The 64,114-nt window shown below is 44.0% G+C and overlaps 1 long non-coding RNA gene across 1 annotated transcript; it reads left to right on the forward strand.

Annotated features, from left to right (window-relative positions):
* The first annotated feature begins 36,457 nt into the window (after nt 1–36,457).
* LOC130290718 (uncharacterized) lies at nt 36,458–59,232 on the forward strand. Its single transcript, XR_008847668.1, has 4 exons — nt 36,458–36,621; nt 41,832–41,873; nt 45,041–45,140; nt 58,904–59,232. It is a non-coding gene; the product is annotated as an uncharacterized LOC130290718 (long non-coding RNA).
* The last annotated feature ends 4,882 nt before the right edge of the window (nt 59,233–64,114 follow it).

Genomic DNA, 64,114 nt, shown 5'->3' on the forward strand with positions numbered 1-64,114 from the left:
AATCCCCTTTTTGGGGAATTTACCTGATTTCATGAGGTACTTTTGATAAGACCGGGTCCACCTCCGGGGTATTAACCACCTTATGTGGTACAAAGGGTCTGGGGCACTCTGCCCTTAATTTATTGCGGCTCGTCTTGTCCAAGGACTTACGTGCCCAAAATTCCACGTATTGTGATACGTGGGGAAGTGGGGTCCAGTCACCAGATCTCGGGTGGGAGATCGCGTCAGGGTGGAAGAACGGCTCACCTAGTGCGTCTAGGATAATCTCGTCCTGCGTAGCAGGGTTTGCGTTGGTATCAAACGCAGTGTCCCCAACATCCTCGTCCATTGCTTCAGACTCATCATCGTCAGCCTCATCTGAATGAGCAGACGAATCCTCATCTGAGGAATCTACGAACGAATTGGGTTTGGACCGTCTAGCGGACCTTTGCCTCTTCCCTTTTAACTCCCCGAGGCCCAGGGGTCGAGTGGAGTCTGAGGGATGTTGGGGTTGGCAGGTCGGGGTAGGAGCTGCCTGGAACATATTATTTTCTTCCCCTGTCGGGGAGTCGGATGCCGCCAAGACATGCTTCCTTTTCTGGGAAGCTTTGCCTTTTTTGAGAGGCGGTTCACCGCCCTGAGGTGGTGGGGCTGACATCATGTGGGTTGAGGATTGAGACCCAGAAGGTACCATGGCAGAAGCTAGGGCCGCTTGTACCGATTTATTAATAAGGTCCTGGATTTGGCTGGCAGTCATAAACTGTGCCGAGTCTAGGGGAAAGCCATCCCCTCTAGGGGGAGCAGATGTGGGCTCCTCAGCCATGATGTAGCAATTTAGACTAAAAAATATATAGGTCTAAAATAAGTTATCTAATCAGGGGATACAGAATAAATTCTGTCTCCCAGAAACTAATAGCAAGACTAAGTAAGACCTGATAGCAGATTACAGGCTCCGTCCTCCACACCGCTAGCGCTGTACTGGCGCTGCGCTGGGAGGGGAGAACGAGAGCCTCTGCCCTCAGGGACGAAGTCTCGCGAGACTACGTCCCTAGGGCTATGATTGGAGGACGCAGGAGCGCCCTCCAAAGAAAGAGCGGGCGAAATATAGGCAGAAATATATATACATATATATAACCTATAACAAAAGTGAACCAGCGTAATAGTTCCACATACGCTGAGCCAATATATATATATATATATAAGTAAGAATAAGCTATAATAGAAAAACACTGTAAAGAACACTTATCTGTATGCTGCTATGAGCAGAAAGAAAGAGGAAGTTAGATGAAGAGGCAGTCCTTATATAGGGGCTACAGGGATAGGAGTGGCTATTGTGCCCCAAGGACTGCTGGGAGTTGTAGTTTTGAAGTTTTTTCTCCATTACGTTTAATTGAATAGTGAATATTCTGCTATGGGCATTAATAAAGAAAGATTAATGCATAAGATATGAGCCTCCTGTCTGATATATAACCAGAATTTAAAGTGACCCATAGCAAAGTCAGGGATGCCACCCTTCCACTTTGTTGACAGTAAACTAAACAAAGGTAATGCAGGCCATAGTATAGCATAGCAGTTACACATGAATGCCCCTGGTATAGCAGGTAAAAAGTGGATGTATTGCTACTGTATATCAGCTAGGATCAGCTTCCCAGTTTCAACCTGAAGCGAGGTTGTCTATAACACTTTAAGGGTGCTCTTACATGAACGCAAGCTACAAGTACAGTATAAGATGAAGCTGTGAACAGTTTATTCTAACCCCCCCCCCCCCCATTCGTTTCCATGTATTCCCTAAACTTTGTAATTTGTAGAATATAAGTAGGATATTATTATATGTATCTCAATTTCAAGAAGAATTCGCTTTGCAACTAATCCGAATATCGCCGCGATTCGATCGCACGAATCGCTTCATTAAACTCCGTTGAGTGCGGTCCAGGCTCCAGAGCATCTAAAATGGCGGATCCATATGTGAGGACATGCTTGTTGGGGAGGAAAATAAACAAAGGAGGAAGCTTTTGACTTCATATCCCGACCTCCTGTGATGTCACAGCCCTATATTATCGGCAGCAATCTTGCGGCCAGTCACTTAAGCGTTTTATTTCAGAGAGAGCGGAGATAGAGCATTGTGTGCGTTGCACAGAAAAACTGGTTGACAGCAGCAATTCACCACAAGCCCAAATCACTGCATAAAAGCACTGACAGGGAAGGGAAAGAGTGAGAGAGAAAGTACACTTTTCGGTGTAATACACAGCGACTCCACTGCTGCAGTGAGGTGTACAGCAACTCGAAAGCTTAAAGGGGCAAGTTAGGCAGAGCACTAAAAGCCATTGTCACCTGCTATTAGAGTGCCTAATAATACTGTACTGGGCTCTACTACACAGCGATTCTGTACTAATGCAGTTGGGTGTACAACAACTGTAAAGCTAACAGTTAAACTAATTTGGGCCTAGTTACTGTGAAAGGCCATCCAAAGCTACACACTTGTTTTTGTAGTCTAATACAGTTTTAAGGCTTGTGAAGTATATATGTATTTGTAACATATACGCACTCAGCTTGTGTATCACTATGTCAGGCATAGAAGTGCCAGGACGTGCACAGAAGAGTGGCAGAGGCCTAAATTCATCAGGCAGGGGTCACAGCAGACTAGGGGCGAGTGGCAGTAGGAGTTGCAGTGAGAGGCCTGAGCTCCCGGTATCAACTAGTGGTCGTGTCTCGACCAGCAACCCATCTTCCATCATCGATTAGTTAACTCGGTCATCCACTTCATCACAAGTGACATCCGATACCCCCAATCAACAGTCGGTGGTTCCTCAGACACAACCTTCAGTTGGCATGGCCCTGGAGCAGTCCCTGTCCTCTCATTGCCTCTGTCCTATGCTGTTCCCTCTCCCACAGAAGTATCTTATGCTGTGGGTCAGCTCCACTATTAAGTGAGGATGATCTACTAGAGGACAGTCAGCAGCTACTGTCCAAACAAGAAGTAGAGGAGACATCCGCCGCTTCCTCCGCTAGGCGGGCAAGTAGTGATGAGGAGAGTGGCGTGGGAGGTGGTGTTGCGAGCGTTCATGCTCCTGAAGAAGACACTGTTGAGAAAATGAGGAAGACATCAGTGATGGGCAGACACAACTCGATGATGATGAAGCCGATCGCACTTGGGAGCCGGGTGCAGAAGGGGCTTCATCATCATCAGGAGAAGCGGGTTGCAGGTTGCCCGTGAGGCAGCAGCTGAGCCAGCAAGGTGGTAGCATGGTTGGCAGTCCGCATGGTGGCAAAAGTCTGGAGCCAAACGTGCCCGTGGGAGACCACCTGCTTCGCGGCAGCCTACCTTCCCGGGAGGTAGTGGAACATGGGTACCTGGAGTCGTCGGCAGTAGCAGTCAATCATTTCGGGCTGTTGGGGGGAAAATCGGCCGTGTGGCAGTTTTTCATCAAGCATCCGGAGGATGTTAACCTGGCCACATGCAAGATGTGTCGCAGAAGGTGAAGGGTGGCCAGGGTCCCAATGTTGGCACCACGGCACTGCGTCAACATATGCAGTGTCACCATAAAGCGGCCTGGGAGAACCGTGGCTCCGATGTGGTGGTCAGCCTGCTGCATCACCCAGTAGCACGCCGCTCCCTGTTTCAGCCAGCCAAGGCTCCACCTCCTCAGCCGAAGGGAGCTGTCTTTCATACCCTCCTTCTGTCGGTCCAGATGCTCCTGCTCCTTCTACTTTGAGTCAGTCATTCCGCCAGCAATCCGTCAGCGAAGCCATGTCCAAGAGACAACAGTATGCGCCCACTCATCCAACGATGCAGAAGCTGAATGTGCTTCTGTCCAAGGTACTGGTGCTGCAGTCCCTCCCTTTTCACTCCTCCTCCAGACTCCTCTGTCCTCCTCCAGACCCCTCTGTCCTCCTCCTCTAGACTCCTCTGTCCTCTCCTCCTCCAGACTCCTCTGTCCTCTCCTCCTCCAGACTCCTCTGTCCTCTCCTCCTCCAGGCTCCTCTGTCCTGCTCCTCCAGACTCCAATGACCTTCTCCTCCAGACTCCTCGGTCCTCCCCGAGACCCTTCTGTCCTCCTCCTCCAGACCCCTCTGTCCTCCTCCTCCAGACTCCTCTGTCCTCTCCTCCTCCAGAATCCTCTGTCCTCTCCTCCTCCAGACTCCTCTGTCCTCTCCTCCTCCAGGCTCCTCTGTCCTGCTCCTCCAGGCACCTCTGTCTTCCTCCCCCGGACCCCTCTGTCCTCCTCCAGACCCTTCTGTCCTCCTCCCCTCAGACCCCTTTGTCTTCCTCCCCCAGACCCCTCTGTCCTCCTCTTCCTCCAGACTCCTCTGTCCTCCTCCTCCAGACTCCCCCTTCTCCTTCTCCAGAACCCTATGCCCCCCAGACCCCTCTGTCCTCCTCCTCCCTCAGACCCCTCTGTCTTCCTCCCCCAGACCCCTCTGTCCTCCTCCAGACCCCTCTGTCTTCTCCAGACCCCTATGCCCCCCAGACACCTCTGTCCTCCTTCTCCAGACTCCCCTCTTCTCCTTCTTCAGACCCCTATGCCCCCCAGACCCCTCTGTCCTCCTCAATGCCCCTCTGTCCTCCTCCCCCAGACCCCTTAGTCCTCCTCCTCCCTCAGACCCCTCTGTCCTCCTTCTTCAGACCCCTATGCGCCCAGACCCCTCTGTTCTCCTCTCCCAGACCCCTCTGTCCTCTCCTCCTCCAGACTCCTCTGTCCTCTCCTCCTCCAGGCTCCTCTGTCCTGCTCCTCCAGACTCCAATGACCTTCTCCTCCAGACTCCTCGGTCCTCCCCGAGACCCTTCTGTCCTCCTCCTCCAGACCCCTCTGTCCTCCTCCTCCAGACTCCTCTGTCCTCTCCTCCTCCAGAATCCTCTGTCCTCTCCTCCTCCAGACTCCTCTGTCCTCTCCTCCTCCAGGCTCCTCTGTCCTGCTCCTCCAGGCACCTCTGTCTTCCTCCCCCGGACCCCTCTGTCCTCCTCCAGACCCTTCTGTCCTCCTCCCCTCAGACCCCTTTGTCTTCCTCCCCCAGACCCCTCTGTCCTCCTCTTCCTCCAGACTCCTCTGTCCTCCTCCTCCAGACTCCCCCTTCTCCTTCTCCAGAACCCTATGCCCCCCAGACCCCTCTGTCCTCCTCCTCCCTCAGACCCCTCTGTCTTCCTCCCCCAGACCCCTCTGTCCTCCTCCAGACCCCTCTGTCTTCTCCAGACCCCTATGCCCCCCAGACACCTCTGTCCTCCTTCTCCAGACTCCCCTCTTCTCCTTCTTCAGACCCCTATGCCCCCCAGACCCCTCTGTCCTCCTCAATGCCCCTCTGTCCTCCTCCCCCAGACCCCTTAGTCCTCCTCCTCCCTCAGACCCCTCTGTCCTCCTTCTTCAGACCCCTATGCGCCCAGACCCCTCTGTTCTCCTCTCCCAGACCCCTCTGTCCTTCTCCTCCCCCATACCCCTCTGTTCTCCTCCTCCAGACTCCTCTGTCCTCCTCCTCCTCCAGACTCCTCTGCCTTCCTCCTCCTTTAGACTCCCCTGTCCTCCTCCTGCAAACTCCCCTGTCCTCCTCCTACATACCCCTCTGTCCTCCTCCTCTGTCCTCCTTCACAATCCTCTGTCATCCTCCTCCTCCAGACCTCCCTTTCCTCCTAGACCTCTCTGCCCCATCCTACCCTACCACTCCTCCCGACCCCAAAGGATCCCTATTCCCCACCCCCAAATCCATCTTATATCCTCATCCAGACCCCTCAAAATCTTGTATCCCTTCCCCAGACCCCTCTTACATCCTCCTTCAGACCACTCAGGATCCCTGTTCTCCCCAGATCCCACTGTATCCCTCTGCAATCCTCCTCCATACCCCTTAGTAGCTCTCCCCCCCCCCCACACAGATCCCTCTGCCATCCTCCTCCAGGCCACTCAGGATCCCTACAACCCAACCCCAGACCCCTCTGTCATCCTCTTCCAGACCCCTCAGGATCCCTGTTCCCCCCCAGATCCCTCTGGCATCCACCTCCAGACCCTCTCAGGATCCCTATTACTCCCCACCACACCTCTCTGCGATCCTCTTCCGGACCCCTCTGGTTCCCATTACCCCTCCCCCCCTCAGAACCCTCTGCTATCCTCCTCATGACCCCTCAGGATGTCTATTTTCCCCCTGGCATCCTCTCCCAGATTCCTCAGGATTCACATAACCACCCGCACCCCTTTTCCCCCTTCCAGGCCCCTCAGGATCCCTATCCACCCCCCCCCCCCCCCCGGATCGATATCCCCCCCACAGACCCCTCAGGATTCCTATTCCCCCCTGCACCCCTTTTTCATCTCCCTCCAGACCCCTCAGGATCCCTATTCTCCTCAGATACCTATGACATCCTCCCCCAGTCCCCTCAGGATTCCTACCCCCAATACCCTCCCCACCCCCACTTCCCGCACCACTCTTTCATCCTCCTCCAGACCCCTCAGGATCCCTATCCCCCCAGGACCCTCTGCCATCCTCCTTCAGATCCCTCAGGATCCCTATCCCCCCCGATGATCCCTATCCCTCCCCCCAAGACCCCTCTGCCATCCTCCTCTTGACCCCTCTGGCAACCTCTCCCAGACTCCTCAGGATTTCTATATCCCCCTAGACCTCTCTGCCATTCTCCAAATTACCAGTGGTGGCGGCTTCTGCTCAGCTCCTCAATGGCCGACGTCAGGGGCATGAGTAAGGAGACGCAGCTGATCGGGACACAGAACTTGTCAAGACACACAATTTCTCATTACATCAGCTGCAGCACTTAAAGCAGGGATGGCCAGCTGCAGCTTTTAAAGCAAGGAGCGCCAGTCACAGCACTTAAAGCGGTGACAGGCGGCCGCAGCTCCTAAAGCAGGGACCGCTAGCCACCGTACTAAAAGCAGGGACCGCCAGCTGCAGCTTTTAAAGCAGGGAGAACCGTCCACGGCACTTAAAGCGGCCACAGGCAGCCGCAGCTCATAAAGCAGCAGTTGCAGCTTTAAGGGTTGCGGCCGCCTGTGACTGCTTTAAGTGCCACGGACAGCGCTCCCTGCTTTAAAAGCTGCAGCTGGCGGTCCCTGCTTTTAGTACGGCGGCCGGCGGTCCCTGCTTTAAGAGAGGTTTTAAAGTGGCGACCGCTGTTCTTAAAGCGCCGAGGACAAGCTGGCCAATGGACTGCTCGGCCCACCGTGCATTTGCCCGATGGCCAGTCCGACCATGCCCCGAGTCAACAGTCAGTGGGTTCTTCAGACTCAACCCTCAGTTGGCATGGACAGGAGTAGTCCCTGTCCTCTGTCCAACTACTTCTGTCCTATGCTGTTCCCTCACGCAGTGAAGTATTGTATGATGTGGGCTCAGCTCCACTATACAGCAAGGACGATCAACTAGAGGCCAGTCAGCAGCTACTGCCCAGCCAAGATGTGGAGGAGACATCCGCCGCTTCCTCCGCTAGGTGGGCAAGTAGTGATGAGGAAAATGGCATGGGAAGTGGTGTTGTGAGCGTTCAGGTTCCTGAAACAGAAACCATTGAGGAACTTGAGGATGACATCAGTAACGTGCAGACACAACTCAATGATGATGAAGCCGAATGCACTTGGGAGCAGAGTGCAGAAGGGGCTTCATCATCATCAGAAGAAGAGGGTCTCAGGTAGCGTGTGAGGCAGCAGCTGAGCCAGCAAGGTGGTGGGAGTCAGCAGGGTTGCAGCAGTGCGAAGTCTGGAGCCAAACGTGCCACCTCTCCTCATGCTTCTGCCATTTCCAGGCTCTGTCATTGTGCCGCCCTATGGTCTTGTCATGCTGCTGCCACCTTCTGGCTCTGTCATTCTGCCGCTCTGCGGCCTAAATAGGCTGCCGCCACCTCCAGGCTATGTCATTGTGCCGACATGTGATCTCCTCATGCTGCTGGCACATTAAACTTGTTAATCTCTTCAAAATCTTCAATTGACATTTAAAATATCTCTTTATTCTCTTGAATTTTGAGGCCCTATGGTATCTTCAGGCTGCTGCCACATCCAGGCTCCAAGGAAACGGGTTGAAGTGATAAAAATAGACCATAACATGGCAAACATGTTCAATCTGATTGTCAAGCGGTTCCTTAAGTCTTCCACCCATCTGCAAGACATCCTAAAAATGGTCAGGAAACTTTGCATGAACTTCAGCCACTGGTACACCACAAAGCACACCCTCCTTAAGCTGCTCGTCATCATATATTAGCTCTGGAATTACCAAAAGAATCCACTGGAATTACCACAAGAATCCAACGAAACAGGTTGGAACAATAAAAATAAACCATAACTGATTAAATTGTACATTCGCAGTTTTATACGCAGTTTCACAGTACCAGCCGTGTTTACTTACACGTGCATGGCTTAATATTTTAGACAAGCATATGATACTGGCAGGATCTACCCAGTAGCCATCCCGGGTCAGGCCTGCACTGCTGAGAGGGAGGACAAACTGACACACTACTCTGTTATTGTGCCGCTCTGCGGCCTATATAAGTTGCTGCCACCTCCAGAATGTGTCATTGTGCCGCCATATGATCTCATGCTGCTGGTGGCACATTAAAATAGTTAATCTCTATAACCCCTTAACGACGAAGGACGTATATTTACGTCCTCCGCCGGATCCCGCGATATGCCGCGGGGTCACGCGGTGTCCCCGCGTTATATCGGGTCGGTCCCGGTGGCTATCAACGGCCGGGACCCGCGGCCAATACAGGACATCACCAATAGCGGTGATGCCCTGTATTAACCCTTCAGATGCGGCGATCAAAGCTGACCGCCGCGTCTGAAGTGAAAGTAACCCGGCTGCTCAGTCTCGCTGTTCGGGACCGCTGCGGTAAAATTGCGGCGTCCCGAACAGCTTACAGGACACCGGGAAGGCCCTTACCTTCCTCCTCGGTGTCCGATTGACGAATGACTGCTCCGTGCCTGAGATCCAGGCAGGAGCAGTCAAGCGCCGATAACGCCGATAATACACTCCAGTGATCAGCATGAGAGATCAGTGTGTGAAGTTATAGGTCCCTATGGGAGCTATAACACTGCAAATAAAAAGTTTTAGAAAGTGTTAATAAAGGTCATTTAACTCCTTCCCTAATAAAAGTTTAAATCACCCCCCTTTTCCCATAAAAAAAATAAAACAGTGTAAATAAAAATAAACATATGTGGTATCGCCGCGTGCGTAAATGTCCGAACCACAAAAATATATCGTTAATTAAACAGCACGGTCAACGGCGTACACGTAAAAAAAATTCCAAAATCCAAAAAAGCTTATTTTTGGTCACTTTTTATACCATTAAAAAATTAATAAAAAGTGATAAAAAAGTCCGATCAAAACAAAAATGGTATCAATAAAAACTTCAGATCACGGCGCAAAAATGAGTCCTCATACCGCCCTGTACATGGAAAAATAAAAAAATTACAGGGGTCAAAAGATGACATTTTTAAACGTATACATTTTCCTGCATGTAGTTATGATATTTTCCAGAAGTACGACAAAATGAAACCTATATAAGTAGGGTATCATTTTAACCGTATGGACCTACAGAATAATGATAAGGTGTAATTTTTACTGAAATATGCACTGCGTAGAAACGGAAGCCCCCAAAAGTTACAAAATGGCGTTTTTTCTTCGATTTTGTCGCGCAATGATTTTTTTTTCTGTTTCGCCGTGAATTTTTGGGTAAAATGACTAATGTCACTGCAAAGTAGAATTGGTGACGCAAAAAATAAGCCATAATGTGGACTTTTAGGTGGAAAATTGAAAGGGTTATGATTTTTAAAAGGTGATGAGGAAAAAACGAAAGTACAAAAACTGAAAAACCCTGCGTTTTTAAGGGGTTAAACTCTTCAATTGACATTTCAAAAATCTCTTTAATCTCTTCAATTGTGACCCTGCTGCCACATTCAGACTTTGTCATTCTGATTCTAATAGTGACGCCTGTAATCTGCATGTCATACTGAATAACAGTATTATTTCACTACTCCAGCACACACCCTATGCGTGTTACGGCAAAGTGTTCTACACCCCTATTGAGGCTCTCTGTAGCCTGGGAATAGCCATTTTTAATAGTCATTCACTGCGAATATATTCGGATCAAACCAAATTTTTCAGGAAAATTCGGTGAATCGGCCGAATCGAATTTTTGAAAAATTCTCCCATTTCTAGGTATGAATCACCCCTGCTTAGGGATTTTGTGTTGTTTACAGTTGAAAACTTACCCATTTCTCCACTGGAGTATTTTCTGTGATGATATTTTGAGAGGATTAGCTCTAATCACGATTATCCCCACAGTTATATTATGTTTTTTTCAATACTTCTAATGCAAATATTTATTGGCTTTCCTAATATAACTATTCTGTATTGTTGGTTGTGACTTCTTGCGAGAAAAGAATATTTAGGACACATTTTAAAGAATACTAAAGAGAGAACTGAAAACAGGATATGATAACAACACAACGCACTGGAGACTCTGTAAAAATAAGGAAATGGCTTCAGTTTGTTTGTCTGAACTATTAAGGGGCATTTTGCAGCAATATGTTAAAGTCTATGGTGCTATGTATCGTGTGTAATGTAACATTTCTACAATTAGTTTAATTTTTTTCTGTTTTTCCTTGGTTGCTAGAATATATTACAATACCTCAAGCTGTTCAACTCCATTTAGTTCTCAAGAGAATCTATCATCAGTATTACCGGCAATAACCTATTGGTAAAGGCTTGTAGTTGTTACGCCGAGCGCTCCGGGTCCCCGCTCCTCCCCGGAGCGCTCGCAACATCCTCGCAATTACAGCGCCCCGGTCAGACCTGCTGACCGGGTGCGCTGCGATATCTCTCCCAGCCGGGATGCGATTCGCGATGCGGGAGGCGCCCGCTCGCGATGCGCATCCCGGCTCCCGTACCTGACTCGCTCTCCGTCGGTCTTGTCCCGGCGCGCGCGGCCCCACTCCTTAGGGTCTCTGCAATTTAAAGGGCCACTGCGCCACTGATTGGCGCAGTTGGCTTAATTAGTGTGTTCACCTGTGCACTCCCTATTTATACCTCACTTCCCCTGCACTCCCTCGCCGGATCTTGTTGCCATTGTGCCAGTGAAAGCGTTTCCTTGTGTGTTCCTAGCCTGTGTTCCAGACCTCCTGCCGTTGCCCCTGACTACGATCCTTGCTGCCTGCCCCGACCTTCTGCTACGTCCGACCTTGCTCTTGTCTACTCCCTTGTACCGCGCCTATCTTCAGCAGTCAGAGAGGTTGAGCCGTTGCTGGTGGATACGACCTGGTTGCTACCGCCGCTGCAAGACCATCCCGCTTTGCGGCGGGCTCTGGTGAATACCAGTAGCAACTTAGAACCAGTCCACCAGCACGGTCCACGCCAATCCCTCTCTGGCACAGAGGATCCACCTCCAGCCAGCCGAATCGTGACAGTAGTGTGTGTGATACTGATGAAAATCATACTTACTGCTCCCTGTTCCATGCCTCAGTTCTGCCATAATCTCCAGTTTTCTGGATATGCAGATGACTTGCATGGTGCATGAGGGGGCGTTCTCAAGCTCTGTTGTACAGTGACATTTGGCAGCACCTTCATTTGAGCTTACCATACTGTAAAATGTTACTCCACTCTGCAGCATACCGCCTTGCGCTATAGTCGCAGCCACAGCCATTATGCTGCAGAGTGGAGCTCCATTCTGCAGCTAGTAAGCTCAGCACAGGGGAGGAGGCATGACAATGAAGATTCCGGCCACACGTCACTGTGCACGGGGGGCTTGGGAATGACCACCGTGCACAAACATGTAATTATCACATTCAGACCAGGGATTACGGCGGAACTGAGACACGGATGGAGGATTACAGATTTTAAGCCTAAATAAACAGGAGACAGTGGAGGACGCAAAAGGCTTCATGTGCCCTTTTTATAATACTGCAATGGAGTTGGGGAGGTCTGAGCAGGCCCAAGACAATGTTGCCAATCAGAAGACGGAGGACGTGCTCAACATCCTTCTTCAGACTGAAGAAGATGGCGCCTTCCAAACATTGTTAGAGTCTCCACCTACGAACCACAGTATTAAAATTAAATATATAAGTTGTGGTGGTGCCTGAAAAAAATTAATGGGCAGCAAAGTGTAGTTCTTCCTAGAATATGTTCGCACGGCAGAATGTCCGTGCAGAATTCTGCATGAATATTTTGCACAGACATTCCGCAGCAGCAGAGTCCCATTGATCACAATGGGATTCTGCTGCACTGTTCACACGGCAGAATTTAGATGCTGGATGTTTTCTAGTGCAGAAATTCAGATTCTTGCATCCGTAGATAGAATAGACAAGCTTATTCTTTCTACGGAGTCCGCAAGGAAATGCATTGGCATCTATGAGGTGACGCATTTCTGAGTGGTCCTAGCACCCTCCGGTTAGTCGAATGTGCAAAATGTCAACAAATGTTTTCATGTGGACATTCCGAACATTTTTTTGCCCGTGTGAACCCGGCCTAAAAGTGTTGCCTGTGTCCAATGATGATGAGGTCTGTGTCTAACCCATTTTTCATGGGTGGTGGGGAGCTGTGCAAAGCTCCCAGTAGGAGGAAATAAAATATAGGGGACCCTCCTTTCTACCATTTTACTGTAGTAACCAAAAATCGTACGTAAGCTCTGTCCGAGATACTCAGTAGAAATGAATATGGTTAATTTATCTGATGATAACCAACAATGGTTGTACTAAGAGAGGAATCCCTCTGATGACTGAAATAAGCAATGCAGCCCCAATCCTCTCCTCCCATCCTGTTAGAATAAAGCTTCTTAAAAGGCACCTCCCATAACCACAAGTGACTTTAGTATAGAATATATCTAAATGATTTATAACAAAAACAGGAAAAAAATTACATTTCTTCTGACTTCAAAGCACAAAGGCTAACATAAAACTCTGAATCTGTCTTTTACTGGTGAACGATAAAGGTTGTCAAATGCTAATTGTGGTTGAACGTGTCTTGCTTTTTATAGATTACAGCTTCTTGGTTGCTTTGCTGTATTCTTACTAGCTACCCATATTCTGTGTGAACTCTACCATAGATACTGTTTTTGTTTTTTTTTCTTCTGGTGATACTGGTAAAATAACATTAATCACATGTCCAGATTACATACCCAGTGGATCATCTTATTAAAGTAGGTGATATATGCAGACACTGAGCCAACAGTATTAAAAAGGAGAAACTTTTTATCGTAATATATAATATATATATATATATATATATATATATATATGTACATTTTCTACACTTTCTTTAAATTAGACAGAACACAGAATACACCACTTTATATGTACATTGTCACGATTCGGCTGGCAGGAGGTGGATCCTCTGTGCCAGAGAGGGATTGGCGTGGACCGTGCTAGTGGACCGGTTCTAAGTTACTACTGGTATTCACCAGAGCCCGCCGCAAAGCGGGATGGTCTTGCAGCGGCGGTAGTAACCAGGTCGTATCCACTAGCAACGGCTCAACCTCTCTGACTGCTGAAGATAGGCGCGGTACAAGGGAGTAGACAAGAGCAAGGTCGGACGTAGCAGAAGGTCGGGGCAGGCAGCAAGGATCGTAGTCAGGGGCAACGGCAGGAGGTCTGGAACACAGGCTAGGAACACACAAGGAAACGCTTTCACTGGCACAATGGCAACAAGATCCGGCGAGGGAGTGCAGGGGAAGTGAGGTATACATAGGGAGTGCACAGGTGAACACACTAATTAGAACAACTGCGCCAATCAGTGGCGCAGTGGCCCTTTAAATCGCAGAGACCCGGCGCGCGCGCGCCCTAGGGAGCGGGGCCGCGCGTGCCGGGACAGGACCGACGGAGAGCGAGTCGGGTACGGGGGCCGGGGTGCGCATCGCGAGCGGGCACCACCCGCATCGCGAATCGCATCCCGGCTGGAGGCGGTATCGCAGCGCACCCGGTCAGTGGATCTGACCGGGGCGCTGCAGTAGCGAGGATGTTGCGAGCGCTCCGGGGAGGAGCGGGGACCCGGAGCGCTCGGCGTAACATACATGCTCTCATTGTTAGAAAGTGCCCACTTTGAATAAAATAATAAAATTTATGTATAGATAAAAATTCCTTCGAGATGGGCAGACCTGTGCCTGATACGAGCGCCAAGCTAGTAGAGTGGCCTGCTCTTAAAGGGCTTTTACAATACTTAATTGTGTAGGCAGCGCCATGCACTGTATCAATCATGAGGCCTTTAACTTCTGTCATTATTGTCCGCACATGCTGTGAATACATGGAAGATAAGCAGCCAACCAACAATGATTTTTAAACCTGCATATAAGATATGATTGCTCATTCATCCACTGTGTCTATTACAAGGGGCAATATCGTCTCATACAGCAAATAGTCACGCTTTTACAACCTGAATTATAACACAGAACTACATCACCAGTGGAAAAAGTCATCTTGTTGACAGACGTACCTCTTTGTCTTTTGTACAGTCTATAGCTAAGCCTTTAATCGTTACAGTAAGGAATCCCTATATGATGATGGTGAAAACTTGTAAGAGCAGTGAGACTATGGAGCTCTCAGCCACATGTTGCTGTGATGGCTGACTAAACAAGTCCAAATAGGGCCTGGATGCTTTTCTTGAATAATATGGATTATGGACACTTTTGGAGGTGGGTCATTGATTAATTAATTTTTTTTAATTGCCATATTGGAGTCGGGAAGGAATTTTCTCCCTGGTATGGGGCAATTGGCATCAGCCTCAAGGTTTTTTGTTTTGTTGCCTTCCTCTGGATCCACACAGTAGGGACACCATAGGTTGGACTTGGTGAACTCTTGTCTTTTGTCAACCATAGAATATCACTTTGGCAGCAGTATTAAAACGTAAATTAATAAATCTATTAAAGGGGTACTGCAGCCGTAGAACACTTATCCTGTGGATAGGGGATAAGTGTCTGATCCTGGGGGGTCCAACAGTTGGGACCCCCCGCGATCTCTAGTATGGGGCCACGGCAGTTTTGGGGCTTCGTACGGGAGACCGCGGATAGGGGATAAGTGTTCTATGGCTGCAGTACTTGTTTAAATGAATCCCCCCTTTGTGTACTACAAAATAGTCAATGACCTATATTGATCCAAAATCACTCAGTGAACCATCTACATGACTAGAAGAGGATAAGCCACTGGTATATTAACCAAGAAATTCCTCCAACAGTGCCTACAATAACATATATAGCTCCAATTATAAACAATAGATATAACTGTCATATACCCAGAAGAAAAAGAAAGAAAACAAACAATGAATGTATGCTCATGTTAGTATCAGCATCATACACTTGAGTAGCACAGTACATAAGTCCCAATGCGTTTCTCACGGGAAGGTGCCGGGATCATCAGGGGACAACTGGGTACTAGCCCTGTGGGTATGGTTAGTCAATAACACTCAGACCATATCCAGGACATTACAAACCAAGATACATGCATAGATATTCAAATAGATATAAACAAAAAACAGCAAAACATAGTCCTAGGATTAATAGGTCATATAGTCAAACCATAGCTAAAAATGCAAAAGCATGATAAACAGCAAATGTCATAGTAATAATTATGACAGACCACAATGGAGCCACTCCTTGTCCCCCATAGATGGCAGATGCAATAGCAGGGCAGAAAGCAGCCCAGCAATTAATACATTGAATTCTAAATGCAGCTCTTGACTAAAATAGTAAACACTTTATCATATATTAGAGTGTGCATTTGTATGAGATACGTGTCCGATTGCCGGGACTGATCGCTGGGACTTCCGCAGCCTCCAGAACAAGGCCTTACTCCTTTGTTTTGAACTGAGCAGTAACCCGCACATGTGCAGGGTTGTACATGGAGCTGCCCCAAAAAGAACTGAGCAGCTCCATGGACAGGAGATAAGATAATTTCATTTGGAATACCCCTTTAGGTTTTAGGCATAGAGGACAAAAACAGTGATCTCATTATGCGCCATCATGAAGTGGTTGGCTAATGAATTAAAGGTCATTGGTGTAGGGCAGGTTCGCCATTTACACGTGTCAGATTTGACAAAATATCTGTTATAATTCTGTGCTGAAATGCACTTTATATCCCATGCGTGTCAAAAGGGTTTCTGCAACACATAGTCTAAAATATTTTCATATGGATTTTGGACAGGGCAGCAGAAATAAAAACTTGGCATTTTAATCTCTGAAAACCCTAGCTGTGTAATGTGGGTTAGGATAGGTCCTCTTAAAGGAAAACTGTAGTGGTATATAACTTATCCCCTATCGAAGGATAGGGGATAAGTTATAGATCGGGGGGGACTCCGACCGCTGGGACCCCCTGCAAAGGGGCCCCAGCAGTGCGCAGGAAGGGGGCATGTCCGTCCCCAGCATGAGGGGGCATGTCCGTCCCCAGTTCATGTGAACTGCCGGGGCCCCGTACAGGAGATCGCTGGGAGTCCCAGCAGTCGGACCCCCCGCGATCTATAACTTATCCCCTATCCTTCGGATAGGGGATAAGTTATAGATCGCGGGGGGTCCGACTGCTGGGACTCCCGGCGATCTCCAGTACGGGAGATAAGTTATATATCACTACAGTTTTCCTTTAAACAAGAGATAATCTTTGTAACCACTCTTTTCCCTGGGAATAGATGAAGATTTTTTTTTCTAATTTAGAATTTAGAACTTCTAATGAAAATAAGTTCTCTATGAGAGACAGCCACTTTATGTGTCAAAGGTTAGTTATACATGAATAATGTCTATGTACTCAATTTTGTGTGGTTGTTTTCTGAGCTCAGCTCCTAGACATCTTATCCCCTATACAAATGTGGTGACCCACGGTGTATGGCAGGACCACGGGGTGCAGTGGTGTAGGTGGTGGGCCCAGATGGTATTAACCCCTGGGGCAAGATGTTGTTAAGCCCTAGTGTTCGTGACGCCAGGATGCGGTTGTATGGTATAGTGCAGCACCGACAACCATCCCAGAAACGGCATATATTAAATGAGAGTCCAAAGCAGGTTTTTAAGCAAATGGAACTTTACTGAAGGGGGCAGTATAACATTTCTTACAGATCTTCCACAGAGGTGACCGGGACACAGGGAACCTCTCAGGCTTGCTTGGACTTGTAGTGGTAATAATGATGATGCAGGCCACTGTGCTAGTTATGACTTTGTTAGGGACTGTAGAGACTTGACGTGTAGACATAAATGAGACTTACAGATTAGATGTGGCTGCAGACTTGTAGGCTTTGGTCTAGCTGTAATAGACTTGTACAGGACTTGGGCTTTCTTTACTGTCCAGGAATCAAGAGCAGGAACCAAGAGACTAGTGTGGAGACTACAGCCCTTTATATATCCGGGGCTGGACTAAAGCCCATTGGTAGCTGGTTGCCTGTGTCTGGGTATCAGGTGATCACATATCACATGACCTTAGGAAGATCCTATACAGTTTAAATATCCTAATAACCTTTGTACATAGCTTATATTAAATGTACAATACTTGAAATAAACATACAGTATTGATGTACAATAAAAATCATAATAATGACCAAGGGGGATCCTGCAGGTGAGCCCTGTGGACTTGAGGGACTCTACCTTAGGGGACTTTAGAAACTGTACAGAACCACGTTCTGTACCGACATAAAGGATAGGGGATAAAATGTCGGTTCGCAGGGTTCGCCGCCAGGACCCCTTGCGATCTCCAGTGTGGCACCCCAGTCATCCGGTGCATGGAGGGGACATAAATGGAGGGGCCATCATGTGACGTCACAAACACGGAAGCTTCAAGCTTATGTGTTTCGAACGTCGCGTCATCGTCCTGGAGATCACGGGGGGGGGGGTCCAAACCCCCCGCAATAAGACATCTTATCCCCTATCCTTTTGATAGGGGATAAGATGTCTAAGGGTGGAGTACCCCTATAAAGGTCCTTCCATCCAAAAACATTAAAGGGGTACTTTGCGGGTGGCGGGATCATGGCATCACTGCCACACCCCTTGTGACATCACACAACACCCCCTCAATGAAAGTCTATGGGAGGAGGTGGCGGCCTTTAAGCCCCTCCCATAGACTTGCATTGAGGGGGCATGGTGTGATATGGTGAGGGAGCGTGTCCATGACATCACGACCTCACTGCCCACTCCAACGCTGGGGCAGCGGAGTACTCCTTTAAAGAGAACTTGTAATGTTGAAAATGCAGTGGAATCTGCAGGCATTAAGTTATAGAGCAGGAGAAGGAAACAGACTGATATGTAACTTTAGGGAAAAGTCCAAGAGAATTTGTAATTTATTCATGTAAATCTCTGTTCATTTTGGGCATTTAGTAGTCATGAGGTCAGCGATAGCACTCTATATGTATACTTATACGTGAAGAAGTTATATAGTACGTCCGCCCACTTGACTATTCAGCCCAGAATGATCAGAGATTTACATGAATAAATGACAAGTTATCCTGGAACTTTTCCTCCCAAAGCTATATTTCAATATACTCAGCTCTCCTGCTCTGTAACGTGCTGTCTGTGGAATGGATTGTATTTGTATATGACATTAGTCCTTTTATGCACTAATAGACAGTAGTACAAGATCATTGCACAATCATTTTGCTGTCCAGTAAACTGTCATGTAAAAATAAAATTGACATTTCATTATCACACTTATAGCTATTAGCCTGTTACTCATTTTACTATTTTCTGTAAAACTTATTGAACTTTTTTTTTTACTTAAGTTTAACGTAAAACATGAGTTATAATTTAAGACTTTTTTAAATTACAAAGTCTGAGTATAATATTGTAAAACAGGCTAACCACATCAAGGAAAAGCCATTTATAGCAAGTCCCATGATGGTTTTAATATAATTTCTTTTAAAATGGGCTAAAAACTGCTTGCATTTTTCCTTCATCGTAAAAATGGAAATTTCAAGAGACTCACAGATATAGTGCAGTACACACCTGGAGTAAATTTATAGAACATATTCACAGAAACAAGGAACATCAGGTCATGCATATAAAAGCTTAAAGGGGTATTCCAGGAATATTTTTTATTTGACTATGCTACAGGGGCTGTAAAGTTAGTGCAGTTCATAATATATTGTCTGTACATGTGTGTGACGGTTTTCTCACAATTCTTCAATATTTATTTTTAACAGCATACAAAATGACTGTTGTCTCAGATTTTTCCCAGGTTGCAATGCGGCCGAGACCTGACTCACTAGTCAGCTGATGACAGGGAGCCTGTCTGCTTCAATGGGTGGAGGGATTGCTTGTTGGGAGAGAGAGCAATCTGTAACTAATGCAACAGCTGTGGGCACCCTGATTGAAAACCACAGGTCTTTTGAATGAATGCAGCTCATTTATGTTTCAATGGGTGGGGTGGCTGATGTGTGGGAAGGAGAAAACTTGAATTATGGGATTTGTAGGCAAAGAAGAAAACTCAAAAAGGAAATACCAGTTCACAAAAAGCTAGCCACAGTGTTATGGTAATCTCACAACATAGCCATTTAGCCCCAAGACTAGCGCAGATCCTTCCTAAGCATGTGCATTACTGTCTGCCAGGTACGTACTAAAATCACCTTATGGTGGAGAACCCCTTTAAAGGGAAGCTGTCACATTAGGAATGCAGTTTAATATGTAGGCAGATTGTTATAGAGAACGAGAAGCTGAGGATGTTAATATATAGTTTTGCAACAAAAAAAAATGTAAAATAGTTTCCGGGATAACTTATTTTTTCATGTAAAGTTCTGCTCATTCTATGCTATGTAGTCATGTTGGTTGTCCTAAGTGTGCATATAGAGAGCTGTCAATCACTGAGTAGGACTAATCACTTGCCTACATAGACCAGTATAAATGGTGGTTTACATAAATAAGTGACACATTATCCTGGCACTTTCCAGACAAAATGATTTAAAAACTTTGCATAGTCAATAGTAAGGTACTTTATAAGGTTGAGTCCATTGAGTTTAATCCAAAACTCTACTGTGTTGATCCAGACGAAGGCATCCTCCCCACCACCATAAGGGCCAATTTCAATTGCCCCATGACAGAGGAAAAAATCCTTCCTGACTCCGGAAAAAATGTCAGGATCAAGGTTCTATCCCCATAAATCTAGCAACCATAACTTGTTACATTATATTTTTTCAGAAAAATGTCCAGGTCTCCTTGAACTTGTTTATTAAGTCAGACATCATTACATCATGTGGCAGAGAGTTTCATAGTCTCACTGCTCTTACAGTAAAGAATCTCTGTCTGTGATGATGGTGAAACCTTCTTTCCTTGTAATGCTTACCGGCCTAGGTATAAAAATATAATTAGAAAGATCTCTGAACTGTCTGTTCATATATATATGTACATTATGTACATTATGATCAGATCGCCCTTAAGACGTCTTTTCTCCAAACTACATAAGCTTGATAACCTGTCTTGGTCCTGTAATCCTCCCATACCATTAATTATCTTTGTCACCCTCCTCTGCACCCTCTCCGGTATATTTCTACATACAGCTGAGTGATTGCTTTAGTAATATTTATATAACTGTATTATATTTGTTATGTATTGTTCCTTGGCCACGTTGTTTTCTTTGGCCAATCTTTCCTTTGTTGTAAATTTCTCAAAACAAATCCAATAAACATTATTTAAACCAGTTCAGCCATGTCCTTCTTATATACAGGTGCTCCAAATTGGACACAATATTCTATATGTGGTCTGACTAATGGTTTATACAGAGCCTCTATGCCTCTCTTGATTCATCCCATGACTTTGTTGGCCTTGGCAGCCACTGCCTGGCACTGGTCATTAAAGTTGAGCTTACTGTCTACCAATATCTCCAAGTCCTTTTCGGTAGTAGTTTTACCTAATGTCTTATTATTTAGAACATAATTGTATATTTTAGTTTTTATGGCCCAAATGCAAAACCTTACATTTATCCACATTAAACTTAATTTGCCATGTCTTTGGCCAAGCCTGCAGCTTCCCCAGATCCCTTTATAATAATACCGTATTTATCGGCATCTAACACGCACTGGCGTATAACACCAGGAAGATTTGAGGGGAAAAAATAAATGTAAAATAAATTACTTGGCAGCTCTGAACTATATGCCTCATCATCCCCCCAACTTTGATTCCCCCTGCTCCTCAGTTTGCCCCCCCTTCCACGTGCCACATCATTCCTCCCCTTTTATCTGCCCCTGTACCACAAATGTATTGTTCATAATTCCCCCTTCTCATCATTACCCCCCTCTGGTTCATCCTCCTCCCTTCTGCCTCCTCCCTTCTGCCTTCATATTTCCTTACCTGGCCGTGCTCCAGCTGGCTCAGGTAATGCGGCGGGTCTTGGGGGCTGAATGGATAGTATAAAGAGTGACGTCTCCTGCTGGCTCCTCTGCACAGCATCAGGGTCGTCACTCGTCATTCTCTGCCGCTGCTGCTGGCCGCAGCGTCGGCTGCTTGTTTAAGTTTAGCATCCCGGCTGCGGCCACTTTAGAACAGTCACCAGCGGCAGCTGCAGGAAATGAGGAGTGACGTTGCTGACGCCTTGCAGAGGAGCTGGCAGGGGACATCACTCGTCATACTATCCACACAGCCCACAAGGCCTGCCATATTACCTAGCCTGCTGGAACGCGGCTAGGCAAGGAATTATAAAAAATATTTAAAATCAGGAGGAGAAGTTTCCGGGCCTGCAGGAGATGGCGCTGATCACTGGTTTAAAGTGGCCGTGGCCGGGCTGCTGATCTTTAACAAGCAGCCGGCCACTGTGGCCACTTTAAATCAGTGACCAGAACATTTATCAGGGTATAACATGCAGGCAGGCTTTTTGCCCTAAATTTAGGTTTGTAATAAGGATAAAGGGGTAGAGGGGAAAAGGGAGTGGCTGGAAAGAGGCAGAGAAAGACACAGAGACAGTGCTGCAGCTAGTAGTAAATGTCATATCTCACCTTTCTGCTGACTTCAAAGCTTAGCATGCTCAGGACTGCTCTACAATGTTCCCTATGCTGCTGCCTCCAAGAGTGTGCCATAGGGGGAATATAGGGGAACAGCATCCCCTCTTCTATGGTGTGCAGTGTATGGAGGCCATCATAGCAGCTAGTTTACACCTACTAGCTCAGGGACTCCTGCATCAGGGAAAACTGGTGAAATATTTGCTAAACTTTACAAATTACATACTAGCCAGAAATGTTACTATTCCTAATGCACACACATGTCAGTGTATCCTAATAGTTGTAAAAGTGCAGGTACATATTAAGGGACACAAAAAACAGAACCAATATGTTATGTCTGGTGCAGGTGCTACAGGGGTGGTGCTCCTAACACAGCAAGTTATTTTTTTCCTGCCTTTGAAACTGACAGATCCATAAATGTTGTGGTTTTAACACTTGCTGTTTTGTCACATTGCTTTTAAACTTGTTCTGTACAGACTAGGGTCTGGATCAGTGATCATCTCATTACCATCAACAGGCCCTGAAAATAGGGTGAGATCCAAGATCAATTCACTTTCCATAACTGGAGGAAATACCTTTTTAGCCACATTAAATAAAAAGCCTGATTTGAGTAAAAGCGAACCGTGGGACATACAGTATTGGAAAAAAGATGTCATACTTGTCCACATGGTAGTTCAGTGGCTAGCTTTTTAGCCTTGCAGCAATAGGGTTCCAGGTTCAAATCCAAAAAGGGCAACATCTGCATTGAGTCTGTATGTTCTCTGTGGGTTTCCTCAAGGTACTTCTGTACCCTCCCAAACTTAAAAAACATACTGAGGTTAGGTTGTGAGCATCAATAGGGACAGGGACTGATGTGATGTGTGCACATTTAAATAATTTAAAGTAAAAAAAAATAATTTAATTGAGAGTAACAATATTGCTTACTGCTTATAGTTATAAAACACAAACTATGAAACATCTAATAAACTGTGCAATATCTTGTTTCTCTATAGAAGTAATTGTGAAACAAATTCCAGGAAGTAACAAAAAGCCTTTACGAGAACAATCAATGACTTCCCTATAAAACTTCTTAACTTACTTTATTTTTTGCATCTACACGGTTCTTTAGCAGTTGTCACATAAACACATATGCACATATTGTAATATTGTCACAGAAAACATTCTATATAAATCCTGTGGAGGGAAAACTCCCCATGGTCATGGTAATTATTGGTATTATATAGGAGTACTGCGACCAAAATTAACTTATGACCTATCCACAGTATAGGGAATAAGAAGCTGATCGCGGGGAAAGTCCAACCGCTGGGGAGCCCGTGCTGTCTAGAGGTAGATGACACACACTTCTTCAGGAGATCGTGGGGCCCCCCTGCGATCAGCTACTTATTCCCTATCCTGTGGATAGGGGATAAGTTAATTTTGGCCACAGTACTCCTTTAATAAAAACTATTGCAAAAAACAAACAAACCACAAGACTTGTCCACAGCATCGAGAGTTTCGTTGTATTCAGACTGCCATGGACAACATGGAAACCATGATAGTGATGTGAACAAAGCCTAAACTGAGTTTGTTCATAAGATTTCTTAAAACTAAAGGGGTTATCCGCCCCACTCATATCTATGGAAGGGGACGTGACGGCTGTGGTCACAACCATGGCCGGCTGAACCGAAATATTCAGAACTCCGGGGCTGCACTCAGAGATTGTGTGTGTGTGTGTGGGGGGGGGGGATACCAGCGGCCAGACCCCCCGCGATCAGACATCTTATCCTTAGGGTGACTGAGGGGTATTTCTCAGAATTTAACTTGCTTTTTGTTTAGAGGAAAAAAGTTGCAGGGAAAGTGGCTATCAATAGGTGCACAGACTTTGATGAATGCAGCCAGACTGCTCTGAATGAATGTCTCAGAGCAGTGGTGGGCCGTGCGACAATTGTATTAACAGTCCTTAATACCATTGACGCAATTGTTGCCCAGTGATATGTTCTAAATCTGGCCTGTGTGACTTTTTGCAGAAAAGTTGCACATGATAAATTAGTGACCACTGCACAATGTGATCTAAATCAGATTCTAAATCATAAAAATTAAACAGTCTAAATAAAATTTCACAGGAAAAGTCACACGGGGGCACCCTGCGACTTTTCCTGCGACAAATTTAGACATAAAAAGCAGTCTAAATTGTTTGATAAATGCCCCTCAATGAGGCCAAAAGGGTATGAGAAAGTGCTTGATTTACTGAACTGCAGTTACTAAACTAGGTCTAAAAAAGATAGGTTTGGTCATTAACTTCAAATCAACTGGTACCAAAAATGTAAACAGATTTGTAAATTGCTTCTATTTAAATATTTTAATCCTTCCAGTACTTATCAGCTGCTGTATGCTCAAGTAAAAGTTGTGTAGTTCTGTCTAGTCTGACCACAGTGCTACCTGATGACACCTCTGTCCTGTCAGGAACTGTTCAGAGCAGGAGAGGTTTGCTTGCTCCTATGCTGGACAGTTACTGACATGGACAGAGATGGCAGCAGAGAGCACTGTAGTCAGACTGGAAAAAACTACACAACTTCTCCTGGAGCATACAGCAGCTAAGTACTAGAAGGATTAAGATTTTTAAATATAAGTAATTTACAAATCTGTTTAACCCCTTAAAGAGTACCTCTCACGATCTTGTTAAATTTTATAATCCTCCCAGTTTACTGTGCCCATCATGATAAACCACCCCCTTCCTTGATTTTTATTCTTTGTTAGTTTTCTCCCTTGATATTGCTCTGTATTTTCTGCTCAGTCTAAGTCAGATTAATAGACTAGGAAGGGGCGTTCAACAGCAGTCATTACATCATCTGAAGCCATACAGAGGAGAACTTCCTCCCTTACTTTGCTACACACAGCCCACAGCAGTTCAGTGTGTGAGATGAGCTATGATTGGCTAAGGCTGCACACACCTACTTCAGTACTCCAGACTGCATTTCCTGATTTTGGATTTCTGCCAGGCTGGCAGGAGTCCAAAGTCTGTGCAAGAGATGGGGAAAATATGCTTTGGACAAGTAAGGAGACATCTAGTGGCAGCTTTTTTAAACACAAATTAAACATAGAAAACTTCATTTTTTTTAAATCAAAGTACATAGAAAGATTTTTTATTTACCATAAGGAGTGCAATAGCAATTATTAGTTTTAATGTTAGTGCCCATTTAAGGACCACAGGTTTTTTCATTTTTGCACTTTTGTTGTTTCCTCCTCACCTTCTATAAATTATAACGCTTTCCATTTTCCACCTACAGGCCCATATGAGGGCTTGTATTTTGCACCACCAATTTTTCTTTGTAATGACATCAATTTAAAAACTCCCATTATTTTGTAACTTTTGGGGGCTTCCGATTCTATGCAGAGCACTTTTTGGTAAAAATATTTTATCTTTATTCTGTAGGTCCATACGATTAAAATGATACCCAACTTATATAGGTTTGATTTTTTTTTTACTCCTGTTAAAAAATTATAACTTTTTGCACAAAAATTTGTATGTTTAAATATGTCCTTATTTTTCCATATACAGGTATGTGTAGGGTTCATTTTTTGCACCATAGTCTGTAGTTTTTATTGGTACCATTTTTGTTTTGATACGACTTTTTGATCGCTTTTATTAAATATACAAAGTGGATTTTGGTATTTTTAAATGTATAGACCATTGACCATGCAGTTTAATTAACATTACATTTTTATAGTTCGGACATTTGCGCACGTGGCGATACCGCATATGTTTATTTTTTATTATGTTTACATATTTTTTATATGGAATTTGGGAAAAGGGGGATGATTTAAAATGTTAATATGGAAGGTGTTAATGGGTGTTTTTTTTTTTATTCAACTTTTTTTGAAACTTTATTACTCACTTTGTCAGCTTTGACAGCAGTGATCTAAAGGGTTAATTGTACATGAATCAGCTGAAGGACGCCCAGTATGGCATGTGCTCAAGTCAGGAGTCAGCGCCATACACTGTTTGCCCTGTCTATATAAGGTCTCACAGCTGACAATGCATTTCAGAGCAAAAACCTAGCCGTTAGAGGGGAAACTACCTGTAAAGGTTCAGAGACGGAATTGTGTGGTGGCACAAATCTAGAAAAGGGTACAAAAAATTCCTTGCACAGAGCACACTGGCCTCTATAATTCTTAAATGGAAGACTCTGAACCAGAACTTTTTATATAGCTAGTCGCCCCACCAAAGTAATCGAGGGAGAAGGGCCTTGTTAATAGAGATGACCAAAAATCCAATGGTCACTCTGGCTGAGCTCCATCAATCCTGTGTACAGTTGGAAGAAACTTTTAGAAGGTCAATCATCACTGTAGCACTCCACCAATCTGAGCTTTATAGCTAAAAAGAAGGCTCTTCTTAGTGAAAGACACATGGAAATGAGTTTGGAGGTTGCAAATAGCACCTGAAGGACTCTCAGGTCATGGGAAACAAGATGTTTCCGCACCGGGTGACACCATCCTGATGGGGTGACACCAGGTACGCCCCCCGGTCCACAGTTGCGCTGTCTCCGAACTAGCAGCACCCCCCCTCCTCCTCACTTGCGCTGTCTCTGTACTAGCACCCCCCCCCCCCGTCCTCACTTGCGCTGTATCCGTATCAGTAGGACCATCTCCCCCGTCACCTGCACAGTGAACCGGCCTGCGCCCCCACGTCTTCTGTTGCGCCGGCCCGACGTGCCTCCGCAGGGCCGTGCAGGAGGACGTGACGTCACTCGCAGAGTGCCCGGAGAGAACGAGCACTGCGCTGGATGGGTGAGTGAGTGTGTGTCTGTCTCACTCTATCTCTGTTTGTGTGTCTCTGTCTGTGTGTATGTGTGTGTGACTTTCTGTGTGTGTGTGTGTCTCTCTGTCTGTGAGTGTGTGTGTGTCTCTGTCTGTGAGTGTGTGTGTGTCTCTCTGTCTGTGAGTGTGTGTCTCTGTGTGTGTGTTTGTGTGTGTGTCTGTCGCTATCTCTGTCTGTGTGGCTCTCTGTCTGTGTGTGACTCTCTGTCTGTGTGTGACTCTGTGTGTGTGTGACTGCGTGTGACTCTGTGTGTGTGACTGTGTGTAACTATGTCTGTGTGTGTGTCTCTCTGTCTGTGAATGTGTGTCTCTCTGACTGTGTGTGTGTCTCTCTGACTGTGTGTGTGTCTCTCTCTCTCTATCTGTGTGTGTGACTCTGTGTTGTGTGTGTATGTGTTTTTTTTTTTTGGGGGGGGGGGGTTTGTTTGAACCAGCGATCTAATGTGGGGAGACTTTGACCTATTGTGGGGAACATGCAAGGGAACCTGCGGCCTAATGGGGGCAAATTACTACCGAATGTGGGGAATCTATGCTACCTAATGTGGGGAAACTGCTACCTAATTTTGGAAAACTGATACCTAATGTGCGAAAGCTTCTACATAATGTGGGAAAACTGCTACCTAATGTGGGGAATCTGTGCTACCTAATGTGGGGAAACTGCTACCTAATGTGTGGAATCTGTGCTACCTAATGTGGGGAATCTGTGCTACCTAATGTGGGGAAATTACTACCTAATGTGGGGTAACTGGTACCAAATGTGGGGAATCTATCCTACCTAATGTAGGGAAACTGCTACCTACCTAATGTGGGGGAACTGCTACCTACCTTAAGTGGGGGAACTGCTGCCTACCTAATGCTCCCCCCCTGGCAGTAGCACCATCATCATCCACCAGCAAACCCCCCCAGCAGCAGCACCTCCATCAGCAGATCCTGATGGTGGATGATGGGGGTGCTCCTGCCAGGAGGATGATCCTGCCGATGGATGATGGGGGTGATACTGCCAGGGGGGATGGCCAGTAGCACCCTCATCATCCTCCAGGAACACCCCCCAGTACTAGCACCCCCATCATCCACTAGAAACACCACCAGATTTATATTCAGAGGGTACAGTATGTGGTAGATTTATATTCAGAGGGTACAGTATGTGGCAGATTTATATTCAGAGGGCGCAGTATGTGACAGATTTATATTCAGAGGGTACAATATGTGGTAGTATTATATTCAGAGGGTACAGTGTGTGGCGGTATTATATTCAGAGGGTACAGTATGTGGCAGATTTATATTCAGAGTGTACAGTATGTGTTGGTATTATATTCAGAATGTACAGATGTGTGGTAGTATTATATTCAGTGGGTATGGTGTATGGAAGGTTTATAATTAAAGAGTGTAGTGTATAGTAGTATTATATTTAGAGAATACAGTGTCTGGCAGGTTTATAATAATTATTGTTTTCATATAGAGGATGAGAATGCGTTGACAGAGTGAGGAGTCATCTGGGCGTCACATTCTACAGACAGAAGTTTTAGCTGGACCTAGCGGTATGTACCATCTGAATTAGATAAGGAAAGACTATAGAGAAGATGTCACCTGTAGTCACTGATACCATTGTACATTCTCCTCACTATGTCCTATCAGAGCTGTAGTCACTTGTCAGTTCTACAGTTATGGTGAGTGAAACTACAACTCCCAGCATAACCTCACCACTGCATAAAGGGGTACTCTACTGGAAAACATTTTTTTTAATCAACTGGTGCTACAAAGTTAAACAGATTTATAAATTACTTCTACTTAAAAATCTTAATCCTTCCAGTACTTATTAGCTGCTGTATAAGCGATTCACAGGAAGTTCTTTTCTTTTTTAATTTATTTTCTGTCTGACCACAGTGCTCTGTGCTGACACCTCTGTCCATGTCAAGAACTGTCCATAGTAGGAGAAAATCCCCATTGCAAACCTATCCTGCTCTGGACAGTTCCTAACATGGACAGACAGAGCACTGTGGACAGACTGGAAAGAATTGCACAACTTCCTGTGGAGAATACAACAGCTTATAAGTACCGTAAGGATTAAGATTTTAAATAGAAGTAATTTAAAAATCTGTTTAACTTTCTGGCACCAGTTGATATAAAAGTAAATGTTTTCCAGTGGAGTACCCCTTTAAGTAATTCTGGGAGCTGTATATTTAAATAGTGAAAACTTCTTTAACACTTTCCCATTCTGTGGCAACTGGTATATCTGATTATTATACTGGAATTTCTCACAATGCGCTACAACAGTGGTGTCTGTCACAACAGGCTAAAAACTTACTGGGGGGGGAGGGGAAGGTATGGGTTGACAAGATTTTCGACCACACCGGGTGACACCAACCCTAGCAACGCCACTGGTTCTGGTCTGGTGAAACCAACATTTTACTTTTTGCCTTCACGTCTAATCATCATTTATTAGGAAAACCAGGCACTGCTCATCACCTTCCCAATACCACTATAACACTACAGTAAAGCATGGTGGTGGCAGCATCATGTTGTGGGGGTGTCTTTTAGCAGTTAGGAAAGCTGAATGGGGCAAAGTACGGAGATATTTTTAATGAAAACCTGATTCAGAGGGCTCTGGACCTCAGACTGGGCTGAAGCTTCATCTTCTAACAAGACAATGACCCTAAGCGCACAGCCTAGAAAGAACAGGAGGCTTGGGGACAACTAGGTTCTTAAGTGGCCGGGCCAGAGCCCTGACTTGAACTCAATTGAACATCTCTGGAGAGACCTAAATATGGCTTCCACAGACAGTCCCCATCCACAGAGCTTCAGAGGATCTGCAGAGAGGAATGGTAGAAAATCCCCATAAATTCAGATGTGCAAACGTTGTGACATCATACCCAAGAAGACTGGAGACTGTAATTGCGGCCAAAGGTGCTCCAACTAAGTACAAAGTAAAGGGTCTGAATACTTATGTCAGGGAAATATCTTAGTTTTTCCTTTTCAATAAATTATCAAATATTTCTAAAATTCTGTTTTCATTTGGCATTATGGGGTGTCTGCATAACCCCTAAAATATACAAAAAAAAAAAAACATTAAAAAATAAATAGCAGGTCAAACAATACCAGTACTATCCACAAATGGAAACAGTCTGGTTTGCCCATTTAACCACTTGAAGGGATCAATTAACAGATAAAGAAGGATAAGGCTGGGTTCCCATTATGTTTTCCCCCATACGGGAGCGCATACGGCAGGGGAGAGCTAAAAACTTGCGCTCCCTTATGCCTTTCTTTGCGCTCCCGTATGTAATTAATTTCGATGAGACGACCGCAGTGAAACGTTCGGTCCAGTCGGCTCATTTTTGCGCTGTATGTGCTTTTACAACCAGACCTAAAACCGTGGTCGACCACGGTTTTAGGTGCGGGGGAAAAGAGCATACGGGGCAAAAATGAGCCGACCAGACCGAACATTTCACTGCGGTCGTCTCATTGAAATTAATTACATACGGGAGCGCATAGAAAGGCATACGGGAGCGCAAGTATGGGGGGAAACGTAATGGGAACCCAGCCTAAGTAGTTTTACAGAAAGAACAGTACTCTCTGTTGGAATGTGCAGTAAATTAACTACACTAAAGGCAAACCAGCTAAAAGTATCAGTGTGATTGACACAACCAAAATCTTTCATTCAGTATTAATTATAGACAGATATTTTATATAACATTTTTGTTGCATTGTGCATTAAATTCACTTAAGGACTGTACTGTGCACTATTTTTCAGGTTGATCCTTTGGCTAGTTTTGCACTATTGTATTTTTTATTCACTGTTGTATTTAATTTCCAATATGTACATAGTGTGCATGGTATATTGTTCTCTATAGGAGGATATAGGGAGATAAAACAGACAACAGTGGTGCTGCTTGTGCCGTTAACCTGGGCAACACAATTAGATGTTTTCAGAAAAATGCCCACATACCTGATGGTGTTGGGTTAAGAGCTCAACACCTATTAGCGCAAAGATATTAGAATTGAATGCGTGGCTGCCCAGACCTGGATCTGACTGCTCCGGACAGAAAGGTAATCTTGGGAATGTTGAAGGACATCCACCGGGGAGGAAAAAGACAGGTTTATTTCCAGGCGCACACCGCTGCGGGATGGAATTCACCACGACCACCACATTATAAGTAACAAAGTGGATTATATGTATTGACAATGCGTTTCAAGAGCTCCTGCTCTCTTTCTCAAGTTGTATACAGTCATACAACGATTGTCCTTTATTTATATATACACACATACATCTCATTTAAAAGGCCCAGGAAAAAAACCTAGGATTTTTTCCCAGGCCTTTTAAATGAGATGTATGTGTATGCGCCTGGAAATAAACCTGTGTTTTTCCTCCCCGGTGGATGTCCTCCAACGGTCCCAAGATAATGTTCTCTATAACCATTAATACTTAGACAATGAAGACAACAAACTGGTGTTTTATGGCACTAGCATCTATACTTAACATAAATTTAGCTCTGATAGTATTTTTACTTAACAGAGGTTCTCTGTGTCATTTATTTTGTTGTCCTTTTTTTTTTTTTACTTGTTTTCTCGCAAGCGGAAGTAAAAATGCATATGAGATAGAACAGAAAAAACAAGTATATCACAAGATCAATGCAAAAATAAGAACAGGTACATTATAAGTGGAGCAATGAGTTATGCAGTATTGTTGCATAATGTCTCACATAGTGCAAATTGTTTTTTTTTCCTTCTCATTCCAGATCCATGTATGCAGATAACTACTTTGGATTCGGTGTATTACAATGACCAGCAGTTTTTTTGGGTTAATATTAATAAAAGGGTTAATGAAGGCTTGTGGGGGGAGTGTTTTTTGGAATAAAAGTTTTTAAAACTTATTATTTTTTATTTACTTTACAGACTTAGTAAGTGGAAGCTGTCTAATGGAGTCCTTTACTAAGCTGGGGCTTAGCGGTAGCCTCACAAACAGCTAACGCTAACCCCCAAATATTACCCCAATACCCACTGCCACAGGGGTACCGGGAAGAGCTAGTACCAACAGGCCTGGAGTGTCAAAAATGGAGCTTCTGGGCCTAGGCGGTAACAGGCTGGCATTACTTAGGCTGGGGAGGGCCAGTAACAATGGCCCTTACCCACCCTGGTAACGTCATGATGTTGCTACCTGGTTGGTATCTGGCTGAGAATGAAAATATGGGTAACCCCACACATTTTGCATGAATAAGTAAATAATGATAATAATTTAATAAAAACGCATAAGGTTCCCCGTATTTGTATTCTCAGCCAGATACAAACCAAGCAGCAACAGCCTGACGTTACCAGGGTGGACGAGGACCATTGTTTCTGGCCCTCCCCAGCCTAAATAATGCCAGCCTGTTACTGCCTAGGCCCAGGAGCCCAGAAGGCCATTTTTGACACTCCGGGCCTGTTGGTAGCGGCTCTTCCAGGCTCTCCTTTGGCGGTGGGTACCGGGGTAATAATTGGGGGTTAGCGCTAGCTGTTTTTGTGGCTAAAGCTAAGCTTAGTAATGGACTCCGTCTATAAGATGGCTTCCACTACTAATAAAGTAAAATAAAGTTAAAAAAAACACAACACTTATAAAAAATGTTCTTCCAAAAAAACACTCCCCCACAAGCCCTCGTTAACCATTTTATTAACATTAAAAAAAAAGGCTGGTCATCGACGTAGTCCACCGAATCCAAAGTAGGTTAGTACATTTATTGTCACCCACCCACACATCTCCCACTGGCGCAACACAACTACAACTCCCAGCAAGTCTTCACTTTAAGGGCATGCTGGGAGTTGTAGTCATGCAAAGGCGGGCTGGTGGGAGATGTGCAGGCTGGTGACAAGCAAGCCAGGGAAGCTTGTCACCTGCTTGCACATCTACCGCCGCCCGTGCCGCACTACCACTCCCAGCATGCCCTTACAGTAAGGACATGCTGGGCATTGTAGTCATGCAACACAGGCAGGCGGGAGATGTGATTGTAACCTGCCGCACAACTACAACTCCCAGCATGCCCTTACTGTAAGGCCATGCTGGGAGTTGCAGTCATGCACCGCAGGTGAGAGACAAGGAAGCAGGTGGCATTGCTCTCTGCTCCCTGGCGTCCCAGCAGGGAAAATGAAGTCACGGCACTGTAACTTAATATTTCCCGCTGGCAGATGGGAATGGCCAGGGGGTCAGGGCAAATCACGGTTACGCGTGTACAGTGCCGTAATTTCATATTTCTGTTTCATATTTCTGTTTCTGTTGCCGGGGAGCAGAACAGTGCAAGTTTGCGCAGTTTGCAACTTTTTGTGCGGCTTTTTTTTTTTTTTTAAATGGCAAGTTTGTAAGCCAAGTCTGACCTGGCTTACACTTGTGACTTTTTAAGGGGATTTGCGACTTTTGCACTTGATATATTCCCGATCACTGTAAAAGTGAAAACTCAAAATTGCTTAGGTAGGGCTGATTGGTACTTTATACATATCCACAAAAGTCACACAAAAAATGCTTAGGTGCACGTGCGACTTTTTGTGCGACTCTTGTAAGCAATAAAGCCCCTCTAAATCCCTTGATAAATCTCCCTCATGCTGAACTTTCATGTGTATGGGGGATTTGAAGAGAAAGCTGTTGGCCAAATATACCATTATGTCTTATCCCTGTCACAACATTTCTCTATTGCGTTTTCTGCCCTTATTGACCCCTTAAGGACCAAGCGTTTTTCAGTTTTTGCACTTTCGTTTTTTCCTACTCACATTTTAAAAATCATAACCCTTTCAATTTTGCACCTAAAAATCCATATGATGGCTTTTTTTTTGCGCCACCAATTCTACTTTGCAGGGACATTAGTCATTTTACCCAAAAATCTACGGCAAAACAGAAAAAAAAATCATTGTGCGACAAAATTGAAGAATAAAACGCCATTCTGTACCCTGTACCTTTTGGGGGCTTCTGTTTCTATGCAGTACATTTTTTGGTAACAATGACACCTTATTCTGTAGGTCCATTAAAATGATACCCTACTTATATAGGTTTGATTTTGTCGTACTTCTTGGGAAAAATACATGCACGAAAATTAATACGTTTAAAATTGTCATCTTATGACCCCTATAACTTTTTTGTTTTTCCACGAATGCGGCTCATTATTTGTGCCGTGATCTGAAGTTTTTATCGGTACCATTTTTGTTTTGATTGGACTTTTTGATCACTTTTTATTCATTTTTTTAATTGGCATAAAAAGTTACCCAAAATTACGCAATTTTGGACTTTGGAATTTTTGGGCGTGTACACCAGTGATCGTGCGGTTTAATTAACTATATATTTTTATGGTTCGGACACTTACGCATGCGGCAATACAACATATGTTTTTTTTTATTTTTATTTACACACTTTTTTTTAAAATGGGAAACGGGGGGGGGGGGGGGGGGGATTCTGGGGTTGTGCGCTGCCCTGCAGTTCGGAGCTCACAGCGTCCGGAAGTTCATTACTCCGAATGTTGTGTGCAGGCTTCCGTGTTTGCGGCTGCCGGGCGTGACGTCATGCCCGGCCCCTTCGTGACGTCTCGCCCGCCCCCTCGTGACTTCACGCCCGCCCCCTGTACCAAAGTCTGTGGGAAGGGGGCGTGACAGCGGTCGCGCCCCCTTCCCATAGACTTTTGTTGAGGGGCCGGGCGAGACGTCACGCCCGGCGGCTGCGAACACGGAAGCCCGCACACAGCGTTCTGAGTAATGAACTTCCGGACGCTGTGAGTGGAGCTCTGAACTGCAGGGCAGCGCACAACCCCTTTAAGGAAGGGGTTAAATCACATTTGTTAACTTTTTTATTTTTTTACTTTTATTATGCAGTCTTATAGCCCCCTCTAGGCAGTCCCAAACAGCTCCGCTGAGCTAGCCGGTATGGTTTTCTCCCATTTTAGATGTCGCAATCAACTTTGATTGCAGCATCTAAAGGGTTAATACCGGACATCAGCCGATCGGCAAAGTCCAGTATTAGCCGAGGGTCCAGGTTGCTGATAGCAACCGGGACCCTGCAGATACGAAGCTGAGCGCGCTTCACAGACCGGGAGCCGGCCACGGACATAAATATACTTCCATGGTCGTTAAAGGTTTAAGGACAATAGACATAAATGTACATCCTGATGCGCTGGTACTTTGCGCACATTTACATCCTGCCCATGACGCAAGCCCCGGAGTGGTGCTCGCATCATACACAGTAGGTTCCGGCTGCTATCAGCAGCCAGGGACCCATCAGTAATGACGGACATCAGCAATTGCGCTGATGTCCATTAACCCCTCAGGTTCCATGATCAATACAGATCACAGCATCTGCGGCAATGCGGCACTTTGACTGGATGATCGAATTGCTCACGGCACGGCCAAGGTATCTGTTCATCCAAGATGGCAGACAGAGGTTCCCTCACCTGCCTCTGTCCATCCTCCTGACGTCTTCTTCTCTGGTCTGCCCTCCAGCAGACCAGAGAATAGATCGCCTATAACACTGATCAGTGCTATGCATATGCATAGCACTGATCAGTATCTGCAGTATCTACTGATTGCAAAATATAGTCCCCTATATAAAAAAGCCCCCCCCCCCCAATAACATTTTTAATGGTCCAATTTTCCCTATTTTACTTCATAACATATAAAAAAAAAATATATATATATATATATATATATATATATATATATATAGTATTGGCACGTGCGTAAATGTCCAAATTATCGAAATATAATGTTAATGATCCCTTAAGGTGAATGGTGCATACGTAAAGAAATTGCTGCTTTTTGGCCACAATACATCCGAGAAAGAATAAAAATTGATCAAAAAATCACATATAAGCAAAAGTGGTACCAATAAAAACTACAGATAACAGAACAAAAAAAAAAAAGCCCTCAAACAACTTTGTATATTAAAAAAAATAAAGAGAGTTAGAGGGGTTAGAATAGGTTGATTTAAAACGCACTAATTTTGTTTACAAAGTTTGATACTTTTTTTTAAAGTAGTACAATAATAGAAAAGTCTGTAAACATGGGCATCATTTTAATTGTATCGATCCGCAAAAAATTGGCCCTCATACCGCCGCTTATACGGAAAAATGAAAACATTATAGATCCTCAAAATAGAAGGATCTTAAACGTACTAATTTGGTTCAAAAGTTTGCGACTTTTTTTTTTATTGCAACAGTAACAGAAAAGTATATAATCATGTGTATTATTTTAATGGTATTGACCATAGATTAAAGAACACGTCATTTCTACCATAAATTGTTCGGCATAAAAACAAAACCTTCCAAAATTTGCAAAATTGCAGTGTTCTTTTTAATTTCCAAACACAAATAGTATTTTTTTGGTTGCACCACATGTTATGATAAAATGAGTGATGTCATTACGCAGGACAACTGGTCGCACACAAAACAAGCCCTCATACTAGTCTGTGGATGAAAATATAAAAGAGTTACGATTTTTAGAAGACGAGGAGGAAAAAAACTAAAATGCAATTGGCCTCGTACTGAGGGTCAAAATGGGCTTGGTCCTTAAGGGGTTAAAATGTATGGTTCACTATGTGTGTGGAGCTGGTATCCCAGTAATTTGTGACTTCTCACCACACAAGCCTGGCGATTTGTTATGGCTTCGCTGTAGTAATAACAAAAAGCAAAACAACGCCTATAAGAGAAGACGTCTCTCCCACTATGAACACTGCTGTGTGCAAACACAGGCCCGTCAGGAAACCAACTCCTAGAACTACGTCACCGCTCACGCCACGCCCACTCGGCGGCTCCTACACCACCCGGCCACGCCCCTCCCATGGATGAGGTCGCTATGGTACCACATTCCCAAGGCCCCACCCCTCTCGGCCGACCCCCTTTTGGCCCCGCCCCCGGCCCGCCCTCCGCTGTTTCCCTCTGCTCTTTCTTTCTCTATTTTTTCCTCCTCAGCGCTTTCTACCCAGAATCCCTTGCGAAAACCCTACAATGAAATTTAAGAAGTTTTTTAGGTTTCGGCGCCATTTTCGATTGGACTGAGGTAAGGAGGGATTTTTTTTCCCAGGGAATAACTCGCCGGAGCGGATTGTGTCTTTTATTCTAGTTTCCCGTCCTCGGCAGCCGGCTTCTCCGCTCCGAAAAATCGGGAAAAAATTCAGAAAAAATTCCCGTGGTGTCCGGTGTGTAGTGGCGGCCTCCCCCACCCCCCCACCCCCGGCTCCGCCCGGCACAGAGCGGCGACAGGGAGCGACCGTTACCCGGGGAGAAGCCGCGCCGCCCGGCCGGGCTCATGGGAGTGCGAGTCCCGGGGTGACCCGGAGCCCCACATCACACCCGCCCGGGGGCTGCCGGCTCCGGGTGTAGGGCTCGCGCAGGACCCGGGGGAGGAGGAGGGGGGCACTTGGAGAAGACTTTTATTGCTGCGCTTTTTATTTATTTCATTTTAGTTGTTTTGTTTTTTTTGTTGTTTTTACTTAATTTTTTCTTTACTGGTTCAAAGTTTCTTAATTCTTCCCAATTATAAGTTATTTCCTCTTTTGAGACTCTCCCGTCCACAGATCCTCAGCCTGTTGTTGTCCTCCAGAGGTGAAGAGGAGTCATCTGGTGGGGCAAGGAGGGGGTAGTGGTAGGACAGGTATGATGGAGGGGGTAGTGGTAGGACAGGTATGATGGAGGGGGTAGTGGTAGGACAGGTATGATGGAGGAGGTAGTGGTAGGACAGGTATGATGGAGGGGGTAGTGGTAGGACAGGTATGATGGAGGGGGTAGTGGTAGGACAGGTATGATGGAGGGGGTAGTGGTAGGACAGGTATGATGGAGGGGGTAGTGGTAGGACAGGTATGATGGAGGGGGTAGTGGTAGGACAGGTATGATGGAGGGGTAGTGGTAGGACAGGTATGATGGAGGGGGTATAAGTGGTAGGACAGGTATGATGGAGGGGGTATAAGTGGTAGGACAGGTATGATGGAGGAGGGGGTATAAGTGGTAGGACAGGTATGATGGAGGAGGGGGTATAAGTGGTAGGACAGGTATGATGGAGGAGGGGGTATAAGTGGTAGGACAGGTATGATGGAGGAGGGGGTATAAGTGGTAGGACAGGTATGATGGAGGAGGGGGTATAAGTGGTAGGACAGGTATGATGGAGGAGGGGGTATAAGTGGTAGGACAGGTATGATGGAGGAGGGGGTATAAGTGGTAGGACAGGTATGATGGAGGAGGGGGTATAAGTGGTAGGACAGGTATGATGGAGGAGGGGGTATAAGTGGTAGGACAGGTATGATGGAGGAGGGGGTATAAGTGGTAGGACAGGTATGATGGAGGAGGGGGTATAAGTGGTAGGACAGGTATGATGGAGGAGGGGGTATAAGTGGTAGGACAGGTATGATGGAGGAGGGGGTATAAGTGGTAGGACAGGTATGATGGAGGAGGGGGTATAAGTGGTAGGACAGGTATGATGGAGGAGGGGGTATAAGTGGTAGGACAGGTATGATGGAGGAGGGGGTATAAGTGGTAGGACAGGTATGATGGAGGAGGGGGTATAAGTGGTAGGACAGGTATGATGGAGGAGGGGGTATAAGTGGTAGGACAGGTATGATGGAGGAGGGGGTATAAGTGGTAGGACAGGTATGATGGAGGGGTAGTGGTAGGACAGGTATGATGGAGGGGGTAGTGGTAGGACAGGTATGATGGAGGGGGTAGTGGTAGGACAGGTATGATGGAGGGGGTATAAGTGGTAGGACAGGTATGATGGAGGAGGGGGTATAAGTGGTAGGACAGGTATGATGGAGGAGGGGGTATAAGTGGTAGGACAGGTATGATGGAGGAGGGGGTATAAGTGGTAGGACAGGTATGATGGAGGAGGGGGTATAAGTGGTAGGACAGGTATGATGGAGGAGGGGGTATAAGTGGTAGGACAGGTATGATGGAGGGGGTATTACTTAGGGGACAGGGATAATGAGGGTAGTATGGAGGGGGTATTAGTGAGGACACAGGTCACATGGGGGGTATTAGTGGAAGGACAGGGCTGATGGAGGGGGTATTAGTGGAAGGACAGGGCTGATGGAGGGGGTATTAGTGGAAGGACAGGGCTGATGGAGGGGGTATTAGTGGAAGGACAGGGCTGATGGAGGGGGTATTAGTGGAAGGACAGGGCTGATGGGGGGGGTATTAGTGGAAGGACAGGGCTGATGGGGGGGTATTAGTGGAAGGACAGGGCTGATGGAGGGGGTATTAGTGGAAGGACAGGGCTGATGGAGGGGGTATTAGTGGAAGGACAGGGCTGATGGGGGGTATTAGTGGAAGGACAGGGCTGATGGAGGGGGTATTAGTGGAAGGACAGGGCTGATGGAGGGGGTATTAGTGGAATGACAGGGCTGATGGGGGGGGTATTAGTGGAAGGACAGGGCTGATGGGGGGGTATTAGTGGAAGGACAGGGCTGATGGGGGGTAGTAGAGAGGGGACAAGTTTGATGGAGAGGGTATTAGTGGGTGGACAGGTCAGATTAAGGGGGAGGATGGGTCTGATGGGGTGGTATTAGTGAGGGCACAGGTCACATGGGGGGTATTAGTGGAAGGACAGGGCTGATGGGGTGGCATTAGTGAGGGGACAGGTCTGATGGGGGTTAATGGGAGGAGGTCTAGGGAAAGGACAGGTAATATGGGAGGACCGGGTTTATAAAGTGTAATTTGGGAGGACAGGTTTAATGGGGGGTTATATGGGGAGGACAAATCTTTTTCTGATCTTATAGTAGAAATTAGTTTTCGGACAGGTTTAGTAGGAGGGTAGTACTAGCAGGACAGGTCTTATGGGGGCTTTGTATTAGGAAAGCTTTTTTCCCCCTGAAGAGGTGGGGGACTGGAGGGCGCTGCCGACTGTGGAGGGTCAAACAAAGGGTCCAGGAGGCTATTTTTATTGTCTGTCACTTAGAGCTTGTTGCTCTATTATAAGACAAACACCTTTTTAAGTATATTTTTCTTTCATTGGATTAATCGCAGAAAACATGACAGTAAATTGCCAGATATTTACTAGATTTTTATAACTTGTCGGAAATGAAAACAAAAAAATCAAACAGTGAATATTCTGTAAAAAAAAAAAAAAAAGTGCAGCGGATTGTTATTAGAATTCCCTAAAGTTAAACTTTACCTGTATTACAACAGGACAACATATATTTTTATTGTGCAGGGGCACAAATACAGGATTGTGAAGATCCTGATATAGGGGGGGCCGATGGACATCTGTAGGATGTAGATTCCCTGTGGCCCCCTCAGTCATGTATATGCCGGACTTGTAATCCCTGAGGCCCCTTATTCATGTATATGTGTTGTAGCTACATCCCCTATGGCCAGACATCCATGAATGTGCAGTATTTACAAGACCCTGTGGCCCCCTCAGATACGTAGCACTTACATCACCTGTGGCCCCCTTGGTCTTGTATATAAGCAGTATTTACATTCCTTGTGACCCCTTCATGTATGTGTGTAGTATGTTCCTCATCTACCCTTTTGTAGTTTACTGGGAATTTTGTGCATTTTTTATTAAACAATAAATATTACTTATAGATGGCAAATTGATAGCGAAGTGATAGTTTTTTCTTTATTTTAAATTATCCATGTAATCATAGCTATGACTTTTTATAATTTTCTTTCCCCTATAACAGTGTTTCCCAACCAGGGTGCCTCCAGCTGTTGCAAAACTACAACTCCCAGCATGCCCGGACAGCCGAAGGCTGTCCGGGCATGCTGGGAGTTGTAGTTTTGCAACAGCTGGAGGCACCCTGGTTGGGAAACAGCCCTATAATATGAACACAACCTTTTGCAGCTGCCAGCCATTGACAGTAAAATTGCATTTTATTTTTGTTTTGTTTTTTTGTTTGCATAGCCCAATAAATTTAGAATGAATAAAAAAAATAAAAATAAATTTAAATATATAATATTTTGGCACTATGAGCTATTATACCAAACGTGTGACAAACTGGTCAGTGCTGGTTACACTGACCAGTTTGTCACATGTTTGGTATAATAGCTCGTAGTGCCAAAATAAAAAAAAATAAAAATATATATATATATATATATATATATATATATATATATACATTTTTTTTTATATATTTTTTTTATATTCATTCTTATTTACTGGGCTATGCAAACAAAACAAAAAAAAATTCAATTTTACTGTCAATGGCTGGCAGCTGCAAAAGGTTGTGTTCATATTATAGGGCTGTTTCCCAACTAGGGTGCCTCCAGCTGTTGCAAAACTACAACCACCAGTGCTGGTTACACCATAACAGAGCAGTATATAATGTACAGGCCGCAGTGTTGGGTATATTATCCAGTGTCAGGCACATATTAGATCAACTCAGAGGATACATTCAGGAATTACCAGTCCTTTGTGCACTGTTCAAGACAAAACTAGACCGTAAGAGCTTCTACCGCAGTGAACAACCCTCAGTATTTACGTATAAAGTGAAGGGTCCGTCCAGACAGGTCCTGCCCCTGCACCCATATTGACGCCTTTCTCCTCTGCACATATGAAACCCATTAGTAGTTACCATCGTCCTGCACGGTCCTTCAGCAGACCAAGGAAACTCCTTCAGCTCATCCGAAACAGTATAGTCCCTGTTATTTTGTCCCTAGGACAGGCTAACAATGATTGCACATGTGCAGTGCTGTACATCTGTGGAGTTACGTCAAAGTGTGCAATAAAAGAGAAAAAAAATTAAGGTTGTGTGAGTTTTGTCTTTATTCGGCCATAAAGAATCAACAAATAGTGTTGATAAAAAAGTTAAACACATGTAAAAATGTAGATCTGTCTTAGTTGCCACAAAAACCACAGAAAAGTAGAAACTAGAAAATGCGTAACGCCCCCCCCCCCCCCCTTAGTGAGTAAGGATAGTGGTTTGTAATAATATATTTCTATAAATCATAAGAACTCTGCAATATCCAAAATGTGTTGAAATCCTCTAGATATGATGCATTTGTGGGGGACCTCCAAAGGGTTAACATTAAACACGATCCTTATCCAAAATATCACGTGAAATATGTGAAAAGCAATTAATTCACTTTGATAATTGTATTATTGAGTGTAAAGAGTTAATAGTTAGTGTTTGACGTAATAAATATATTTAAATATTTGTGTCCTTTAATAATAATAAATTTTTTTTGCATTATTAGCTCTGTTATAATTATTAGATTTGCATATGCTGCATATTGCTCGGGTCCCTGACTAACCACACTTTACAAATGTTGTTACAGAACTGGAACTGAAGCTGATGTAAATGTGACGCACTCGGGACAGTAAGTCTTTTCTTCATTTCTCAAGCCTGTAGTGTGTGACATGTTGTGGGACTCTTTGGGCTTATTCACACCCATTACTGAGCCGCATTACTTCCATTTTTTTTTTATAGAAGAAATATCTGTCATTTTTTATTTTTTTTTAGGGCACAGCATGTTCCTAGAAATCTGGGTGCTTTTTGTTTTAAAATTTTTTTATTTTTAATTTTTTTTTTATATCCCATAGAAGTCAATGCGGGAGAGTTATCAAACTTTGTGTAGAACAGTGTAGCAGTTGCTCATAGCAACCAATCAGATTCCAACTTTCAGAGGCTTTTTAAAAATAATGAAAGTTAGAATCTGGTTGCTCTTGGCAACTGCTCTACTGATCTTTGCACAATGTTTGATAAATCTTCCCCAGTGATATGTTTTTTATTTTTAATTTTTTTTACAGCAAAAAAGTTTAACCTGTTGACAAAACAAAAAACAATTTAAAAAAAATTAATATGGATGAAAAAGTTGACAACTCAAAACAATAGGGAAACAAAAGCGGAACAAATTAGGGGAAAAGATATTTAAGAAAATACAGATGCCCATTTCAGTGCAAACTTGTTTAGTAAAATGCAAATATAACCCCTTAATGACCACGGATGTAAATGTAAGTCCTGGTACGGAGGTACTTCGCACCAGGAGGTACATTAAGTCTTGTACATGACTGCGAGCATCGGAGCGGTGCTCGCGTCATGCACTGCAGGTCTCTGCTGCTATCAGCAGCCGGGGGACCCACCGGTAATTGCAGTAATCAGCAATCGTGCTTATGTCCGCCATTAACCCCTCAGATGCCATGCTCAATACAGATCACGGCATCTGCGGCAGTGCACGTGGTTAAATGGATTATCGGATAGCCTGTGGTGCTGCCGCAGGGATCTGATCATCTAAAATGACAGCCGGAGGTCCCCTCATCTGCCTCTGACCGTCTCCAGGGGTCTTCTGGTCTGAGATCGAACAGACCAGAGCAGAAGATCGCTGATAACACTGATCAGTGCTATGCCCTATGCATAGCATGGAACAGTATTATCAATCAAGTGATTGCTGTAAATAGTCCCCTATGGGGACATAAAAAGGTTAAATAAAAAGGGGAAAAATCCCCTCCCCCCAATAAAAATGTAAATTGTCCCTCTTTCCCATTTAACCCCAAAAAGCTTAAAAAAATAATTTATAAACATATTTGGTATCGTCACATGCGTAAATGTCCAAACTATCAAGATATAATGTTATTTATCCCATGCAGTGAACGGTGTAAAAACTTTTACATTGTCACATTTTGTTCCCCCCCAAAAATAGTGAATTAAGTTTCATGTACACAAATGTGGTATCGATAAAGTACAGATCACGGCGCAAAAAATGAGCCCACATACTGACGCATATACGGAAAAAAAGTTAAGTGGTCAAAATTGGGCGATTTTTAACCCTTTCCTGCTATAGGGCGTATGCATACGTCCAAGCATCCGACACGTTTGCATTTGGACATATGCATACGTCCTAGCGATCTCCGGCACTGCCGCTGGCAGCGCAGAGATCGGCGACGGGACCCGGTCAATCACAGCCAGAGTCCCGCCGGAGCCGCGATCGCGCTGGTCATGGCAGCATTAACCCCCTAGATGCTGTGATCAATCCTGATCACAGCATCTATGGTGTTGACAGGGGAGCGCTCTCCCCCTGTTCACCGATGGCGGCACCGCGATACGATCGCTGGTCGCCGTTGGTTGCTATGGCAGCAGGAGGTCACATCATGACCTCCTGTCTGCCTGCTACGGAAGCCTGTGAGATCCAGCCAGAGGCTGGATCGCACAGGCTATAATGTCTGTAGCTCATCAGGTTATACTGTGCTGCAGTACAAATGTATTGCAGCATAGTATAACCTGTAAAAAGTGTAAAAAATAAAATAAAAAGTTCTTCAATAAAAGTATGAAGTGTAAAAGAAAAAAAAAAATGCCCCTTTCCCAATAAAAAAGCCCTGTATTATCACCAAAAAAGATCAAAAACACAAATCATATACATAATAGGTATTGCCACATCCGTAATAACGCGTACTATAAAACTATAATGTAAATTATCCCGCACGGTGAAGGCCGTAAATTTTTTTTTTTTAAAAGCGCAAAATTCGCCAATTTTGGTACAAATAGCGGAATAAAAAAGATCAAAAGGTAGCAGGTAGCACAAAACTGATACCGATAAAAAGTACAGCTCATGACGAACTGAATCACTGTAACTTCGCTCATCTCTAGTGTCATTACAAAGTACAATTGGTCACACAAAAAACAAACCCTCATATGGGTTTGTGGATGGAAGTATAAAAGAAGGTGAGGAGGAAAAAAAAATGGCCGTGTCCTTAAAGGAAAACTGTAGTGGTACACGTTTATATTCCTGTGCCCGGGCCTCAAAAATAAACAAAATAAACTCCTACATACCTTCCTACGAGCTCCCGTTGGTCCGGCACAGGCCTCACCGTCTGGCAGTGTTGACGTCATTCTACTTCCTGGGGACGCCGCAGAGCCTTCGGCGTATTACCGGCCGTAGCGATGTCCTGCCCCGGCCTGTGATAGGCTGAGCCCACTGTCATGTAATAAGCCGGCCAGAGCTCCTTACATTACAGTGGGCTCGGCCTATCACCGATCTGGGTGGGACATCGCTGCGTCTGGTGATACGCAGGCATATATAAAAGTGTACCACTACAGTTGTTCTTTAAGGTCAAAATGGGTTTGGTCCTTAAGGGGTTACTTACTTAATTTAATGGGGCACAGATAAATATGGTGTGACCGAAAGCTGTACTGTGACGGTGTGCGCTTAAAGAAAACGAAAAAAAATAAAAATTATGTAGATCAAATAGGGGGTTAAATAGGATTCAGGTAGGTAGCTATGAAATCAGAATGACTGTTTATTATGTGATTAATTTTGAAGTTCATAAATATCAAGCATTGTAAATATTCTCCATGTACTGTAAATGAGCCAGACAATAAATGCTAATCCCACTGATTGTTGTTTTTAATTAATCATTATGCTTGCATTGATGTAGTGTGCTTTTTGTATTAGTGTGGCATTTATGCATTTTTCTCCCTTGAGCGATGTTTCTTGGGTTACTGGTAGGTTTTCGAAAAACACAGCATGCTGTTGCTCTGGTGTTCCCTTAGGTTTTGACAACCATAGAACTACATAGAAAGGAGAAGCGGGATGGCGCTCTGATCCTGATAAAACAACGTGATGACCGAGCAGCTAGTGAGACACTAAACCGTAAGTGTAAAAATAAAACCGTAGGAAAGACAAAAGAACTAGCGCCCAAGGTCTATAAATATAAGGCACATGTAATATTGTAACACTATGACATTTATTAGTATAAGTATAAAAATGCATATCCTACCTCAACTGACAGGGCCCTTGTCAGAGAGTGAAATAACATCTATTCATAAAATAAAATCCGAACTTCCTGAGTAAAAAATATTAAATGATGTCATAGGATTTGACACAGTCAAGATTGATGGCAAAATGTTATAAGATGATAAAGTTCTCCTCGTATGCATATAATACGATCAGTAACCAGTCACTACAGCCCGTAGTATAGTAAGAGGAGATCACTCACCTGATCCAATGGTTCTTGCCACTGGCTGTGTTGAGAACCGCGCTGGAGCAGACCTAATACTCACAGTGATACAGAGCGCTGCAGCGCTGGTAACACTGTTCTTCTCCTATGTTTCTGCAAACCTCCTGGTTCTTGCACACGGATCCTAGGTGCGGTGCAGACCTGGATGTTCTTGGAGGTAGCAGTGGTGATGAATAACAGAGGTGGTGGTAGCGGTGATGAATAGCGGGCTTCCTGATGACCTTGGATCCGGATGGCTTGTGGAAAGTGCGGGTAAAATGAAAAGGAAGTCGGCTGGCATCCTCGCGGTATCGTATGGCTGATTTCAAACCCATTTTGGTCCTGCCTTAGGGACCTTCCTCAGTGAAGTTAGCAAGTAAAGAATAGTATATGGTCATTCATCCATCTCAGTTTATGTTTAGGTTCTAAACATTAGCAACAAAAAAGTGGATAGAGAATTTCAAACTCGTTGCTACCTGCCCTCTGTGACAGGAAGGTGATTGCTAATGTTTAGAACCTAAACATAAACTGAGATGGATGAATGACCATATACTATTCTTTACTTGCTAACTTCACCGAGGAAGGTCACTAAGGCGGGACCAAAATGGGTTTGAAATCAGCCATACTATATCGCGAGGACGCCAGCCGACTTCCTTTTCATTATACCCGCACTCCAAGGTCATCAGGAAGCCCGCTAGTCATCACCGCTAACACCACCTCTGTTATTCATCACCACTGCTACCTCCAAGAACATCCAGGTCTGCACCGCACCTAGGATTCGCGTGCAAGAACCAGGAGGTTTGGAGAAGAACAGTGTTACCAGCGCTGCAGCGCTCTGTATCACTGAGTATTAGGTCTGCTCCGGCGCGGTTCTCAACACAGCCGGTGGCAAGAACCATTGGGGCTGCGTAGGATCAGGTGAGTGATCTCCTCTTACTATACTACGGGCTGTAGTGACTGGTTACTGATCATATTATATGCATACAAGGAGAACTTTATCATCTTATAACTTTATCATTTTGCCATCAATCTTTGTCAGATCCTATGACTTCACTTTTTAATTTTTTATTGATGAAGTTCAGATTTTATTTTATGAATAAATGTTGTTTGAATATTTGATCACTACATTTTTATTTCACTCTGACAAGGGCCCTGTCAGTTGAGGTAGGATATGCATTTTTATACATATACTAATAAATGTCATAGTGTTACAATATTACATGTGCCTTATATTTATAGACCTTGGGCGCTAGTTCTTGTCTTTCCTACCATAGAACTACATAGGTTTAAGCCCTTAGCGACCACGGATGTAAATGTACGTCCTGGTTTGGAGGTACTTCGCGCACCAGGAAGTACATTTACGTCCTGTGTATGACCACAAGCATCAGAATGGTGCTCTCGTCATACACGGCAGGTTCCGGCTGCTAGCAGGACCCGCCGGTAATGGCCGTCATCCGCGATCGCACTGATGTCCGCCATTAACCCCTCAGATTCTGCGGCAATGCGGTACTTTAAATGGATGATCAGATCGCCGGCAGCGCTGTTGCTGTTATCCGATCATCCAGCATGGCGGCCGTCTCCCGGGGTCTTCTGCTCTAGTCTGAGATCGAGCAGACCAGAGCAGATCATCACCAATAATACTGATCAGTGCTATGGCCTATACATGGCACTGAACAGTATTAGCAATCAAATGATGGGACATAAAAAGTGTAAAAATAAATAAATAAATAAAAGTTGAAAAATGTAAAAATAAAAAGGAAAAAAAAAGGAAAAATCCCCTCCCCCAATAATAATGAAAATTGTGTTTTTCCCATTTTACCCCCAAAAAGCGTAAAACATTCTTTATAAACATATTTGGTATCGCTGCGTGCGTAAATGTCCGAACTATCAAAATATATTGGTAATAATCCCGTACGGTGAATGGCGTAAACGCAAAAAATTTTAAAATGCTGCTTTTTTTGTCACATTTTATTCAAAGTTTTTTAATAAAAAAATTATCTAAAAGTTTTATATATGCAAATGTGGTATCAATAAAAAGTACAGATGACGGCGCAAAAAATGAGCCCTCATACCGCCCTATACTCGAGTATAAGCCGACCCGAGTATAAGCCGAGGCCCCTAATTTCAACCCAAAATCCCAGGAAAAGTTATTGACTCGAGTATAAGCCTAGGGTGGGAAATACATCATCCCCCCCTGTTATCATCCAGACCCCCGTCATTAACATCCTCATCATCATCACCGCCTGTCATCATCCAGACCCTCATCATCATCATCACCTGTCATCATCCCCTTGTCATCATCCCACACCCCCCCCTTCATCATCCCCTTGTCATCATCCCCACCCCCCTTCATCATCCTCTTGTCATCATCCCACCCCCCCCCTTCATCATCCTCTTGTCATCATCCGGCCTCAGTGGTCTTCAGCCTGCGGACCTCCAGAGGTTTCAAAACTACAACTCCCAGCAAGCCCGGGCAGCCATCGGCTGTCCGGGCTTGCTGGGAGTTGTAGTTTTGAAACCTCCGGAGGTCCGCAGGTTGAAGACCACTGCGGCCTTCGACATCATCCAGCCCCCTCTCACCCCCTTTAGTTCTGTACAGTACTCGCCTCCGCTCGGCGCTGGTCCGGTGCTGCAGGGCTGTCCGGTGAGGAGGTCGTCCGGTGGGATAGTGGTTCCGGGCTGCTATCTTCACTGGGGGCGCCTCTTCTCCGCGCTTCGGGCCCAGAATAGAGGCGTTGCCTTGACGATGACGCAGAAGTACGTTGGTAATGAACGTACCTCTGCGTCGTCGTCAAGGCAACGTGACTATTCTGGGGCCGGGCCCGAAGCGCTTAGAAGAGGCCTCCCCGGTGAAGATAGCAGCCCAGAACCACTATCCCACCGGACGACCTCCTCTCCGGACAGTCCTGCAGCACCGGACCAGCGCCGAGCGGAGGCGAGTACTGTACAGAACTAAAGGGGGTGAGAGGGGGCTGGATGATGTCGAAGGCCGCAGTGGTCTTCAACCTGCGGACCTCCGGAGGTTTCAAAACTACAACTCCCAGCAAGCCCGGACAGCCGATGGCTGCCCGGGCTTGCTGGGAGTTGTAGTTTTGAAACCTCTGGAGGTCCGCAGGTTGAAGACCACTGCGGGTGGAGAGTTCACTCGAGTATAAGCCGAGGGGGGTGTTTTCAGCACGAAAAATCGTGCTGAAAAACTCGGCTTATACTCGAGTATATACTGTATACGGAAAAATGAAAAAGTTATAGGTGGTCAAAATAGGGCGATTTTAGATTACTGATTTTGTAAAAAAAAAAAAAAAATTTTTTTGATTTTTTTTTTTTTTAAGCGGTACAAAAACATTAAAGTATCTAGCCATGGGTATCATTTTAATCATATTGACCCACAGAATAAAGAACACATGTCATTTTTAGCGTAAAGTGTACAGTGTGAAAACGAAACCCTCCAAAATGGGCAAAATTGTGGTTTTCATTAAAATTTCCCAAAAAATTTTTTTGGGGGGGGTTTGCCGTACATTTTATGGTAAAATGAGGTTTCATTACAAAGTACAATTGGTCATGCAAAAAACAAGCCCTTATATGGGTCTGTAGATGGAAATATAAAAGAGTTATGGATTTTAGAAGGCGAGGAGGAAAAAACGAAAACGCTAAAATAAAATTGGCCTGGTCCTTAAGGTTAAAATGGGCTTGGTCATTAAGGTTAACCCCTTAAGGACCAAGGACGTACCGGTACGTCCTTGGTCCTGCTCTTCTGATATAACGCGGGGTTACACAGTAACCCCGCGTCATATCACGGCGGGCCCGGCGTCATAGTGAAGCCGGGACCCGCCTCTAATAGCGTGCAGCGCCGATCGCGGCGCCGCACGCTATTAACCCTTTAGCCGCGCGCTCAGAGCTGAGCCGCGCGGCTAAAAGTGAAAGTGAAAGTTCCCGGCTAGCTCAGTCGGGCTGTTCGGGATAGCCGCGGCTAATCGCGGCATCCCGAACAGCTGACAGGACAGCGGGAGGGCCCCTACCTGCCTCCTCGCTGTCCGATCGCCGAATGACTGCTCAGTGCCGGAGATCCAGGCCTGAGCAGTCATGCGGCAGAATCGTTGATCACTGGTTTCTTATGAGAAACCAGTGATCAGCATAGAAGATCAGTGTATGCAGTGTTATAGGTCCCTATGGGACCTATAACACTGCAAAAAAAAAGTGAATAAAGATCATTTAACTCCTCCCCTATTAAGTTTGAATCACCCCCCTTTTCCAATAAAAAAAAACACAGTGTAAATAAAAATAAACATATATGGTATCACCGCGTGCGGAAATGTCCGAATTATAAAAATATATCATTAATTAAACCGCTCGGTCAATGGCGTACGCGCCAAAAAAATTCCAAAGTCCAAAATAGTGCATTTTTGGTCACTTTTTATATCATTTAAAAATGAATAAAAAGCGATCAATAAGTCCTATCAATGCAAAAATGGTACCGTTAAAAACTTCAGATCACGGCGCAAAAAATGAGTCCTCATACCGCCCCATACACGGAAAAATAAAAAAGTTATAGGGGTCAGAAGATGACAATTTTAAATGTATTAATTTTCCTACATGTAGTTATGATTTTTTCCAGAAGTCCGACAAAATCAAATCTATATAAGTAGGGTATCATTTTAATCGTATGGAGCTACAGAATAAAGATAAGGTGTCATTTTTACCGGAAAATGTACTACGTAGAAACGGAAGCCCCCAAAAGTTACAAAACAGCGTTTTTTTTTTCAATTTTGTCGCACAATGATTTTTTTCCCCGCTTCACCGTACATTTTTGGGCAAAATGACTGACGTCATTACAAAGTAGAATTGGTGGCGCAAAAAATAAGCCATCATATGGATTTTTAGGTGCAAATTTGAGAGAGTTATGATTTTTTAAAGGCAAGGAGCAAAAAACGAAAATGCAAAAACTGAAAAACCCCCGTTCCTTAAGGGGTTAAAGGGGTACTCTGGTGGAAAACTTTTTTTTAAAATTTTTTAAATCAACTGGTGCCAGAAAGTTAAACAAATTTGTAAATTACTTCTATTAAATAATCTTAATCCTTCCAGTACTTATTAGCTGCTGAATACTACAGAGGAATTTCTTTTATTTTTGGAACACAGTGCTCTCTGCTGACATCTCTGTCCATTTTAAGTTGGAGAAAATCCCCATAGAAAACATATGCTGCTTTGGACAATTCCTAAAATGGACAGAGATGTCGGCAGAGAGCACTGTGGTCATGATGTCAGCAGAGAGCACCGTGTTCCAAAAAGAAAATAATTTCCTCTGTAGTATTCAGCAGCTAATAAGTACTAGAAGGATTAAGATTTTTTAATAGAAGTGATTTACAAATCTGTTTAACTTTCTGGCACCAGTTGATAAAAAAAAAAAAAAAAAACACCGGAGTACCCCTTTAACTACTTGTGGAGACCAGGTATGCCCTTGTCCCGCTCCCGTTGTTTGAAGTATGCTCAAGCTAAGCGTGCTTCATACCTGGTGGGTCCTGATTGCTATCACCAGCCTTAAATGGGTAAAAAGCATTGGGGCCAACTTGCCGGAATTGCCTGGTCCTGATCACCGTGGACAGGACTGTACTGAAGCTATGGGGACTTAAAAAGTGAATAAAATAATAAATAAAATATAAATAGGCCCTTTCCTTAATTAATGTTTAAATTAAATTTCTCATTTTTCAGGAAAATAATGTAAACAAAAAATAAACATATTTGGTAATTCCATATGTGTAAATGTCTAAACTGTTGAAATACAACCTTAATCAAACCACACTCTCAATGGTATAAACGTTAAAAAAAAAGCACCAAAGTCCAGAATTTCTTTCTTTGTGGCACAAAAAAAATCAACGAAAAGCGATCAAGGAGCCCATCAAAACAAAATTGGTACCAATAACAACTGCAGATTACAGCACAATGAGCCTTCATACAGCCCCATAAACGGAAACGTGTTATAGGGGTCACAATAGGAGCAGCATACATTTTTTTTAAAGTAGTAAAACAATACAAAACCTATATAAATTTGGTGTCATTGTAATTGTATGGACCTACAGAATAAAGATAATGGGGGAGCTTTATCATAACTTGTGTAGAGGAAAAGTGGTGCAGTTGCTCATAGCAACCAATCAGATCCCTTTTCATCTTTCTCAGGCCTTTTTTTAAAATGAAAGTGATCTGATTGGTTGCTATGGGCAACTGCACCAGTTTCCCTCTACACAGGTTTAGATTAATGTCCCCCAACATGTCATTTTTACAGAAATGTACAAATTTGTACAATTGGTGATGCAAAAAGCAGCCCACGTATGGAACTGTAAGTGGAAAATTTTTAAATATTTTGACTATTAACCCCTAGAAGTCGCAGGGCATACATGAACATTCTGCACCCGTTCCCCTTCTATGACGTGCCCTCAGGAGCTGAGCGATCTTCATAGCAGGTTGGCCCGTGGTTATGCTGGACATCACTGATCACGGTCAACTTTGAAAATGTAAAAAACGAATCCCAGAGCTGATAGGGGCCACTGCGGTGAAATCATGGTGTCACAATCAGCTGAGAGGTCGGTGGGAGGGCACTTACCTGCCTCCTCGTGTCTGATCGGTTCTCCAGTGAGCCATGGCAGGCTGGACCATTGGAGCGCTGATAACACTGATCAATGCTTGAGACTAAATTATAGTGTAAAATAAAATGTTAATAAATGTGAATTAACCTCTTTACCTCTAAGTTTGAATCACCCCCTTTTCCCATTTAACCCCTTAAGGACGCAGGGATTTTCCATTTGTGCATTTTCGTTTTTTCATAATCACCTTCTAAAAATCATAACTCTTTCAATTTTGCACCTACAGACCAATATGAGGACTTATTTCTGGTGCCACAGGTTGTACTTTCTAATTGCATCAATCATTTCACCACAAAATTTATGGACCAGAAAAAAAAATATTTGTGAGGCAAAATTGAAAAAAAAATGCCATTTTGTAACTTTTGGGAGCTTCCGATTCTATGCAGTACACTTGTCGGTAGAAATGACACCATGGCCGACATCATTGTAGGTGTAAGTGAAGCATTTTTCTACACCTTTTTTTGTGTGCTGGTAATGTGTAGGAGAACCAAATTTATTAAATGGTCACAGTGAATTTGATTTATTTTGTGCAGGTCACATTTTCTGAAATTTCACTCTTCACATACACCAAAAAGCTAAGTCTGGGCTGGTGTAGTTTTAGATACTTTTCAGTGGCTTTGCGCCTTTTCACATACAGGTGCAGTTCATAAAACCCTTCCATATCATGTGTATTGCCAAAATCAGTGGATTACAACTCAAAATCGCAGAAATGTGTAAACCAAAAGGGGCAAAAAAAACCTGCTTGCGCCTTTTGTAGACAGAAAAAAGTCTAAAGGCAATGATAAATGTCTGCCCATATATTTATTCTGTAGGTCCATACTGTTACAAGGATTTCTTTGTTTTATTTTATTTTATATCTTTAAAAAAAATAGCTACATGCACCAAAACTAGTATGTGTAAAATTGTCATCTTCTGACCCCGATTACTTTTTTCTTTTACCGTATACGGGTATATATGAGGGCTCATTTTTTGTGCTGTGATCTGAAGTGTTTATCTCTACCATTTTTGTTGTGATGGGACTTCTTGATTGCTTTTTAAAAATTTGATTTGATTGATTTTTTTTTTCCGTGTACGCCATTGACCGTGCGGTTTAATTAACGTTCTATTTTTATAGTTCAGACATTTACCCATGAGGCGATACTACATATGTTGATTTTTTTGTTACATATTTTTTATGTGGAATAGTTTTTTACACTCTTGGTCCCCTTAGGGGACTTTTAGGAGGAATCATTCGATTCCTCATACAGATCAATGTGGTTTCATCGCACAATGATTTTTTTTTTTCTTCCTGTTTTGCTGTTGATTTTCGGGTAAAATGACTGATGTCATTACAAAGTAGAATTGGTGGTGCAAAAAATAAGCCATCATATGGATTTTTAGGTGCAAAATTTAAAGAGTTATAGTTTTTTAAAGGTAAGGAGGAAAAAACGAAAGTGCAAAAACTGAAAAACCCCGGGTCATGAAGGGGTTAAGGGACCAAAAGTAATGGGACAATTGTTTTATCAGCTGTTCCATGGCCTGGTGTGGGTTATTCCCTCATTATCCCAATTACAATGAGCAGATAAAAGGTCCAGAGTTCATTTCAAGTGTGCTATTTGCATTTGGAATCTGTTGCTGTCCACTCTCAAGATGAGATCCAAAGAGCTGTCACTATCAGTGAAGCAAGCCTTCATTAGGCTGAAAAAACAAAACAAACCCATCAGAAAGTTAGACAAAACATTAGGCGTGGCCAAAACAACTGTTTGGAATATTCTTAAAAAGAAGGAACGTATCGGTGAGTTCAGCAACACCGGAAGACCGAGGAAAACAACTGTGGTGGATGAGTGAAGAATTATTTCCCTGGTGATGTAAACCCCCTTCACAACAGTTGGCAAGATGAAGAACACTCTCCAGGAGGTAGGTGTATGTGTGTCAGAGTCAACAATCCAGAGAATTCTTCACCAGAGTGAATACAGAGGGTTAACCACAAGATGGAAGCCATTGGTGAGCCTCAAGAACAGGAAGGCCAGATTAGAGTTTGCCAAACAACATCTGAAAAGGCTTCACAGTTCTGGAACAACATCCTATCTACAGATGAGACCAAGATCAACTTGTACCAGAGTGATGGGAAGAGAAGAGTATGGAGGAGGAAAGGAACATGATCCTAGTCATAACACCTCATCAGTGAAGCATGGTGGTGCTAGTGTCATGGCATAGTGGGCATGTATGGTGCCAATGGAACTGCTTCTCTTGTATTTGATGATGTGACTGCTGACAAAAGCAGCAGGATTAATTCTGAAGAGTTTCGGGCAATATTCTCTACTTATATTCAGCAAAATGCTTCAGAACTCATTGGATGGCGCTTCACAGTGCAGATGGACAATCACCCAAAACATACTGCAAAAGCATCCAAAGACTGCAAACGCATCAAAAGTGAAAGTTTGCTTTATGATTATTATTCTGTCCCATTACTTTTGGTTCCTTAACAAGTGGGAGGCACATATGCAAACTGTTGTAATTCCAACACCGTTCACCTGATTTGGATGTAAATACCCTCAAATTAAAGGGGTACTCCGCCCCTAGCATCTTATCCCCTATTCAAAGGATAGGTGATAAGATGTCAGATTGCGGGAGCCCTGCCGCTGGGACCACGGGATCTCCGCTGCAGCGCCTCGCTGTCATTACTGCACAGAGCAAACTCGCTCTGGGCGTAATGACCGGTAGATACAGGGGTCGGAGCATCGTGATGTCATGGCCCTCCCCCGCAATACAAGCCTATGGGAGGGGGCGTGATTCCAAACGCTGAGCAGAGGAGTACCCCTTTAAAAGTGCACTAGGCCACAAGAATTACATGTAGACTTGTGTGAAATGGCCCAAACATTAGGGAGATTTATCAAGCTGTCTCATAGTAAGATTCCCATTGTTGCACATAGCAACCAGAGTTCAGCTTTCATTTTAATATGTAATATGAACTCTGATGCTATGGGCAATCAATAAAATGTTGTTATAAGACATATAAAGCTCCCTCTATAGTAACTAGTTGTTCAGGCCATTAAAGTAATTTAGTGGATGAAAAAGGTTAGGGTGATTAATGTGCATGATATTTTTTAAAATCTAATTCACACAATGGTGCAAACTTGCAGTTTTGCACACATTAGGGTTTGTTAGTGATTTGCCTATAAATGCGCACTGCCACTTAAAAAAAAAAAAAAATTATTATAATTTTAATAAAAATTCTTGTACATGTCAAAAGTCGGTCAGAATCGGAGAGTGGAGGAAGTGTGTAAAAGTTTGTGTTTTTTTAAACCCTGTTATGTGCTTAAGTCCTTAAAGAGAAAAGTCCTATTGACATAGGGAATGGCCAGTTGTCAATTTATTCATGTTTATAAAAAGTATGACAAAAAATGTTTAGGTAACAATGCTCCACAATAGTTATTTTATGGGAAAGGCAGATATGTCAGGATTGTTGCCAGGTCTTTTTTTAGCAATGCAGCTATGAAATTTATTTGACCTGCTTCTTCTTGTTTCAATCTACGTAACATTTAATATGCTTGGACAAATACATTAGAATTTAGGAACTGATTAGATGATGATGATGGTAAATCAACTGGTGCATTCTATTTGTCCTAACAAGAAACACAATCAAAAAGTTAGATGCCATTAGTAAATTTCTAGGCACACTGGCTACCCGGACCCAGGAATCTGTCCAGCAAAGCTTGAAATGTATGCGCATATTCATTAAACAGAGAAATTAAAGGGGTACTCCAGTGGAAAACTTTTTTTTTAAATTTTTTTAATTTTTTTTTAAATCAACTGGTGCCAGGAAGTTAAACACATTTGTAAATTACTTCTAATAAAAAAAAATCTTAATCCTTCCAGTACTTATTAGCTGCTGACTATGGGTGAAATTCTTTTCTTTTTGCAACGCAGTACTCTCTTCTGACATCTCTGTCCATTTTAGGAACTGTCCGGAGCAGCATATGTTTGCTATGGGGATTTTCTCCTACTCTGGACAGTTTCAAAAATGGACAGAGATGTCAGCAGAGAGCACTGTGCTCGTGATTCAGCAGAGAGCTCGGTGTTCCAAAAAGAAAAGAATTTCCCCTGTAGTCAGCAGCTAATAAGTACTGGAAGGATTAAGATTTTTTAATAGAAGTCATTTACAAATCTGTTTAACTCTCTGGCACCAGTTGATTTAAAAAAAATAAATAAATCCATCAAAGTATCCCTTTAAATAAATGTAGTTCTGATGAGTTCATGGTGTTATTTACTCCTGTATTGGTTATTGGTGAGTTTCACAGGTTTTTCATCGTTCACTTGCTGAAACAGTAGCTTTACAAATAAACACCCCAAAAAGCTTGTGTGTGTAAATACACCCTAGACCAGTGTTTTCCAACAAGGGTGCCTCCAGGTGTTGCAAAACTACAACTCCCAGCATGCCTGGACAGCCAAAGGCTGTCCAGGCATGCTGGGAGTTGTAGTTTTGCAACATCTGGAGGCACCCTGGTTGGGAAACATTGCCCTAGGCTCAGACTGACTTATTCTCCTTGTCACCGTTAGTAATACATTTGGTTACCAAATGATTTTGTTGCTGATCGATCAGAATTCAAAATCACTTAAAGGGCATGTTCCCACTTGGCGTATATGCAGAGTATTTCACGCTGCGCAAAATCTGCAGAAGCAAAATACGATGCGTATCCTTTGCTCACCATTCACACAGGGCTTTCCGGCGGCAGCCCTGTGTGTGCAGTGTGTTCTGGAGGTGGGGCCGTGTCGGCGTGACTGACGCGTGGCTCCACCTCCAGAACACACTGCACACACAGGGCTGCCACTGGAAAGCCCTGTGTGAATGGTGAGCAAAGGATACGCATCGTATTTTGCTTCTGCAGATTTTGCGCAGCGTGAAATACTCTGCATATACGCCAAGTGGGAACATGCCCTTTAAGTGATTTTGAATTCTGATCGATCAGCAACAAAATCATTTGGTAACCAAATGTATTACTAACGGTGACAAGGAGAATAAGTCAGTCTGAGCCTAGGGCAGTGTTTCCCAACCAGGGTGCCTCCAGATGTTGCAAAACTACAAAGCTGAACAAACCCTAAACGGGACGGGAGATAATATCAATGTGAACCTAGCCTAAGACTAAGAGCAGCACAGTCACCTCCTGCCAATATAGGACTGATATAAATGTTGTCATTATGTGAATAACAAATAGCTGGTATATATGTTCAACACTTCATAAATTAGGAGGGCTCTAGGCACAAATATGGTATATATGGTAAGCACTTTCCAGAAACTGACAGCTCTCAGGGGTGTAGTAGTAGGATTCCTCCTACTCCTGTGTCATAGGACCCAGCTCACATTGGCCCATATATATGGAGGTTTTTCCTAAACTTTCAGATTTATTAGGAGACCTACTTTGGCCTAAGTGATTTTATATACTGCTTAAAGGGGTACTCCGCTGCTTAGCATTTGGAACAAACTGTTCCGAACGCTGGAGCCGGCGCCAGGAGCTTGTGACGTCATAGTCCCGCCCCCTCATGACATCACATCCCCTCAATGCAAGTCTATGGGAGGGGTGGTCACCCCAGTATTAGCAATCTAATGATTAGTATAAATTACATTATGGGAAAGGCTAGTTGTACTGTCATTGTAATGATAAAAGCAAAGAGATACTGCCACCTCCTGGAATTAATGAATTTTTGTATTGATCAGACTCTTCTGATCGCTTTTTATTCATTTTTTTTTCATGATATAAAAGGTGACCAAAAATATGCTATTTTGGAATTTTTTTGCACGTACGTCATTGACCATGTGGTTTAATTTAACTATTTATTTTTATAGTTCGAACATTTTCGCACGCGGCTATATCACGTTTTTATTTAGTTTTTTTTTAGTTTTTTAAGGGGAAAAGGGTTGTGATTCTTACTTTTATTAGGGAAGGGGTTAAATTATCTTAACATTTTTTATTTTTTGCAGTGTTATAGCCCCCTCTAGGGGCTATAATACTGCACACACTGATCGAATACACAGATCACTGCCATGCATTAACACTGGTTGCACACTTCACTCCTGAATACATTTGAAAGTGTCACAATCGGAGCAGAAACCCCTACTTGTTCTCTTGATCGGTGGTGTCTCAGAATTGAGACCACAACTGCTACAAACTGGACGTGTCTGCGACCTGTCCAAAGCTTCTTTTTAAATGACAGGGACACATTAAGATAAAAATAATTGTGTGTGGTTTTGTACTGGGTTCACATGGTGGCTGGGAGGAAGAACTACGTTTCAGCTGTGATTGTGACACTTACATTTTTATATGAAAAAATTGCTTCTGTCTTTGTATTTTTTTTCCCACAAATCACAAACCTGCCATGACCTTTCAGAGGGTTTCCATGCTTTTATGGTCTACCTATTTGTGACTGGTTTTATGTAGATCAGTAGATGAAGGATCTAATTTAGTTTTCACTCTAAGGCTATGTTCACATGGAGGAATTTCCTTCCTGAAATGACTCTCTGTAATTTACTACCTATTGATTACATGGGGATTCTGCGGTTGTATTCAGAAAGCGGAATTTCCGCTCTGGAAATTTTGCATTTCGCAAAACTAGAAGATCAGTCTGATATTTTGCAGAGTTCTGCAGTGTAAGATTGAAGTCATAGCTTTTTAAATACTATTTGAAAAGTGTATTTTACCTGTACACTGGTGATCAGTAAAAGATCCATGGATAAGGTGAATCTGAAGCTCTCACAGCTGTGTATTGTTTTCTCTTTATATTGATCTTACATCTTTTGTGTCTTACAGGGTGATGGTCTGGTAGGACATCTGTTCCTGGAAAGGAATTCTCTGGACTGAGGTAGCAGCACATCATGGTTTGTAGAAACAAGGAGATACAGACCATTCTGAGCTGCCTCTTCACGTCAGAGATGAGTCGCCCTTCAGATCCCGGTACATGAAGAAACAGACTATTATTTTTTCTGTATGTGACCAATTACAGTTTAGTGCGTAAGAGCTATTGATGTTTAAACCTGGATTAAAAGATCTTAAAGGGAACCTGTCATGCTGAATGTGCAGTCTGATCTGTCAGCATCATATTTCATAGAAGGAAGGGGGTCTGCACTTAAAGGGGTAGTCCAGTGGTGAAAAACTTATCCCCTATCCTAACGATAGGGCATAAGTTTGAGATCGCGGGGGGTCCGACCGCTGGGGCCCCCTCCGATCTCTCTGTACGGGGCCCCGGCTCTCGGCCCAGATAGCGGGTGTCGACCTCCGCACGAAGCAGCGGCCGACACGCCCCCTCAATACATCTCAATGGCAGAGCCGGAGATTGCCGAAGGCAGCGCTTCAACTCTGCCATAGAGTTGTATTGAGGGGGCGTGTCGGCCGCCGCCTCGTGCGGAGGTCGACACGCCCCCTTCCCGCGGGCTGTCGGGGCTCCACACAGAGATCGCAGGGGGCCCCAGCGGTCGGACCCCCCGCGATCTGCAACTTATCCCCTATCCTTAGGATAGGGGATAAGTTGCTCACCACTGGACTACTCCTTTAAAGCTCTGCTATGTTTTTAGTTAGGAGTCCAGTGGGTGGTTCTAGGCAGTGACTGACTGTCTTACTGAGCAGGAAAATCCAAAGGAAATCCGTGCAGGACACGTGATAAAATAGAAGATCCAGTCGGTGCTTCTCCCACAAAGTAAAAAGAGCCTATGCAAAAATAAATGCAAAATGCTTTATTCAAGGGTGCAACACACACTCGGGCATTTCAAGCCAGTACCAGGCTCTTCGTCAGGCACGATAACACACAATGACATGATGGCAATTAAAATAGCATGGCTGACCATTAGTTCCTGGCTCAAACCCACAGCTAGCACCTTAGCAGGTCACCACAAACATAACAATTCACAATTCATATAATGTTACCATGTCCTTAACATACCTGGGGAAAAAAGTGATTTAAAATGAATAAACATTGTGATGCAGCATAATAGCGAACGCTACAACACCTAAAGATGACTGAACATGTTGGGTTCAGCAATATTCTAAAAGATATAAAAGGGATATATATAGCAGCGAATGTGCGCAATACAAATGCACACATTAAAATTGTAATGTCGTATTAGTGTGTACATGGATATTTCTAAATTAATAAATACACTTAAATAGGTGCGCTCCCTTTTAAGGTAAACGTGGAAAACATGCTTCACTGTAACTTACTGAGCAGGAACACACAGGTAGCAGTCAGTCACAGATTATGATCTCCCACTGCTCCTAAGGCCAGAAATATCAGGAATTGAAATGAATAATATACACGTTAGACAGATTAAACATGAATCTGCTCAGCTCCCCCGGCTCTGGCTATATTTCCAATTAAAGCATCTGTAATGGGGATAACTGAAGTAAATGTAGTATTTCTTAGACTACACTTCAGTAATCATTAACATTTCATACAGTATATGACTAGTGTTTTTAAAATAACTCCATATTGTCCTGCATAAAACACCCTCAGAAACAGCTTTTGTAACTAAAATATGAATCCTTCACACTGCATCCTTGATCAGGTTCTTTCCTATAAGTAGCTGTGTAAAAAGGTCCATCCCAACATAGACTGAGGTCTGTCACCTGTGCAGTGATGATATTCACATCTGTAAACTGCTGCAGTAAGTTGGGTTGAATTTGTTCTCCCATTATACAACTGCAACCATAGGACACTGAGTTAGGCTGCATTCACACCTTGTTTTTACATTACGGGTGCCTGATCCGGGAGGGGCAAACTAGGCTCTCCCGTACCCCAGCCGGACCAGTTCTGAAATCCATTTACTTTATTGAGCTGACCGGAGTCAAGCGGTGACTCCGGTCGGCTCATTTTTGACCTGTATGCGGTTCCTTGACATGACCTAAAATAGTAGTATACTAAGGGTTTAGGTCCAGTCACAAAACCGGATATGGGTCAAAAATGAGCCGACAGGAGTCACCGTTTGACTCCGGTCAGCTCATTAAAGTAAATGGATTTCAGCACTGGTCCGGCTGGGGTACGGGAGAGCCCGGTTTGCCCCTCCCCCAACCGGATCTGGCAACAATAAGGTAAAAACGAGGTGTGAATGCAGTCTTGGCTGAGCTAAAACGATCTCTTAATGCATATACAACCAGTTATGTGTAACCTTGTAGTGATGCTGTAGCAGCACGTAAATACTGGAGTGTGATCACTGTGCTGCTCTCCAGTATTACACTGCTGCTCTAGTAATGCTACACTTCCCTACATATCAGAAAGATTCACATATGACTAAAGGAGTATATATATGTATATGTGTGCATATATATATATATATATATATATATATATAGGACTCTTTATCTGCCAATTATCACTTTCCATTTCTTCCATTTTTTTCTTTATATGGCAGAGCATTCAAGCCCCCTCATGTACCCTCTATCACTACATATGCCTATGTTTAATTCCCGTGCTATTACATTGTTCCAATTGACTGTATATATCAGAACATATAAATAAAGGACCCCTTGATTGCATTCTGTGTGTTTCTTATAACCAACTAGCATTTACAGTTGCAAAACTCCCTGGCACACATTTTGGGGATGACATAAGATACCACTCAGATAATCCATTGTCACCACTGCCTGGCATAGTTGTAGGAGGGAAGCATAGCCTCACGTTATGACTGTTTTGTAAACAGCTGCAACTCACACATTTATTATTGGTCACATAAGTACATAGGTGTTCAACCGGCAGCCCTCCAGCTGTTGCAAAACTACAACTCCCAGCATGCCTGGACAGTGGTTGACGGAGCCTGCTGGGAGTTGTAGTTTTGCAGCAGCTGCAGGTTGGAATTGGTGGAGTTGATCACAATAGGTAACTATGTATGTTTATATGAATGCAGTATACCAGTGGTCTTCAACCTGCGGACCTCCAGATGTTGCAAAACTACAACTCCCAGCATGCCCGGACAGCCAACGGCTGTCCGGGCATGCTGGGAGTTGTAGTTTTGCAGCATCTGGAGGGCTGCAGGTTGAAGACCACTGCTGTATACCAATCAATAAGTCAGTAAGTTGTCCTTACCAGTAATTATTTAAAATCTTAAATTTTTTGTGAAGGGGCTTAATATAAAGTCTTGTTAATTTTGGAATTGGCGAGTCAGACTTTAAAACAGGTTTAAAGGGGTAGGCGATAAAATGCCTGATCGCTGGAGTCCCGCCGCTGGGGGCACCCCATTTATAATCAGTCCCCGGAGCGTGTTCGCTCCGGGTCTGACTACCGGCGACCACAGGGCCGACGGCGTGTGATGTCATGCCTGCACCCCTCAATGCAAGCCTATGGGAGGGGGCGTGACAGCTCAGGTCCCGCGATCAGGCAGGATAGGGGATAAGATGTCTAAGCACCGGAGAACCCCTTTAAGGTGCGTTCCCACACGGCGTATACGCAAAATTTATGGCAGCAGCGGGAAATACGCTGCGTATTCCTTGCTTTCTACACACAACTTTCCGGCGGCAGCCCAATGTGTATATTGAGTTTTGGAGGCGGAGCCGCGTGTCAGTCAAGCCGACACACACGGCCCCGCCTCTAAAACTCACTGCACACATAGGGCTGCTGCCGGAAAGCCCTGTGTGTATAGTGAGCAAGGAATACGCAACGTATTTCCCGCTGCTGCTGTAAATTTTGTGCAGCGTTAAATACGCTGCGTATACGCCCTGTGGGAATGCACCCTTATAGTAAAAACAGATGTATCTGTATTGCATTGAAAAGGGATAGTGATTTGCAGTGCACGTCCTGACTGTTTATATAGTGTATGATTGCTGTGGTCTCACCACTGTGTATAACGAAGAATTTCTTGCAAGCTCCCATATTTTGTAGGCAAAAATAAAAACTGCAAATAGTCATACTGTAGTGTGGAAAACATATGAAGTAGAAATGAGCGAATTTACAGTAAATTCGATTCGTCACGAACTTCTCAGCTCGGCAGTTGATGACTTATCCTGCATAAATGAGTTCAGCTTTCAGGTGCTCCCGTGGGCTGGAAAAGATGGATACAGTCCTAGGAGACTCTTTCCTAGGACTGTTTCCACCTTTTCCAGCCCACCGGAGCACCTGAAAGCTGAACTAATTGATGCAGGAAAAGTCATCAACTGCCGAGCCGAGAAGTTCGTGACGAATCGAATTTACTGTAAGTTCGCTCATCTCTACTCATCGCCTTCTAAAAATCATAATGCTTTCAATTTTGCACATAAAATTCCATATCATGGCTTATTTTTTGCGTCACCAATTCTACTTTGCAGTGACATCAGCCATTTTACCCAAAAAGCTACGACGAAACAGGAAAAATTAATTGTGCGACAAAATAGAAAAAGTTTCATTTTATAACTTTTGGGGGCTTCCGTTTCTACGCAGTGCATTTTTTGGTAACAATGACACCTTATTCTGTAGGTCCATTCGATTAAAATGATACCCTACTTATATAGGTGTGATTTTGTCGTACTTCAGAAAAAAATCATAACTACATGCAGGAAAATGTATACGTTTTAAAAATGTTCTAACCCTATAACTCTCTTACTTTTCCGCGTACGGGCCGGTATGAGGGCTCATTTTTTGCGCCGTGTTCTGAAGTTTGTATCGGTACCATTTTTGTATTGATTGGACTTTTTGATTGCTTTTTATTCATTTTTTTTCATTAACAATATATTTTTATAGTTCGGACATTTCCACACGTGGCGATACCACATATGTTTATTTTTATTTACACTTTTTTTTTTATGGTAAAAGGGGGGTGATTCAAACTTTTATTAGAGAAGGGGTTAAATGACCTTTGTTAACTTATTTTTTTCCACTTTTTTTTTTTTTTTTTTTTGCAGTGCTATAGCTCCCATAGGGACCTATAAGACTGCACACACTGATCTTTTATGCTGATCCCTGCATAGCTTTGCATGGATCAGCGAGATGGGGGCTCGATTGCTCAAGCTTGGAGCAATCAAACGGCAATCGGACACGACGGAGTAAGGTAAGGAGACCTCCGC

This window comes from Hyla sarda, chromosome 9, assembly GCF_029499605.1.
Source record: "Hyla sarda isolate aHylSar1 chromosome 9, aHylSar1.hap1, whole genome shotgun sequence".
Lineage (NCBI taxonomy): Eukaryota > Metazoa > Chordata > Amphibia > Anura > Hylidae > Hyla > Hyla sarda.